General features: G+C 40.7%; 1 protein-coding gene across 1 annotated transcript; it reads right to left on the bottom strand.

Moving 5' to 3' along the window:
- Positions 1-5915: 5915 nt before the first annotated feature.
- On the bottom strand, positions 5916-53371 carry LOC119804089 (zinc finger protein 431-like). The gene is made up of 7 exons (XM_038315620.1): positions 53253-53371; positions 44429-44489; positions 38072-38289; positions 37359-37444; positions 9356-9482; positions 9098-9158; positions 5916-7802 (listed from the first exon to the last, which is right to left on the bottom strand). Exons 4-7 carry the CDS (start codon positions 37404-37406, stop codon positions 6266-6268), a joined length of 1773 nt encoding a protein of 590 aa, XP_038171548.1. The 5' UTR covers positions 37407-37444; positions 38072-38289; positions 44429-44489; positions 53253-53371; the 3' UTR covers positions 5916-6265.
- Between the last annotated feature and the right edge of the window lie 11484 nt (positions 53372-64855).

Here is a 64855-nt window from a genome sequence, read left to right as displayed (position 1 = left end):
AAAAACCACATAGCTAGACTGACTCTGCAAAAAAGAAAACCATTCCCTGGCAAAAGGAATGGCATTCATAAGATATTAATTTACCCTGCGCCTATATGTAATGTTAGCTGCTGAGACCTGTCACCTGAAACATGCAGTTACAGCCAATGGATGTAACAATGAGAGCAAGACTGAACATATCTGTATATGAGCGTTCCTTTTTAGAAATTTGAAAGGTTCAATGAACCTTCCCACATTGTATACAGAAATCTGGGCTCAATTCATTTACCTGACATGCATCCATACATGCTGGGAAATAACGAAATCATGTGTCCATCTACAATCATGTCTTATTTCATAACGGTGACTCCACAACTGTTTGCCCAGGTTGTTTCCCCTACAGTGTACACAGTGAACTATTTCACCTATTAAGGTCTGAAGGCAGAAGCCATGCTCCACACACAATTACTTTTTTATTACTAAAAGGAACAGTTGACTACATGACTCAAATTTATGATTTTGTAACTGAGTGGTACTTGAGTTGTTTAATCTAATAATTTAGTTGTTTTGATCATGAGGAAAACAAGGTCATTTCCCTGGGGAACAATGAAGTGGGATCAAGGCTACATGATCCAACATAAGAACTTTTGATTCAGAAACATTTTTCTATAAACTGGAGATACTGATGTTCTAGAATTCCTTCCTCTGCATAAATCATTCCATAAACTTAACAGTTTAATAAACAAAATCTCTGTAGCAAAAGCATGCATCTGGGGTGGTTAATTTTCAAAAGAGGAGCCAGCCTGGAAAAGATTTGCAGTCCACATAAGCTGTCATCTTGAAATCTCTTTTGGGTTTAGGCCCAAGATTATACTGTGAACAAGTTAAAAATCGTTGGGAGAACTCAAGCAGTGGTGGTGCATGCCTTTAATCTCAGCACTTGGTATGTAGAGGCAGGTGGATCTCTGTGTCTTCAAGGCCAGCCTGGTTTTCAAGAGCTAGTTTCAGGACAGGATCCAAAGCTACAGAGAAATCAAACAAAACAAAACAGAGAATCAAACGAAACAAAACAAACAAACACAAAAAACCACTAACAAACAAACAAAAAAAAATGGGAGAGGAGAAGGCATGTCTAACCACTTAGGTAGATGGAGGTTTACAAAGCAAAGCTATATTTGACCATGCGTGATGCTCAGCAATTCTAAAAGAAGCAAGTCTAAGTTAGGTCTGGTCTTATCTATCTCTTATTTCTTCTGGGTCATCAAGGCTGAGGAAAAGATGAACTTATTATATCAGCCTTTCCCACCTCACTGTTATTAATGACATGTTCATGAGGATGAATAGACGACTCAGCACTCAGAACACTGATGACTCATCCACAGGGCCTAGTGTTGAGACACAGCACTCACAACTGTCTGTCCCTCCAGTCACAGGGGATTAGACACCATCTTCTGGTCACCACTGGTACCTGGGAAAACCCTGATATACTCACTGGTCAAACTTCTACATCTAAATTAAATTTCATCTTTTTTTCTTAAGATAACAGGCACAGGAAGAAAACCTATTTAAAATATAGAGTCAAATACATACCTGTCTTTTCAGCATTTGCATTATCTTGTACTCTAGGAGGCCAGAAGAATGCACCAGATCTTCAGGGCCTTCAAATGACAGGGAGTTCTGACCAATCAGATGTGGTGCTATGAGTCAACCTTGGGTACTGAAGAAGAGGAGCACGGCTGAGACATGTCTCAGGTCCCACATATGTCATTATGAAGCTGAAGGTGAAGGATCTGAATGCCCTCTAGTTGGTGTTTGAATGATTCAATGTACTGAATGGGAATGAAATTTCTCTCTTCCTTATTTTTATTGTTTTCACGATTATCTTTATGTAAATAAAGATAAAAAAAGCTTGGTTGAAATCAATCAGAGCCCAGCCAGATTTTACTAGGAAAAGTTCCATAATTTGAGATAGGCGTTTTCTTTTGGAATTTTTGAGGTAGGATATCTCCCATAGCCATGGATGCCAGGAATGTATTATGGGGAACAAGCTGGTCTCACTGAGATCGGTCCAACCCAGCATCCCATGTGATGTGATTATAGCCACACACATCTAAGTCCAGCAAAAATATGTGTTTTAAAAGGACATATCGTTGAATCAGAGAAAGAAATGTTAAACTAAGCTTTAAAAGGGAACATCATTGTTTTGATGAATAGCAATATTTCTTTAAATACCTTAAGCGGCCAAGTAATTTTATATGTTCTCAATTATGGGTTATTTTCTTTGTGTTGTTAATTCCATCCATTTAAAAAATCTGAAGTGTGTTTGTGTGAATACAGCTGTGGAATGATGTGTATGTAGCACCGATAGGAAAACTAACAGGGGTCTATGATCTACTTCCTCTTTGTGAGTTCTATTGGTTAAACCTAACGTGTCATTTGGCTGAAAATAACCTCAATGGCACTTCTTTAGATTTAAAAATTATTCATGAATGAGCTCTTGGAGGAGTGTGTCTGTGCAACTGCTGAAGTGAAGAAATATGAGAAAATTTGTAGAAGTATTATGCATAACCCAGAGATAGAACCCAGGTCATCAGACTTCCTCAAAATGAACAAATTTTACCTTTGTAATATTTCAAGTGGAATTTGAGCACCAGTGAATTGGCTCAGTGGGAAAGGACTGTTGTGTGCAAACTGCAAACCTAACCTCAATCCCTATAGAACATAAACGATGGTATTAGATACACAGTTGATTGCTGATTATTGTACTTTATTACATCTATATCAGATAAATAAAAATACATCTTTGAACACACACACGAGGCATTTAATGTTTCTTATCATTTCTTTTATCAGTCATTTTAACATTAGCATTCTTAAATTCTCTTGAAAAAACAGCATACATTGGAAGTTCATCATCTACCCTTGGACTTATTCTCATGAACACATGAACGTCATGAGTTCAAATGTATCCCTGAATCATTGCTAACATCCAAGCTGGAATAAATAACAAGCCACAAAATCTCAAGGGAATTTGTGAAAAGATAAAATCAAAACCAGAAACAACAAACCACCACCGTTACATAAAACGTATCATCAAACATGTCCTGATATTTCAATAACAAATAGGACAATTATATGATGGGGACAACATTCTACACATGATAGCAGAGTAACACCTGTCATTAGGTACAAACACCAAAGAAGATGAACAAAGGCCAGAGAAGGAATATAAGGTCCACAAAATAAACATCACTAAATGGGTTTGCCACACATAAGGCACTTTAGGGAGTACCTCAAATGGTTAAAAATAGAAACCAGAATGGATTGATCTCCACCATCAGTCTGGAGTCAATATGGTATGTAATTTACTTTGTTCAAGGCTATGATGAAAAATAATTTTTCTTGCAGCTAGAGACAACTGAGGTGTCTAAAGTCATTAACAAATTGTTTTCATGAATAGGGATTTCTTCTTTATGAGTTTGCTCCTATTTTAGACTTCAAAGTGATATAAATAAAATTTAAAATATTTACAGTGCTAGAGTCATGGCTATGTGACTAAGAAATGTTCCTAGGACTAAGGCCTGGTGGAGGTCAATTCTGTATTCTGTCAATTATGTGTTAAATAAATGCTGATTGGCCAGTAGCCAGGCAGGATGTATAGGCAGGACAACTAGACAGGAAGTAGAGGCAGGACACTGAGAACAGGAGAATTCTGGGAAGGAGGAAGCCCATTCCTCCAGAGTCCTGTCCAGATGCCAAAGAAGCAGGATGTGACCTGCCCCGCTGAAAAAAGTACTGAGCCATGTGGCCAACATAGATAAGAAGAAGAGGTTAATATAACTTATAAGAGCTAATACGAAGCCTGATCTAATGGGCCAATCAGTTTATAACTTATGTAGAACTCTGTGTGATTTTCCTTTGGGACATAATGACTGCGGGAACTGGGCAGGACAGAAACACCAACAAGCAGGCCCTCATGTTACAAAGGTCAGATTTTTAACAGCTTCCTGTAATTCCTTCTATAAAATCCAAGGTGTTAATTTTCTCAGAATACAGAATGAAAATTCACATACCCACAGAGACACACACGTACATCACATAATTAGAATTAAAACAACTTTCATCATGAATTGGTTTATGTAAAGAGAAAGCAAATTTAAAATTGAAGTAAGAGAAATTAATCCTTCTAAACTGGTGGTATATAATTTGCAAAGATTTAGGACAAGCTGTTCTACAGGAGGAAATATGTCACTGAGAGTACGCTATGAGAATTTACATCCATATACCAGTTCCAGTTCCCACTCTCTGCTTCATGCGGGAGATTAAGGATGTGAGTTCTTAAGCTCCTGCTTCAGGTCCATGTCTGACAATTTTTGCCATAGAACTTTCATGGTGATCCTTTTATCTTCTAGGACCAAGGGCCAAATTAAATGTATTTATAATTTGAAATAGAGATTATATCACAACAAAAAAGACCCAAGTACAATCCATAGTTATATCTGAATTAATTATGCCTTGCAATTGAAGAGAAGTATAAAATCTAAAAGGGTTACAATATGATTATTATTATCATCATCATCATCATCATCATCATCATCATTATTCATAGCACAAGAGTTACAGTTCTGGAGGGAAAGGTACCCTTACTGCCTGAAGTCAGGAAACACCTACAGTTGTGAAGAGAAGGGCACCCCACTAGATGAGGCAATAATGTTCCTCTCTGACAGGGAGCCTTCACAGCTGGGATCTGCTCCATTCTTCTAAGAGTTTCCCAGCAGAAATTTCTGTTACTGACCGGCTCCACTCCCCTAAGAGAGTGCCTCAAAAGAGGTGTCCATTGCTTGCTTCTGTGCCCCTCTGGGCTAAATGAGTTTCCAAGTAGAAGTATCAATTACATCTTAGTTCAATTCCAATAGGGAGTTTCTGATCCATTCCAGTGAAAGAGGATCTTCACAGAAATCTTAGTCAAGAGCTTTATTTGGGAGGGAAGAGAGTGACAGCCTCTGCCAGGGTAGAAAGGGACAGCTGCCCACTGAATGAGCATAAGGCTCATATAGGGCTTCTTAAAACAAGATCTTCTCTAAGGAGATTTTGAAGGTGGGAATTGGTCAGATTTCAATCCCTGAGCTTGAACAAGTTGAGAGATTGGCTGGATTTTGAGCTCAGGGATACGCTGGTTTTGTGCTTAGTTGAACAAGGGTAGAGTGTGCTTCTTTGGCTCTGGTTTGAGAGCCAAAGTGTGTTTCCTTCACTGGACCCTTTTAACTTTTTGGATCTGTTTTCAGGGTGATGTTGTCTCTATAACTAGCTCTAGATTCAGGGACAAAGTGTTTTCCTTTGGATCTCATTTCAGTAACAGGGTGTGATTCTTTGACTGGGAATTTCTCCTACCCATAGGACTTCATAAATTCAAGAATTATGTTTGTCCATTAGTTTGCTGGTGCAAACAAAATAAAGTGGTATCATACTGAACAGATTATTGACACTATGAAATTTTTTTCTACAGAATGAATGCTGTTGTTTATCTGACTGGAAGTGTATTGGCTTAGGATCTTGAAAAATAATTTAGAATAAGCCCTCAGGTTTCTCTTCAGGTACCCAAAGGCTATTGTAATTTGCAAAAGCCTTTGCAGATTGATTACACACAAAAAGTTTTACTCCAATATAAAGGATAAAACATTACTACACTGAAGTTATTTATAGGGTGTCACCGCAGTATGATTTTTCATGTTTTTTTTTAAATATTTATTTATTCATTTTGTATACAATATTTTGTCTGTGTGTATGCTTCCAGGCCAGAAGAGGGCACCAGACCCCATTACAGATGGTTGTGAGCCACCATGTGGTTGCTGGGAATTGAACTCAGGACCTTTGGAAGAGCAGGCAATGCTCTTAACCTCTGAGCCATCTCTCCAGCCCCGATTTTTCATGTTTTTGAAGACTACACTCATTAAATTCGTAGTTTCTCTCCAGGATGGTTTATTTCACGTTTTTTTTTTAGATTATTGTGACAAAGGATTTACCACACAGATTCCATTCAGGGTTATTCTCCTGTATGTGTACATTCATGCATTTGATGATGAATAAGGCATGAAAAGGCTTTATCACACTGATTTCATTTATATTGTTTCTTGTTCTTTTAAGCCTTTGAAAATTACTATGATCTGGAAAGGCTTTACCACACTGAATACATCCATGGGCTTTCTGTTTTGCATGTTCTTTTATGCCTTTGAAGATGATTATACTGTTCAAAGCTCTTACTGCACTGATTACATTCAAAAAGTTTCTATCTAGAGTGAGATCTTTTATGCATTTTAAGATTACTGTGAGCTGCAAAGGCCTTACCACACTGATTACATTCATATGGTTTCTCTCGAGTATGTATTCTTTTATGGCTTTGAAGATTACTGTGAGTTGCAAAGGCCTTACCACACTGATTGCATTCATAGGGTTTCTCTCCAGTATGTGTTCTTTTATGTTCTTGAAGAGTATTGTACCGTGCAAAGGACTTACCACACTGATTACATTCATAGGGTTTCTCTCCAGTATGTGTTCTTTTATGGTTTTGAAGATGACTGTGATGTGCAAAGGCCTTACCACACTGATTACATTCATAGGGTTTCTCTCCAGTATGTATTCTTTTATGGCTTTGAAGAGCACTGGACTGTGCAAAGCCCTTACCACACTGATTACATTTATAGGGTTTCTCTCCAGTATGTGTTCTCTCATGGTCTTGAAGAGCATTGTACCATGCAAAGGCCTTACCACACTGATTACATTCATGCGGTTTCTCTCCAGTATGTGTTCTTTTATGGCATTGAAGAGCACTGTTCTGTGCAAAGGTCTTACCACACTGATTACATTTATAGGGTTTCTCTCCAGTGTGTGTTCTTTTATGGTATTGAAGAGTAGTGGAACATGCAAAGGCCTTACCACACTGATTACATTCATGCGGTTTCTCTCCAGTATGTGTTCTTTTATGGCATTGAAGAGCACTGTAGTGTGAAAAGCCCTTACCACACTGATTACATTCGTAGGGTTTCTCTCCAGTGTGTTTTCTTTTATGGTCTTGAAGATTACCGTTCTGTGTAAAGGTCTTACCACACTGATTACATTTATAGGGTTTCTCTCCAGTGTGTGTTCTTTTATGGTTTTGAAGATGACTGTGACGTGCAAAGGCCTTACCACACTGATTACATTTATAGGGTTTCTCTCCAGTATGTGTTCTTTTATGGCTTTGAAGAGTATGGTGCACTGCAAAGGCCTTACCACACTGATTACATTTATAGGGTTTCTCTCCAGTATGTGTTCTTTTATGGCTTTGAAGAGTATGGTGCACTGCAAAGGCCTTACCACACTGATTACATTTATAGGGTTTCTCTCCAGTATGTGTTCTTTTATGGTTTTGAAGATGACTGTGACGTGCAAAGGCCTTACCACACTGATTACATTTATAGGGTTTCTCTCCAGTATGTGTTCTTTTATGGTTTTGAAGATGACTGTGTTGTGCAAAGGCCTTACCACACTGATTACATCCGTAGGGTTTCTCTCCAGTATGTGTTCTTTCATGGTTTTGAAGAGTACTGCGAGTTGCAAAGGTCTTACCACAGTGATTACATTTATAGGGTTTCTCTCCACTATGTATTCTTTTATGGTTTTGAAGATGACTGTGACGCTCAAAGGCCTTACCACACTGATTACATTCATAGGGTTTCTCTCCAGTCTGTGTTCTTTCATTCCATTTAAGGTGCCTGTCATATGTCAAGGGGTTACCACGCTGAATATATACTGACAGTTTCTCTCCAGTTTGAGTTCTTTCAATGCTGCAAGGATAATAGGCACATATAAAAGCTCTACCACATTTAATACACTGTTGTGCCTACACATTTGTGTGAATTAATTTTATAATATGTTCCAGCTTTAAAGAGGACTCAGATACTAAGTTTTTATAACTGTGTCTAAACTGATGTTTTGCTCTTTAATTAGGCACTGTTTTGCAACTTGTAAGACACCTCCTATGGTCAATTCCTTTCTATTATGGCTTACCTTTTGACCCTCACAGAAAATTTTTTATATGATATTTTACACATATGTGAAGAGAACTGGATAAACCCAGAGCTTTAACATTCATGAATTCTCCTATACTGTGAATGATATCACATATGCTATGTGAACCAGGACACCCAGAATTATTAGCACAGTTCTAGAACTCATAGGGCTTTTTTGCAGTCTGAGTTTGTTCTTGTATTAACAATGAGGGTGGAAAACCAATGACTTGTATACTTGAATCAAATTCAACAAGTTTACTCTACATGGGGACTACTGGTGATCTAATTGTTCTTAGAGAGTGGTATGCTACATCTCTCTATATCCCTATGCTCATACACTAGTATCAAGAATAATGTATGCGCCGGGCAGTGGTGGCACACGCCTTTAATCCCAGCACTCGGGAGGCAGAGGCAGGCAGATATCTGACTTTGAGGCCAGCCTGGTCTACAAGAGCTAGTTCCAGGACAGGCTCTAGAAACTAAGGGGAAACCCTGTCTCGAAAAACCAAAAAAAAAAAATAAAATAAAGAGTAATGTATGGTATACATAGTAAAGAAGAATAACAAATAAAAGATTTCCACATTGAATTCCTCAGACTTGTGGTATAGATAGCAAGGTTTCTGTTGAACAACTGCCACTTGACTCAACTCTAACTGCTTCTCTCACTAAACTTAGCACAGTCACAACATGTGTATGAGTAATACAAGAGTTACTATGGGCTACTGGTTTAGTACAAAGTTTTACAGATATACTTATATCAACAATGTGTATACCTTTTGTAATATAAGTAGCAAGGAAAAAAATGTATTTGCAGATCTACAACAAAGCTCTCATGGTGCTATGGCTCAAAAGGTGGTATCTGTTTAGGCATTACTTTCCTGACTTCTTTCTTAAGAGAATGTCATTCAAATGCAATTCACATATATGAAATATGGATTCATGAGAATTTAATAAGCATCAGTGCACCTAAAACTGTGTTTATTTACACTGTTGCTTTTGACTTAAACTTTCAGGACACATGATATTTTCATCAGGGGCATTTTTGTAATCAGCTTGCACATGAAAATTACCTTTCATGTCTTCTAGAACATGGACAATGTTCTTCACTATTATGGTCTTCCGAAATGCATCCTAAAATGTAATACCAAAAAATATATGTTACGTTATTGAAAATTGTGCGATATTTAAGCTGTTATCTTAAGGGAACCTTAGAACTATAACTGCTTTATTCAACTCATTCTTATTCTTTCTACATCAAATTAGAGAATAACATTAACCAAGAAAAAGTTGTCCCCTTATTTTGAAACATGAAGGAAATTCATTTTTACCTAGGCTAGCGAGGTTCCTGTAGGTCTCCAGCATCACATCTTTGTAGAGATTCTTCTGGGAAGGATCCAGCAAATTCCACTCTTCCCGAGTGAAGTTGATATGCACATCATCATAGGTCACTGTGCCCTAAAATATTTCATTCATGTGTATAACAGAAAGCATGATGGTGACAACATTGTAAATATGTACTTTGATAGTATAGTCATAAAATTCTGGTGTTCCCCACTATTATTCCATGACACAGTCACTTTAGAAGGAAACTGAATAGGAGAGGCAACTCTGTAATTTTTGTACCCTTTGAACGGGGTAGCACATGACAAAAGAACTGTCTATTAATAGAGAAAGCCAAGAAAATAGATCAACAGGACATAGTACACATGAGAAAATTGTATGAAGAAATACTAATCACAAAGAAGAAAAATACAGTGGACAAACTGGGTGTATTGACTCATGCCTTTAAGCACAGCACTCAGAAAGCACAGGTGGGTATATTTGTCTCTGAGTTGAATGCCGGCCAAGTCTATGGAATCATGTCCATGACGGGTGGAAGTACACATTAAGACCCTGTCTCCATAGCAAGTCACTGAAACAAAAAAAATCAGATTGAAAGAATTCAGAGATGTTTACTGAAGTTCCTACAAAGAATTATGCATTCACTCCACTTCTGTATTCATCTTCCAGACAGCAGAAGTGTCTTATTTTAAACTGCAATACCACATTTTATGAAAGGGTACTTCATGTTTAAAATAATTATGAATGGACAGATGAAAACATTAGCAATATAAATGTTGGGCATAACTAATTAACACAGGTCTGGAAATATGGCTGAGTACTACTGAGCTCTTCCTGGTCTTCCAAAGAGGTGGGCAAAATTGCCAGTACTTACATGGGGATCACAACTATTAATTATTTCAAGTTCAGGATTTTTGAGATGCTTTGATCACTCTGATTACCAGGTACCCATATGTTGCATATCCATGCAGACACATAAAATACTCATATTGAGTAAAAACACTCAAAGCAAGCATAACAAGCAGGAAGAAGTTCATGCACCTGCAATTCAATGACTCAGAATGCTCAGGCAGTATTAATGTCATGAATACACGGCATCCTGGGAATCAGAGTGAAACCCTCTGTCAAATTTAAAAGTCAAGATATGTGTGAAGCTGAGCACAGCAGCATGTGCTTGACATGTAAAAAGCCTACATTCCAGGGTCACCACCCAACAACATAAAAACAAATAAAGCCATGAATGAAGTCCCCCTCTCACTTTACGTTGAGGAATTTGGAGCCACGCAGCAAAGGTTACTCAGACAAGCAAACAAAACAATTAAAACTGCAGGCTACCAAACTCCTTAGCACTGAACAGCAACTGTTTCTTCTATATCTTATGGGATTTACAGGTCAAGCCTATAATGATGGTAAAAGCATTTCAGTATGAGTGGGAAGTTGGCTGATTAATATCAACCACAACATAGTAGATATAAAGGTCAGGAAATTAGTTAAGGATAGTGACACTCGTCACATACAGGGAGGAATTTCATCTAGAAAGGCCTTTCTTACTAAAGGTTCATAGGAAATTAAAAGAAACACCACCAAGGAGAGAAACTTGTTCAAGTCCATGATCTTTTCTGTGAGCTTGTTCATTCAATGAAGTACACTCTGACCCTGGTCACTATTGGTTCATGGTCAACAATGGAAAAGTGTATTCAGTCACTGCAATGATCCTCATGCAAGGATCCACATCTGCAACTGTCCAAGGCCCAAAGTTTCCTCTTGCACCCAAGACAATCTCTTGACAGTAACATCTTATAAACTCTGAGACAGTAACATCTTATACATTCTGAAAGCAAGTTACATCTTCCCAACATACAATGGCACAAAATGCCATTAACATTCCAGAAGAGAAAAATGGAGACACACTGAGGGAAGATTGGACCAAGGCAAGACTGAAGCAGAGCAGGACAAATGTCAAATCCTGTAGCTCTCTTCTCAGATGTATGGGCTTCAGTTTCAAATGACTTAAATGGCCCTGTCCTTACAACTTCTCATGCATTTCTCTCCCTGGTAACTTCCACTCACTATAAGCAGCTAGGTTTCCATGGAAGTTGTGTCATAACTTAGTTATCTTAACATCTCTGGGCTCAAAATGCCACCCAGTGTGTTGTGAAATACCAGTTCTAAATGTGTTATATTTGTTTATGCTGTCGAACTTTTGATTTAATGACGCAAAGAAGTGCTGCATTCTTTTATGCTGCATTGGTTTAGCTCTGTGAAGTTGTGATACTTTGCCTATCTAAAATTCGTGGCTGATATGAAAAAGAGCTGAGTGACCAATAGCATGGCAAGAAAGCATAGAGAGGGCTGGCAGCCAAAGAGAATAAAAGAAAGGAGAACTCTGGGAGGGAAAGGGGAAGAAGAGGCAAGAAAAGGAGAGGACAACAGGAGACATTCACCTAGCTACACAGCAAACCCTGGAGTAAGAAATAAAGAAGGGAATACAGAATAGAGAAAGATGAAGACCAGAGGGAAAAGGTAGAGAGAAAAATTAAGTTAAAAACAACCTGCCTTGAAAGAAGCCAAAGCAAGCCAACGTCAGACATTTATAAGGAAAAATAAGCCTCCATGTGGGAGATTTATTTGAGAATTGGGTGGCAGGCCGTCAATAGAGAAAAGAGTAAAAGAAACAACCAACACCTGGCTTCAATCCTCAGAGCTTCATGCAATGAACTCTGTCTCCTCATTGGGCTTTTGACTCTGCCAAACATAGATGCCTGCAACAATGATGCACTGTAACTATTAAAAATCCATGATCTTAAATTTTGATTCTTTCTTGTTTCCAAGACCCACACATGATGTGTGACGCTGAGAAGCGTGGTTTCTTAATTGTGAAGGACACTAGCGCGCTTGGACCACAGGTGCAGAAGGTTTTGAAAGAAGTAGCTTCACGAGACTATGAATCACTTTGCTCACGCCTTCCCTAAATTGAAGTTTTCTGTGGCCAGAGTCTTACCCTTAGGGCACCTTGATAAGCTTCCATTCCATAGCATGGGCCTTCTCTATAATGGTGATAAACACCCTGAAAATTCCTGCCTGTTTCAACATTTGACAGCTGTCTGAAACTACCTTCTCATTTTTATTTATTTTTGCTCCAGGTGTTTTTTTCCGCTGTGCACCTGAATGAGTCATCAGTGATAACCTTTGAACAGGTTCAATGTTCCATTGAAGAATGGAATTAGCTCATTGTTTTTGAATTCTGTCTTACTAAATTTTCAGACCATAGGCAGAAGAAAGACTTGAACCAAAATATCACACAAATGACCTCAGAAATCATATTTTTCCCCTGGAGTTTATTTATTTCCAACTGAAATCCTCTTATCTCAATACCCAATTTCTGCGATCGTTCCTAACACTTATTTCATTTTTCCTGCTCCTACACTAACAGCTAATTGTGTTCAGGAGTCTATGATTTTGTACCCTTTGAATGAGATATCACCTTACAAGAGAAATGTCTATTAACAAAGAGACACAAGGAAGCAGATCAACAGTACATAGTACACATGAGAAAATAGAATGAAGAAACACTAACTACTAAAAGGAAAAATAAGATGGACAAACTGCATGTATTAACTCGTCGTATAGTATGAAGGAAAAATAAAAAAGAAAGCAAGGAATCTGAGCACAGTTAGGGCAGATTTGAGCAAGGTAAGACTAAAACTTACTGGGGCAAACAGCAAATCATGTAGGTCTGTCTCGGGCTGTTAGGACTTCATTTTCAAAGGGTCTACATAGTTCTATTCCTGTAAACTTTTATACATGGCTCTCTTTTGCTGCTTCCACTCCCTGTATGCATCTCTCCAGGGCATATGTCTCATAGCTTGGGAATCTCAACAACCTAGCATCTCAACATACAACTGTGGCTTCATCTTCACAGATTCATACGGTGAAATCTCACAGAATCTGCACTGAGTTTCTGACTCTGCAGAACAGATTGGTGCAGCAGTGCTGAGCTGAAACCACAGGAGAAGATCCTGTGACTTAGAGATTGTGCATCGTTTTCATGTCCTCTACAAGTACAACATTGTTCTCCCCACCAAATTTGGCTTCTAACTGGTGGTGGACAATATTGCACTTGAATCAAAGCTGATCGATGCTGGTAGCAATGGCTTTATCAGAGTTGCAGCAGATGGCAATTAAAGTTTGGAAGTCACCCCACCAGATGAATAATTCTCTGATGGAGGGACCCTGTTTCAAGGAAGCCTGATAATGCCATAGACTCAACACACTGTTTGCTTCTGTCTGTAATTTACACGTGTAAAAAAGTTGTGGAATCACCCCATTACAATGGACTTTTATATAAGCTGTACATGTAAAACTCGTGATTACATCTTAATCTCATGGGCACTGACTCTGTGAAGAATCAAAAGATGGATCCTCACTAAATTATCTAATTCTGATCAATAGAAAATATACTGGGATATGCTTCATAACCAGATCTAGTCTTCCACATAGACTGTAATGCACATAGGCCCTGATTTCTATCAATGTCTCAGGCTAACATAGGAGAATGGCGATGTCTCCCAATTCCAGACAGCTACATAAAATTCACATATTTCAGACCTCAATGCAAAATCAAAGTAGACTAACTGCCGCTATAAATTAAATGCACTAGGACAACACCCACAGGTGTGACTGTCAAGCCAAGATCCAGCATAAAGCAAGTTTGGTGCCAGTTCCTCACTTACTAAAAGTCAGGCTGATAACATGAAGACATAACTCCCCACGCCAAGGCACCTGCCTGCACAGCACCAGAGCCTGGCTCACAGCAGTGTGTTGCCATGGTTACTCACTCACAGTCTGTCTGGACATGCAGTGTAAATAAGAGTTTTCTGTTGGGAATATACATAGACATATAACTGTATGGAAAATAAGAGCAGAGAGATTTCATGATGCAGTAATGAGAAAGCTACCAATAGAACATGTGTGCTCCTTTCCTACCCAACAGATAGAAATGTTTAGTTCTAACCAACATTCATGGATTTTATCATTTTATTATTATTAATTTCTTGAAAACCTAAGTACAGTCTTGGAGCTTGTTCCCCAAAGACCACAATAGACCAGAATTACAGAAGGTTCTGTATGGAGTCGCTTCTTTGAATTAGGAATCAGGGTGCCTATGCCTACATAAGTTGAAGGCTTAGACGGATGGAGTCTTACCCTTAGGATACCTCTCTAGGCTTCAAATGCTAAGAAGGGCCTTCTCTTTAATGGTGCTAAACTTCATGGAATTTTCTGCCTCTTCTTCACTACAGGACTGCCCCTTAAACTACCCCATGCTGGTTTTCTCTATTAAACTGAATCTTCATGTCTTTCTGCCCCACTTGTTTCTTTTTCATTGCTGACCTAAATGAGTCAACAGTGATAAACACCCAACATAATAAATTCTTTTCCAAGAAATCAGCCAATTATGTTTTAATTCTCAGGTAACAGAGAAAATAGGAATGCTATGGGGACAAAATATTATACAAATATCCTCAAACTCATTTTTTCATGGATTCTTTTTCCAACTCAAATCCTATGAGCTCAAGCTCCACTGTCAGCACTGATTTCAATCCTCCCACATTCCTAGTCTTACAACAACAGCTAATTAAGGTGCTCCCGGTACACCTTCTATGCCTTTTTCCATCTAAAGTCCTAATATCGTTCACATTCCTCCAAAAGACAACGTTCCCATGTCCTACCCAGCAATAACAAACACTTCTTTCTATCACCTGTTGATCTGACTAGCCTGTTTCCTGCTGTTATTAAATTCTCTCTAACTAAAATCATCTCAGGTAATGAACAGGTTTATTTGACTGATATTACCAGATCACAACCCACAATTGTGTGACCTTAGGGTTGAAACTCAAGCTAGGAATGAAAGTCAAAAACCACAGAGGAACATTGTTACTGACTTTTGCTCTTGCTTAGTCACTGGTCCTAAGCTAGATTTTTTGTCACTTTCTTTTATTTTGGGGAAGAGGTTAAGTGTTTTATTTTCTTTGTGGTTCTTTTGTTTTTCTTTATTTCTGGCTTTCTTTATTTTTTTAAAAAAAAACGAGATATCTTTTTTCATTATACATACTAATCCAAGTTCCCACTCCCTCCCCTCCTCCCATTCCCTCCATATACCCTCCCACCCCCCATCCAATCCTCAGAGAGGGAGAAGTCGAAGGCCCTCCCTACTAATCTAGGCTAAGCAAGGTATCCATCCAAAGACAATAGGTTTCCAAAAACCCAGTACATGCAGTAGGGTTAAATCCTAGTGCCACTGCCAATGGCAGTGCCCTAATTCTGCCGCAGACATGCAACTGTCAACGACATTCAGAGGGACTAGATTGGTCCTATGCTTGTTCTTTCCCAGTAGAACTACATCATATAGCAGAACTTAAGATATGCCCTACATTTGATTATGCAGAGACTGGACAACAAATGATACAGCTATCTCTCCCAGGACTTGACTAATAACACAAATTACTCTTCTCCGGATCCTCTAAATATGTCATCACCCCCAGACTGCAGGAAGTAATGTGGAGTGAGTGATTTTTGGTTATTAAGTGGGTTATGGATATTTGTCATTGATTAGGGTGGTTGGTGTTAAGTTGGGAGCATAGACCCAGCCCCTGGCCTGGGAGTTGCTTTGCTCTGGACTCCAAATCCCAGCATGCCAGGCCCTGACCCCTGGGCGGGGGGTCATGACCTGTCCCATGGGGTATTTAAGGGGCGTCCTAGAGGAAGAACACATGGTTTGGGGGTCTGCATGGGCTCCCTCCTGTCCTGTCTCCCCGCCATGCACTCAGCGACCTGAGAGTGTCATCCTTAATAAAACAATGGGCATTTTAATTTGGTTTGATTTAACCTAATTGGATTTCTTGCGCCAGTGGAGCTGCTCTTATTCTGACTATATGGAGTCCCACCATAAGTCCCACCAAGGGGCCTTAGGTTTTTTCCTGCAGGGTCCAGGCCCCAGGGCCCGGGGTCCGAGGCCACACTGGAAAACTGGCCTTCCCGCACACATGCTCCACCAGACAAGTTGGGCTTGGTGAGTTTCCCTTTTAAACTACCTGAGAGTAAGGTTTCAGGGTGACCCATTCATTTTTTCTGGCTTTTTTTGAAGTCATGGCCGTGCAAAAGGCCTGACCGGCAGTGGCAAAGGCAAAGGCGAGGGTCTCTGCTGAGATGGGATTTGGGTGCCAGAGACGTTCCCTCCCAATTTCTCATGTCCCCCATATGGATTAGACGTATATATTTCGACTGACTCAGTGCCGCCTCTCCAGTGTACGCACCGCGATGGGCCCACGTCAGAGGCATGCCTTTAATTGGGCACTTAAAACCAATCTAACTTAAAGCAAATTACACTCCAAGGCTGCATTTTTCCCCCAAGTATGGTGCTCTCGTCCCGCCTCTTCTGTTTTCTCTCCTCTCATTGGCGACTACGCGCTTTGTCCCGCCCCTACTTCTGTCTCTCTGTTTTCATTGGCACTCCCGCTCTTTGTCCCACCTGGACTTCCGCCCCTCTGTGGCCTCCGGGCAAGGGGACACTGTGCACCCGCCCTGCCCAAAGCTGCATGCCACGCTATACCCATAAAAGCAACGAAGGGGCTGGAGAGATGGCTCAGTGGTTAAGAGCATTGCCTGCTCTCCCAAAGGTCCTGAGTTCAATTCCCAGCAACCACATGGTGGCTCACGACCATCTGTAATGGGGTCTGGCGCCCTCTTCTGCCCTTCAGGCACACACACAGACAAAAATTCTTGTATACATAATAAATAAATAAATATTTTTTTTAAAAAAGCAACAAAGTCCCAACAAAGATGCGGGGCTGCCAGTTCCAAGAGCACACTCACCTAAATGCGGCGCAGCCAGTTTGCGGAGGGACACTTGGCCCCGAAGTGGCACTTTGTGGAGCCGCCCTTTTTCGAGCACATTTGCCCATCAGCTTCTGGGCCGGCCCCTGCCGGGCCCTGCCTTTTCCCACCTGTTTCCCCTGGTCTTGGCGCTGCCCCGCCTTTTCCTATTGACAATAAATCTGCTGACCCACTGTCGTTCCACTCTCTCTTGCCTAGTAAGCTCACACAGGTCTCCAACTCTGTTCTGTTTCTCTGATAAAATACCTTGGCCACAATATGTGTAACTGTGTTTTTGTGTTGTAAATTTTAAATGTTATGTATGTATATGCTTCCAGATTACCACAGCTTTAAAAATTTAGCTTATATATCCAGTTTAAAATACCAGACAATGATCTTTGTTCCCAAGTGCCTTTTACAGACCTGAGACCATGGCATTTTTAAAAAATACGGAGCTTCTAATATGGAAACAAGCCAGTCTCTGCAGCATCCTATGTGTGTCCACTTAGAAGACAAAGATCTACGTTTCCAGGCTTCCTCTGGGTTGCAAAGCACCTACACAAAAGCATAAAAGGCCTCCTTTCTCAGGGAATCAATCGGCTTATCTGTCAAGCCAGGTAAGATGTTCTTCCCCTCACAGGGAAACAAAAAACCTTTGGGCCTCTTGCACTCAACAGCTAATGGCAAAAACTGCTTCTGAGCCTGATGTTCTCCAAGGACCAGGAGAGGATTTGGGATTGCCTGCTGGCCAAAAGCTGTCTCGTGTTTTGTTCATCTATCCCTCCCAGATCTGTCTACGGCATTTGACAGTTCAAGGTGACTCTTCTTTAACAGGGCTGATTCAACCTTCAGAGGTTCAAAGTTCTCAATTTCCTCTAATAGCTTTCTACCAGTTCTCTTACAGGTTCCTAAAAAGTTCCATTGCTACACCAAAATCAAGTCTGGTAAAATCCAAGGTTTTAATTTTCCAGTTCTAAGCATATTTTTCAGGTTACTCCTGGTGCCTACCCAAGACTAACCTACAAAATGCTCCCAGAACATACATAGCTCCTGGGACACCACTGGTCCCAGCTCTCCTGGATCACAGACACCGACCAACTCAAATCTGGTTTCATCTACTCTTGTGTCTCATCCCAGGGGTAGTCATACTACAAAGGTCTAGTAAGAACAGTTTTTTTCTCCTAGACACCTGCCTTCTTACCTCCCACAAAGAAAAATGCCCAGCATCTATAGAATGACAGCTGACAGAATGACTCTCCAGCCACACCACCCGCTAAACTGGATCCACCAACAGCCAGCTCTCCCCTCCCCATGTCGCCCAGTGCCCGCAGGAAGTAGCCAGACTAGAGTCTACGCACCTTTTCCAAAAAGAACCTAAATGTTTGTCATAATTATCACTTCAATTTCCTGTCACCCCTATATCCAAACAGTCTGGAATGTTATGTTGGGAGCGCAGACCCAGCCCCTGGCCTGGGAGTTGCTTTGCTCTGGACTCCAAATCCCAGCATGCCAGGCCCTGACCCCTCCCTAGGGGTGGGGGGAGTCAGGACCAGTCCCACAGGGTATTTAAAGGGCATCCTAGAGGAAGAACACATGGTTTTGGGGTCTGCGTGGGCTCCTCGCTGTACTGTCTCCTTGTCATGCGCTCAGCCACCTGAGACCGTCATCCTTAATAGAACGATGGGCATTTTGATTTGGTTTGATTTGACCTAATGGGATTTCTTGTGCTGGCGGAGCTGCTCTTATTCTTATCAGTTGGTGGCAGGCTGTCCTTGGGAATGGTCAGAATAAAACCAAAACCAAATAGATTGGATTCATGGTTCTTGTTTTGAAAAGAAAAAATGTGGATATCCATATCAATGTAAATTTCTACATGCAGCTGCTTTTTAGAAGTAGATTCAACAATTTGCCTTCTTATCCTATCTTATCTATATCCCCCTAGGGTAATTTCAATAATCTGCCTTTTTATCCTACATTTCTATAGCCCCCTTTTTTATATTATTTGGCCTCTCTGGAACTGGATTTCTATAAAAGGATAATACTGCCTTCTGGATGTTTCAGGACAGCTGTGAAGATGAACAACAAATGCCCAAGCAAATACAAATTCTTGTAGTTAAAGTCGGTGTCTAAAGAGCGTAGGACTCAACTGTCTGCCGTTTATGACACAAGGAGGCCAGAATTCTGGGTTTTAAACTCCTACTAGAATTCTTACCTATTATGACAAAAAGGAACCAAATACCAAACAGACAGAATGCAGTTGGGGTAGTTGGGACTGTCTATGTGTCCCTTTCCCGAGACGACAGATTTCCCTCATGATTCCCCTGGAAATCATGTGGACGATAAGAGGAATTCAGAATGGAGGTGGAGTGAGACGGGGTGACAGCAAAGGCAGGAAAGAAATCAGAAGTTTGTAAGCTTTTTTCAAGTCGATTACCAGTGCAGAAACTATCCCTGGTTTCTTGCGATTCATACAGAAGTTTAAGAGAACACACTAATTCCGACCCATGCAAAATGACATCTGAAGACTCAGTCAGTAAAAACCACCCTCCTTTAATTCAGAATGGATTTCTTTGAATCACTAGTACTACTTTGGACCCGTTTTTCCTATACGGAGGCAGCTGTGAATGTGGTTTTTGCTTTACAACCCATAGCTCTATTTACAAGGTCGGAGCTTCTCTCTGTATACTAAGAGTAGCATCCTGGATATCTTTGCTAAATGACAGATATGAACTGAGTTAACCTTTAGGAGACAGAGGTTTGTGACCTCTGGGTTAGGCACTGTCTTTGCTATGGGAAACTGGCTCCAGCAAAGAGAAAGCATGAGGCTTCAGTAAACACTGCCTGGAAGAACCAGGAGGGACAGTGGATTGAGTACCAACACTGGTTTGGCTAATGAACTCTGCTAATAGAGTTTGTAAAGTAAGGCAATCTGCCTAAGTTTTATCTTGAGATAGTGTGAGAAGCCTTTTGCTATCTTCTAAGTTCAGATTTATTAACCTTGTGATATTACTAGCAGTCCCTTTTTCTAACTGCTAAAGACATTTGTTTTCTTGCAATTAGTGATTTTTGCTATAATCTCCTCTGGAACATATTTCATGATAACTGTTTAGTTACCTATTGACATTAGAACACATCCCCCCACTTAGGGTCTCCATTGACTAACCTGCAGGTCTGGGCAAGATTGTAAAAATTCCTTTGTTCAGACTTAATGCTTGGTGCCCTTTCTATAAAATGTGGGTTCAGAAACCAGCCTTTTGCCACGGCCTAACAAACACCATCTCTGGCTGTGGTCTCAGGTAGCTGATAAGCTTCTGTGCCTCATGGTACCTTTTATTTTTAAGATTGCTTCTAGTTTTCCTTGATTCTGGTTTCTGAAATAAAGTTAGCTTCTGCTTTATTAGACTTTGGTGGTATGTCACTATCTTTGTGTGATCCCCAGACCAAAACACTGTACAATCCAGTTCTCTCTTTTACCAAAACCAGAAAATGGGTTGAGCAAGAAGGGCTGTTTCACCAAAATTTCCAAGATTGTCTTGAAGCCTTCTGATGTTTCTGCTTTGTGAAAACCAGTTTTGATTACTAAAAGGATCTCGTTCGCTTATGATAAAGACAATGATGTCTGTTAGGACTACATAGACACCATTTCATTTCCTACAATTGGTGATTGCCTCTAAGTCTACATCAGAGTGAGGAACTGAAAATTTTATAAAAGAAATTTCAAGATAACAGACTTTTAAAGAATCAGTGTACATGTAAAGCAACTCGCTTTACTCTGACTGCTTTATAAGTCACAAACACGTTTGAAAACAAGGTTATAGCTATTTTTTTGAGAATGTTTGTGTATAAGTGAAAATGCCTTAAAAATGCATATATGTGATATGCAAAAACAGAGGTTGCTGGGCAGTCGTGGTGCATGCATTTAATCCCAGGACTGGGAAGGCAGAAGCAGGGGGATCTTTGTGAGTTCAAGACCAGCCTGGTCTACAAAAGCTAGTTCCAAGACAGGCTCCAAAGCTATAGAGAAACCTTGTCTCGAAAAAACAGTAACAACAACAACAACAACAAAAAAAAAAAACCACAGAGGTTGTCAGATCCCCTAGACTGGGAATAGTAGAGATTTATTAACTGGCCAGCTTGAGTGTAGGTTTGAACTCGGGTCATCCACAAAAAAAAATGTGCTTAGCCACTTGGCAAGATACATAATACCTTTTATGCAATAAGCAAAGTCTTTCTCAGATTAATAAAAACATAAAAACAAAACATAAATAAATAAAGAAGTAAAGAAATGATCTCTGGGAATATGAAGCATCAAAATTAAGATGGTCTGTAAGGTAAATTTCCAGCATTAAATGAATACACTTCATTAACTTATCCAATACTTTATAAGAAAAAAGCTAATCACAAAGTGACATTCACAGTGGAAACACCCAGAATGTTCATTGGGATTATGTATTAATCATATCAACACTTAAGTAGCAAAAACTCAAATGTGAAGATTCCATCAACTGGAACACACAGATATGCCAGAAAATGGAAAGAGGCAGCTATCTAAGATGAAAATCTGTCTCTGCACAGAAACTTCCCAAAAACCCAAAACTGAAACTAATGATGGAAGAAATTTTCTGAATAAGATTGGTGAAGATCCATCATTTTCAAGACATATAATTCAATAATTAGATTATAGTCATAGATTACAGAAAAATAGTATGCAGATACACATAATATGCTTTCTATACTTTCTACAAAGATACATCAATCAAGAATGTGTGTGATGTTTGTGAAAAAATCAAGGTGTTGAAGAGAAAAAGCCAAAAATAAAAGCAGGAACAGTCAACTTTTAATCAAAGACCACAGAAAACTCAGCAAGGGAAAATGCAATCTTGGTCAATGTTACCCAGCTACCTTTGATTTTATGTGTTCAGAAATTAAACAAACACAAGTTGCACAACTTTCACAAAGTTATCTCAAAATGACCCGTAAACTGTTGTTTCTGACCCCCAGTTACGGATATGTCTTCCAAAGACAAAAGCCTCATGATATAGATGCTCTCTTTGCAAATGGAGATCTCTAGCTATGGCTCCCCAGCCTCTTGTGCTTTCTTCTGGTTTCAGATCAATGCAGTCCCACTGATACCCAATCCCAAAACAGACTAGAAAAATGATTTAAACTCTGCTTCCTGCTACATGGGTTATGGAAGAAGATATGGATTGTCCGATATCTACCTGTCTAACACAATGCACACAAAGAAATCTCCTCAGATCAGAAATTCCTTTTGTCCCCTGGAAGTAAGCTTCACTGGATCACACCATTGCAGCTAGTGGCAGCACCATGTTAAAAGCATTCTACTCAACTATTGCTCTACCAGGTCCTACACAATTTGTAATCATTATAACACAAACCTGAAATTGGAATGCAATTCTAATTCTGGAATCTAGACCGTCAGTTTGCTAATCTCTCTTCCCACTGCACAACAAAAGCAGTGCTCATGTGTATCTTGTATCTCTGGACAGAGGTACAATCAGCATCATGGTCCTCCATTTACAGGGTTGCAGAATCTCACCTTTCCCAGTAAATCCATACACAAGGAGGCTCAGAGAACAAGGCCCACTGCCACCATGAACCACATGGACCAACATAACTACAGTCTGGCCTAGGGTCCATCCAAGTCACAACAAAAATGACAGCTCAACAGGCCTGCTCTGAGCACTCTCCACTCATGATGGGATAGCTTGGGATTTTCCTCAACAGTCCCTACAGTAGAGGCAGAAGAGAATCATAGAAATAACCCACAAAATACGTGCCACTAGTACTCCTGGTTGCTAATCCTTCCCAGAATCCCTCGTCGGCTAGGGTCACCCAGCTGGGCCTCATAATCTAAGCAGTACTCCTACACGATGATCAGAGATCAAATGGCTCAGACAGCACAGCCCTTCCAGTTCTGTTATTCCAGTCCAGTAGACAGGGCCCTAGTTTAAAAAATTTGTATTTAATATATAGTATTCCACTCTCCTTTTTTTCCTTTGGAGTTTTTGAGACAGGGTTTCTCCAGAGCCTGTTCTGGAACTAGCTCTTGTAGAACAGGCTGGCCTCAAACTCATAGAGATCTGCCTGGCTCGGCCTCCCGAGTGCTGGTATTAAAGGCGTGCGCCACCACTGCCTGAATTCCACTCTCCTAGAGCACATCTTGCTCCTCATCTAAAGCACAGGGTCCTTTATGTGCACATTCCATTGCACACTCATTTCCCAGTGCAGCCATCCCATTGGCTCAGAGAAGAAAATCCTGCAGACAAACAGCTCTTGTTCATAAAATTAACTACGGTTACTGTGTAACTGGAGTTACAGAAAAGCAGACTGAGAATTAGAAAATAATCAGGATCATGTTAGGGCTTGGAGGCAGCAAAGAAAATTTAAATATGATGTTGTTTTTACTTCAAAAATTGTTTTAAAAAGTTGAAACAGACTTTATGGCCATGTGCTCCAGAGACTAGTGATGTGTATTAGAGCACATTAAAGATTTCTCATATATTTCTCTAAAGATGAACGTCTTAATCCAGAAAAGTAACAGTCCTTTTAGGCAGGGTCACAATGTATCACCCAGATCTTCTATTTTGGATGAACTGTAAATATTGCAATTAGGTTTAAAGATAAGGTCAGTCCCTTTCCCAGATTCTTGATTACCCTGGTCTTTGGACTGCAAAGAATGTTCCACCAGGACAATCCACACGGCATCTACACCTGACGGCCTGATTCCACATAACTAATCTCAACCACTGTTGAAGGAGGAAAGCTCTCACCTTTAGTCCAGCCTCTCCCTTTCTGCACAGTGGCTCCACCAGCTTCAAGCTGGTCAGCGAGCTCAACCTTGCAAAGCTCCCTCTGCTTCTAAGTCCCCAATAAAAGCCAGACAGACACTCATCAACTGCTCTATTTTTCTTTCTCACTCTCTAGTCAAGGCCACACGTGGAAGGAGTTGCAGGACAGCATTCCCTACCCTTGGCAGCGGAGGCAGGATTAGGTGTTCAAAATGATTCTCAATTACATAGCATGAGGCAACCCTAAACTATAGGAGACATTGCTCTACACAGAAATCAATAATCAACATCACTTGAGAGAAAAGAAATGCAATTATTAATGACTTAGAAACATTGGAGAACAGAAGCAAACAGAGACAAGAGCAGCAATACACTAAAAGAAAGTACTTGAAAATGACACCAAAAGTAATTTTTAAAATGATAAAAAAATCACACTTTTAAGATTAAATAAAACTTTCTATATTGACTTTGAAAAAGAGTAGGCCCTTCTATAGGAAAGTGGATGTCATTAATAAGAGATAGATTGATGGTGCATGTAAGCATATGTTGGCTGCTGAGATCTGTAATCTGACACATAGACACAGACAATGACCTGTTTCTCAAATCTTGCTGTGCCACCCAAGATCAATCATATCTGCACAGGATTATTGCCTAATTGCAAATTCAATGCTCAGTGGCTCAAGATAACCTTCCCAATCTGGACACCCACACAATACGGTCTGTGTTCATTCACATGACATTAATTAAAATAAAGCATGCTGGGAAATTACAAATTCACTCCCCCTAACACAATCGGGCCCTTTTTCATAATGGTGACTCCAACAGCTGACTGACTACGCTGTTTCCCCTGAAGTGTATACAATAAACTATTCCTCCTTTTGTGGTCTCAAGACAGAAGGAATGTTCCATATGCAAATCCTTTTCCTGTGACTCCATTGGGTAGTCAACTACATGACTCAAATGCATAATTTTATAACTGTGAGGTGGTACAGTCATTTTTTTCACAGAGTGAAGTTAGATATTTAATTAATGCTTTATGATCGGGAGGGGAAGATGGGGGAAGAACAGAGAGAAAGGCAGAGAGAGGGAGGAGGGGAAAAGTGGGAAGAAGAGAGATAAAGAAGCTGCCTCGGAGAGGGAGGGGGGAAGGGATCTCATACTGGAAGCAGAAGGAAAATCTGCCTGTCTCAGCAGAGGATGGGGGAGGGAGTGGGTGGGGCTTGTCTCTTAAAGGAACAGGACAGGCCATTACATTCCACTGTCTTTTTTTTATAATAAAAGGTGGGAAGTTAGGCACAACAGGTTAACGGAATTGGGATGGTGAATTCTCAAGACTGCTTCCTGCTTTATTTGTGGGCATCGTCTGGGGAGGTTGGGGGACCTGAGAAAGCTTGGGTGCTGGTCACATCCTGGCATAGCTGGTCTCTTTGCTCCTGTCTTTTGTTTGTGGTATGGTAACGTCTGGTGTTTCTTACACCTAATAACTTTTCTCAGACCAACAGATGATGTGGTACCTGAGCTACAGCAAGGTTTGGACCAAGGGACCTGAGAGCAGTCAGGTCTTCCTTTTACTCATTTTTTAAAATTTACCTACTCAACAACCATGCTGCGTTCTTGTTTAGTAAGTGTTTTGTGACCTTGTTGCTCTGGCTTCTGGGTTCTCACTGACTGCAGAAAGAGGCCTTTCCCAGGGATAGCCAGCGCTCCAATTAAAAACAAAGCAGTGTGTGAAAGGAAGACGCCCAATATGTGACAGAGCTCGGGGAGGGAGGTTTTTATTGGAGGAAAGTGAATGGGGAAAGGGGGAAGGGGAGAGGGAAGACCTGCCTTTGGGGGCAGAAGTAGCAGAAAAGAAGGGGTAGGGAGAGAGAGGCAGAGAGACAGAGAGACAAAGAGACAGGCAAAGTATCATCAAGAGAGAGAGAGAAAAAAAAGAGCAGTACAGTAAGTTTTTAAAATAATTTTGAAAGTTTAACGTAGAGGAGAGCAAGGTTATTGTTCTGGACAGCAGCAGACCAAGGCAACCTGAGAAAACATAAGAGAACCTGTTTCAGAAACAATTTTTCTAATAGGATGGAAATGCAGCTGTTCTAGAATTAATATGCCTTTCCATTGAGAAATCACTTCACACATCTAGGAGATTAATAAAGAAAAACCTCTTTAATGATGGTAGACATCAATCTCTAGCTAACGCTCAAAGAGGAGTCAGCTAGACAGATTCCACATTTGCTCTTGTCCTTAAGTGTCCTTTAGGTTCAGGCTCCAGGTTACACTTTGAACAATTGAAATAGAAACAGGCAATTTGCCAGGCTAGACATTTAGGCAGATAGGAGAGTTATGGGGAAAAGATATTCCCAGGATAATTTCTAAAGTACACTGGTCACTGGAATCAGGTCATTCTTCAGTGACAGGGTTCTGAGGTGAAGGTTACAGGAGATGAGAAAGACAGGAAAAGTAAAATGGAAAAAGATAAAAAGTTAGGATGGAGAGGTCTTGCAGATGCCTAGTAAGCTTCCTAACAAAAATAGCATCTTGCCGAGTGGTGGCATACACCTTTAATCTCAGGACTCAGGAGGCTGAGCACTGTGATCTTTTTGAGTTTCAGGACAGCCTAGTCTACAGAGTGAGTTTAAGGCTAGTCACGACAGTCCTACAGAGAAACCCTGTTTCAAAAAATAAAAACAAAAACAAAAGAAAAAAAGGAGGAAAAGGAAGAGGAGGAGGATGAAGGAGGAAGAAGAAACAGGAGGAGGAGGGGGAGGAAGGATGAAGGAGGAGAAAGAGGAGAAGGAGGAAGAAGGAGAAGGAAGAGGAGGAAGAAGGAGGAAGAGGAAGGAGGAAGAGGAGGAGAGGAAGAGGAGGAAGAAGGGGGAAGAAAGAAGAAGAAACGAAGAAGAAAAGGAGGAGGAGGAAGAAAGAGGAAGGAGGAAGGAGGGAGAAAAGAAAAGGAGGAAGAGGAGGAGGAAGAGGAAGAAGAGGAAGAAGAGGAGGAAGAGGAGGAAGAGGAGGAAAAAGAGGAAGAGGAAGAGGTAGAGGGACAAGAAGAAGAAGAAGAAGAAGAAGAAGAAGAAGAAGAAGAAGAAGAAGAAGAAGAAGAAGAAGAAGAAGAAGAAGAAGAAGACGACGATCTTGTATACTACCAGGGAGGGAATGGAAGGAAATGGGAGAATTATAAGAAGTCAATTGAAACTATCAAACACATTTAATAGGAAGCTAGTCAAATAATTAAGGTACAAATTTGGGAGGAGGCTAGTCAAACAATTCTACACAAGGGAAACACAGGGTATCTCAAGAACATTACTAAGTGCACAGTGGCCTTAGAATGATAACCATAGCTCCATGTGGTTGGAAGAGTTGGGTTCGTAGTATCTGAAGCAACCCCTCCACAAAGGAGGCCTTGGCACCAGACCATTACCAGCTCCAAAGCACATTTCTAGTTTTACAGAAGGAGCTCTGTTTTATTATCAGTACCATCAGGTTCTTAGGAAAACTCACAAGGCTTAGGTCCCAGGTTGTTATGCGGTATCCCAAAAATGTCTCTCCTTCCTGCCTGGGACATGAGTGAAAGCCTTGATTGATCAAGTTACTCCTGCACACAACAGTGTTTTACACTTCAAATATATGTCACCTGGTGTCATATTACCCATCTGGCAGAAATGAGCTTTTCTCAAGAAGAAACTGGAACTTGAAGGCACACTAGGCCTTATGGTTGGTTGGGAACCTGTAATGCCTCCTTGGGAAGCTTGTTACAGGCCTGTTTTTTGTTTTTTTGATATGTGAGTGTGCCTGGTGTCTGGTTTTAAATCAGTGGTGGCTTCTTTGTAATGGTTTGGAGCCAAATATCTGGACAATCCAGTTGAACAATGTGTACCCTAGCATCCTAACCTCTAACAGCCCTGATTAAAACACATTTATCTTCTGGGTGTTGTAGGGCTGGTCGTCCCTCAGCTACTCTGTGAGACTTAACTATTTCCAAGGCATTGGAAACTCGTTTATGTCACCAATTCTACTCCTTTACGTTGAGGCTTAGAAGGGCAGCGCTACCCTACAGGTGAGCTGCCTTGATAACGTCCACACATTTAAATATAAATAGAGATTATATGTAAAGGTTACATATAAATTGATCGATATCAAGAAGATACTGGAGAAACTAGGCCTCTTGGAGTTTGGCATATTGAAGTTGACAAGAAAGATGTTTGCACACAGAGCATCCTGCTCCCAATTCTCTAAGCAGATAATACCACAGACCAAAGTCATTCACAGTTCTGTCCCTAGGTCTATGAATCATCAAGGACCGCATGGGACTTCACAGCACAGGGAATATGGCGGCAGGTTCCCACACGGATCCCGGAGCACACACCATACTGTTTCCCCCGCACCTCACCCTCTGCTCCTCCCCATCTGGAGACAGCATTCCCCCGCTCACCATGTTGGGGTTCCCCAGTTCGCCAAAGCTCTCAGTTCATCACCTGCCAGCAGCAGCAACTGCACCACAGCACAGGAAAACAATGGCGTAAGTTCCTTGGCAAAGCCGAGTTTGAGGCGGGTACCCGGAAGAGCCCTGCACTACTTCTGACTGGCCGGCCAACTGCAGGGCCTGATTGGCTAGTGAGGCCTGAGTGACAAGAACACCTACCATAGGGCTACAGTGGACTTAAAGACACAGCACAGTGGTTCCTGGCCATTCCTTCCACCCCAGGCAAAGACATTTTCTAGATCTACAGACATGTGCATTTCAATAGTACTTGCCTGTGGCTACAAAAACAAACACTGTCATCTTCTTGCACTCCATAGAAACTTTCCCTTTTTTCTTCAGGACACAACGTGGCTAGCTAGCTTCTACACCGCACTATATCAGGTGGGTGCAGTGATTTCCTGTCCCACCGGGGAAGGATGCCCAGAATATTAACAGCAAAAGAGAGTTTTAAGGTCACAAAATGAGATGTTTGTTGTGTGGCTTCATGCTGAGGGCAGATGAACTGAAGATACTTTTTACATGGTTTTCACAAATATTTCACACAACAGAAAAGACAAAAGCAGGAAGCAGATCTCCAACAAGATGATTGGTCTTTCCCCCATCGGAAAGCTGGATTGTTATACGGGTTTTATTCCTGAAATTCAAAGCAAGCTCCAGGCAAATGAATAATAATAAAAAGAGTAGTGGAAAAAGAGTAGTGGAAATTTGAATACGTAGAGAATAATGGAGCTAGGAAAAATGTCTTTATGAGCACTATTGTTAGCCAGCACATCTTCCGCCATGGTCAGGTGAATAAAATAAACAACTGCATTATTCAAGATTCTCTACATGAACAGGGCAGGATGAATAAATCTCACTATGTATGTAAAAAGAGGGCTTATTAGAATGTCTCACAAGCTGTGGTCCAGGTTGTCTAGAAATAGCTGCCTACCAACAGAAATTGAAGAATCCAATAGTTTGCTTCTCAGTTTTTGCCTGAGATCAAGTGACAAATTTAGGAGTTTTTCAGCCCATGAGGCTCAATGTCTCAGCTACTTTTAAGTATACACCAAAATTTCAAAAAGTAGGCTCTAATGCTAGGAAAGGAAGGAGTTAGGAAGCCAGAGCTAGAGCAAGAAAGCGAGAGAGAGAGAGAGAGAGAGAGAGAGAGAGAGAGAGAGAGAGAGAGAGAGAGAGAGAGAGAGAGAGAGAGAGATTTTTGTCAATATACTTTTAAAGTGATTGTTGCTACCAGAAGGTGAGATCCTGGTTAAAGTTAGATCATAGTCTTTGTTTGATTCAGATTTTTTTCTTTTGGTGATTTCAAAACAGGATTTATCTGTGTAGTTGTGGAACTCATTCTGTAGGCCAGACTGGTCTCACACTCTGAAAACCCCACTGCCTCTGCCTCTTGTGTGATGGTGTTAAAACTGTGCACTGACACCAAGTAGCTAAAGGTGGGTCCTATCATCTCAAATTATGCAGATTAATGGAGAATTTTCCCATTTCAATCCTTTAAAGTAAAATTTCTCTCAGGTATACCCAATCTTTTGTGCATTACTTAATCCCAGAGGTAGTCAGTGTGACTATCAAAAATAGCCTTCTCAACAGCCAAGACAGAAGAAATGAGAAAAAATAATTGCCCGCAGGAGGCATGAAGTGACTGGGAGTTATTTTCAAAACAGTGTTTTTCGTCAACAAAGGAATCGTGGGAATTTTAATTAGGGAGCTTGAACATGCTCATGTAATGTTCTTCCTTTTCTTAAGCATGCTCAGTTAACAAATCCACTTCTGAACATGATCACAAAACAGAGTTAGGGACATTCTTTCCTCAAAGTCATATAGGAACAAATGTAAATTACAAAAATGATGAAAAGAATTGCCTCCACGGGGGCTGGAGAGATGGTTCAATGGTTAAGAGCATTACCTGCTCTTCCAAAGGTCCTGAGTTCAATTCCCAGCAACCACATGGTGACTCACAACCATCTGCAATGAGCTCTGGTGCCCTCTACTGGCCTTCAGGCATACACACAGACAGAATATTGTATCCATAATAAATAAATAAAAAAGAATTGCCTCCAACATGTTCATATTTTACCATAAGGTGTAGTAGAAAATCAAGTAAATGACACTGTGAAAAGTCGAATATCAATCTTAATGTTTGATCTAAAAGATAACTGTACTATTATCATAATTCTCACACACAGAAAAGAAAGAGAACACAAAACCATAAGACTTCAAGGAAAAGACACCTAACAGCCCTGGATAAACGGTTATGATGCTCTCTATTAATCTCAGAGCAAAGCTGTTTTTGCTCTGAGCAGGGTGACTAGGCAGAAGGCCACAGCTGCTTCCATATAAGACAAGAAGGAGTCCATTTTAACTAGACCTGGCTTGCTGTCTGTCTCAGGGTTGGGACATCACTGTAGAGAATTTCATTCTTTCTTTTTTCTAACTTTAAAAAATATTTAGTTATATGTGTTTTGTTTGCATGTGCCTAAGCACAGTATCTGCAGAAGGCAGAAGAAGGGAGGAGATACCTGGGACTGAAATTAGAACAAATGGTGAATTAACATGCAAGGGCAAGGAATGGAATCAGGGTCTTCTAATCCCAACTAATTTAGATGGGATTTATGTAATGTTAATTGTAAACATTATCTAGCTAGAACCACAAATACTATATTAAATAGATATGGAGAGAGTGGATAACCTTGTTTTGTTCCTGATTTCAGTGGGATTGCTTTGAGTTTTTCTCCATTTAGGTTGATGTTAGCAACTGACTTGCTGTATATTGCCTTTATTGTGTTTAGGTATGTTCCTTATATCCCTGCTTTCCCCAAGACATTTATCATGAAGGGATCTTGTATTTTACTGAAGGGCTTTTCAGCATCTGATGAGATTATCATATGGTTTATTTTTTCTTTAATTTGTTTATATGGTGGTTACATTGACAGATTTTTGTATGTTGAACCATCCCTGCATCTTTGGGATGAAGCTGACTTGATCATGGTGGATGATTTCTCTGATGTGTTCTTGGATTCAGTTTGCCAGTATTTTATTAAGTATTTTTGCATCAATGTTCACGAGGGAGATTGGTCCATAATCCTCTTTCTTAATAAAGTCTTTGTGTGGTTTGGGTATCAGGGTAATCGCAGATTCATGAAAACAGTTTGTCAATTTTCCTTCTTTTTCTGTAATGTGGAACAATTTGAGGAATATTCATATCAGTTCTTTTTGGAAAATCTTGTAGAATTCTGCAGTGAAACCATTTGGCAATGGACTTTTTTGGTTGGGAGACTTTTGATGATTGTTTCTATTTCTTCAGCGGTTCTCCGGGAGAACTTATAGATGTGCTGGTTAGGCACAAGTGTCCTGCCTCCAGCCTCATCCTACAACCGCCAGATCTGGCCTGAGAAAGGCCATGACTGCCACAGTTCCACAGAATGCTCACAAAGGCATTTCCAACAGCTTGGCAGTCGCTGGCCATGCACGTCATATTCTTCCACCTGTGTGCTTAATGCCAGGTTTTAAATTCCCTATTCCGGGTAGCCTCTGTGCACCCTTGAGTTAGTTCCCAGTGCTAGACAGTGTCACAGCTGCACGTGAACGTGTGCTCATGCTCTAAGTTGCCTGGTCTCGCCTGCTGGACCTTGCTCACATCCCAGGTCCTGGTCCCACTGCTCTGAGTACAGCTGTGCTTTCTTACTGAATTTGCTCATTTGGTAGACGATTCCCAAAGCAGAATCTGCTGTGGACTGGGAGGGAAGTGGGAGGAGGGGAAGAGGTGGAATTTTTGATGGGTATTATTTATAAAGTAATAAAAGAAGAAATGTGTGGAAAAATTATCAATCCACATTATTTCTTTGTAGCTTATTTGAATTCAGTAAGTGTTTTTAATATTTATTTTATTTTATTTATTTTTTTATTAAAAATTTCTGCCTCCTCCCCGCCTCCCATTTACCTCCCCCTCCCCCCCACTCCTCCTTCCTCTCCTGTCTGAAGAGCAGTAAGGGTTCCCTGCCCTGAGGGAAGTCCAAGTTCCTCCCCCCTCCATCCAGGTCCAGGAAGGTGAGCATCCAAACAGTCTAGCCCCGCCCCCCAAAGCCAGTGTGTGTAGTAGGATCCAAATCCAGTGCCATTGTCCTTGGCTTCTCAGCAGCTCTCATTGTCTGTTTTTAATATTTCAAAAAAAAGGATTAAAAAATGTGCCTTGTAGCTTTGCATGCCACAGGCTCTTCATCAGGTTTGATCCTTTACTAGGCCTGGCTGCCTACACTGAAAAAAAGAGTTATCTTCTTACAATATTCCTGGGTAGCCTTTGATCCCTCCGTCCATCTAACTAACTTTGAGGAAGACTACTTACTTGGAAGGGGACGGTGTTACAAATGGATGTAAGGAGTATTTTACATGCTCACTTGAGCCACATAAATTTTTTCAGGATTTTCCCTTCCCTTCCTTGCCTTTTACAATAAAGACACTAGCCACAATTTAGATACTAAAATACAGCTGTAAATAAGATAGTACAATTTATAATTTATTATAATATGCCATGATATATCTCTTATCATGAATACAAGTCAAAGCAATATTTAGCTCTGGTTTTCTATCTTTCTATGAATAGATCTAGGTCTTTTTGCTGCCTTGGAGATACTTGAAACAAGTGGATATGAGACCATGATCAGTGTATTCTCAGGCTTTTTATCATACATAAAAGTTTCACAATAGCCCGGAATGGAGTATAATATAGGTTGATTTATCTGTGGATAAACTCACAGAAAGAATAGTGATCTGATCCACAGTCCTCTGCATGTGCTGGGAACTGGAATTGAATCCAGCAGCCAAAAGGACCTAATATAAAACTATATACAATAAGAACAAATATCAAGTATTGTCCAGGGAAAAAAAAGAGGCAAAATATACAAAAATAGAATTACAGCCATCATGAAAAACATCAAACATATATTAAACATATCAAACATATATTAAACACATCAAACATATATTAAATGTTTCAATAGTTATTTAATGATTCAATTGGTATTACATGTTAATTATTATTTAATGTCATTTAATGTTTCAACCATTATTAAATGTTTCAATTATTAACATATTCAAAGGAGTCTAAGTATTATACTAAAAATGGCTTGGCAAAGTCATGAGAGAAAAGTAACTATGACTATCTAGTCTTCAAACCCATCAAAGACCTGAGAAGGGAAATAATATTACTTGAGTAAACAGGAAGTGCAATCAAGCTACTTCCAAAAGGTACAAGAAATGACAGAGACAATCATCTAACTGGGTAATCACTCAAGGTCTCATCTGCAATGTTGGGACAAACAAATTTGGCTAAGTCCTAGAGTAACTAACAGACAATTTTCAGAGGCAGGAAATTTTTTTAAAAACTGTATTATCCTATCTTGTCAAGACTCCGCAGTCTTTTTTGCTTCTATATCACTTATCCAGTCTGGACACCATGCATTTTGTCAGTGGTGGAAGCAAGAGCAGTTCTTTGCCCAAAGGCCAATTTTGCCAAGAAAAAAACAAGTTCCAAGTGGGGTGTCTTCAGTGCCCAACATTCTTTTAATAACAGATCAGTGCTTCCAGGAGTAATTGTGTCTCATGTCCATATAATTTTAAGTTAACTAAATACAATCGTCTATAATTGTTTGAAGTGTTTGAAGCTTACCTATCTATATGGAATATAATCTCTAAAGATTCTGATTAGTCTATTTATCAGTATGACAAACATGGATGACTACTGACCTATAATTCTTAATACTCATATAACTTAAAGACTAAAACTTCATCTTTAAAAATTAAACAATCTTTAAACAAATGTGTAGAAAGTGACGACAATGACTTCAAAATGTAAGTAATATATAAGTATCTTGAACAAAGGTAGAAATGTATAGTGCAACATACATGATAAACATAGCCTTAAACTGTGTCAGTATTACCAAGTATCTTAAGCAGAGGTTAAAACATGCAAGCATACTGATATGGGATTTTCCTCTGTGTGTTGTGAATAGCATTGGTTAATAAAGAAATTGTCTTGGACCTGCACAGAGCAGAATAAAGGTAGGCGTGGAAAACTGCTGTCTCAACCCGGATTTGCAGCACCGCATTTACCAGCAGCAGTTGGGCCCTTGGGCTCCAGCAATGAAGGAATTCTGTTCCCTCTCAGGCTTTGACCTCACACTCATAGAGATATGATGTAGGCCAATAAGGGACTATATATCTAAGTCTCTATCCTTCTATGGAACCCAGGATTTAAACGTTGAGGTGAAGTACTGCTTTGTCAAAGACGTTGAATAGCAAGCTGCTAATATGTTCTCATTGCTTGCATTCCCCCCAAAATGTGCCATCCTTCTACTCAGCCCCCACTTAAGAACTCTTGCTACTCTTAGGTTCTCCCTACAACTTCTGGTCAGCTGATTGCTGATGCAGCCTCTTGACCCCAGGTTCATTCTATTTAATCAAAAACTGTAACACATGTTTGCATCATTTTAAAAAAGCAGCAGAAAAAAATGTAGCACACCTTTACACAGTGAAAATAATATTCCACAACAGCAGACCACTGTTGGAGGTCAGGCCTAGCTCACTATGGTGTGGATGATGTGTAAATGGAGACTGCGCTTTAGTTTCCTGGACACCAAGACCGGAATAATCACACAACATTATATTAATCACATCACTATTTTGTCAACAGCTCAGGTTTATTCCAATCTAGTTCTTGTATCTTAAATTAACCCATTTCTATTATTTTATATTTTACCACGAGGCTCATGGTTTGATACTTCACATCATGATTTTCAGGTGGCTACATGGAATCTGCCTGACTCTGCCTTCTTTCTGCCTACATCCAGTTTAGTTTTCCCAACTAGCTGTATTCTGCCCTGCGATAGCACCAAGTAGATTCTTTATTAACCAATGGCAACAAAATAAATTCATAGCATACAGAGAGGAGCCCCACATCAATGCTGCCTGTCACTGAGACCAGTGTGGGTGGAGTGGATGTCCTCAGTGTCTCTGTACCTCCATCTTCTCATAAGCTCTCAGAAAGGGACACTGTGGGGATTTTGAGCAGCTATCCAGGACAGAAGTGGACAGCACACATAAGATACGTGACGAGGGGTAGAGCAAGTACACTCAGATGATTCAGGACTACTAGAGGGTACAAATGTTATTGGGTAGGGTTGGTGAGGAACCTCAACTTAAAAGTTTTTCAGAGAGTTTGTTGTCCTATAACCAGACGGGTCTGGGCTCTGGTACTTTTGGATGGACCTAACTTCTACCTCTACCTGCATCTCCCAGAGGACTAGACCTTGCCTAACTTGTATGAACTTCATCCAGCTCTGCCCATATTTGAGAAGAAAATCATACTATCCTGAACATCTCTACAGATTCATGGTCATGTATGTACTTCATGAAGGTATTCAGGGTCTGGAGTTGAGCCAGACTAGATATCGGAAGAGTAGGATTGATGTTCCTAGCTTGATATAACATCTAAGTGTACTTGCTCTACCCTTCATCGCATATCTTCTGTGTGCTGTCCACATCTGTCCTAGATGGCTGCTATTGGGCAGCCATGGGGCGATCTTGAGTAGGTAAGTCCCTATCTGGAGGGCTTGACTGTCAGAAAGATTAAAGCCCCTGCTTTTAAGTAGGACCTGCAGGGACTCCAAGGAAAGATTTTCTTTAAAAGAGGACTTCCCCATATTTAATGAGGGTACATTCACCTGCAGACTGATTGACCTGTCAACGAAACCTTCTGAATTCCTCACATGGGGCACCATTCTGCCAGGGTCTCCAGCAGATATGGCAGAGGCAGAATCAATCCCATGGTCTCTCCCTGGGGTTGAGCAGGATGGTGAGTGTTGATGACCCAGACGTCCCCATCTGGCCCCTAGGGAGAAACATACTGAGTAGGGAGCCTGTCGAAGCAGGATCTCGTTTCATTGTATTAGACAGGAATTTATATAGAGTTGTGAATCTTGGGATGGGCAAGGTGGAGTAAGGAGTAAGGGCCAATAACATCCTGCCACTTTAGCAGTGCCTGGGCAGAAGTGGGTTTAGGTCAGGCTGTGCTGAGTCACTCATATGCAGAAGTCATGGCCAAAGATAGGTCTCCAAACTTGAGCCAGACTCAGGAAGTTACACTGGGCTTCACACACAGGCCTTATGAGGCCCAACAAGAATTTCTATTTTTCGATGAGTTTAGGTGTGCACAACATGCATGCATGTGTGTGATTGTGTGTGTGTGTGAATGCTGGTGTGTGTGCCCTGTAAGTGTTCAGCTCCAGAGGGAAAGGTATCCTGACTTGTCAGGAAGTCTGCTATACCTGAAAGTGTTACAGCGTGTAAGGAAAGGTATCCTATTTTGTTGGGAAGTTCACATATACAAACAAGTGTTATAGCTATGGAGGGAAAGGTATACTAACTTCTCAGAAAGTCAGGCTATACCCACAGCTATAAGGGAAGGTGATATATAAATGTCTCTTAGAATATCCTTCTTCCTCCCAAGCAGGCAGGCACCAGGGATTGACAAGGTGGAGATTGTGGAGTTTTTAATTCCCAGTGGGGCCCTCAAAGTGGGGGGCTGCAGGGTACTGTCACTGACCGCTACATGAGGTGCCAAAAAAGTAAGGAGTGGAAGAACTAGAGGGGAAGACCCAGCAGAGCTGAGTGGAGGAAGAGAACCGTTCATGCCAGCTTGTCCTCACGTGCACCCTAAACACTGCTCTCTGGCATTTGATCCTCAGGCTTTCACAAACCTCCATTCCCATCAGTCCACTCAGATTCCACAGCTCTTTGTTGATGCCTGATCACCTTAGCCTTAAAGTGACTTACGTTCTTGTCTCTGGAAGTCCTCACAACCTGGATGTCATCTTGAGTCATCACGGCTTAGAGCTCCTTTCTGAATGTTTTTCAGGCACCTGGGAAACAGAATATGATAGCATTCCTACAAAACAGCCTTCATGCCTGCAAGTTACTATTCTCTCCTTACAAGAGGAATGAACTCAAGCAGGTGTACACCTGATATGTGAACTTGGGGACTCCAATTGCAGCCAACTGCTTTGGTTAAATAGTCAACCATCTTTTAATGACTTTTACTGTCAGCTTGTTTCCTGAACATTTTTTTTTTTTACTTTTTCCTCATTTTGTGGAGATTTGGGCTCAGAAACTTTTTAAGCACCAAGTCTAAGTTAGTTTCTGATGCTATCACTCTTTTATTTCTTCTGGGTCATCAAGGCTGAGGTAAAGAAGAACTTAGATTAGCCATTCATACCTCAGTGTTATCAATAACATGTTCATGAGACTCAATAGAAGGCTCGGTACTTAGAACATTGGTGACTCATCCACAGGGCCTCACTTTGATACCCAGCACCCACAAGACAGTTCACAACTGTCTATAGCTCCATTCACAGAAAATCAGACACTGTCTTTTGGTCACCACTGATACCTGGCATGCACCTACATCTAAACTAAATTTCATTTTTTTTTAAAGACAACAGGCACATGAAGAAAACCTATTTTACAATGTCGAAGAATCACATACATACCTGTCTCTTCATCATTTGCATATCTGGTGCTCCAAGAGGCCAGGATCTGGAAATACAGGGAGTTCTGACCAATCTGATGTGGTGCTAGGAAAACTCCTGGGTACCCCAGAGGAGCAGTACTGCTGAGACAACTCTTCAGGTCTCACTACAATGCTGAAGGTGAAGATGTCCCACTCTTCCTTCTCTCTCTTATCACTTGAAGGTGATGAAAGTCCCGTCTAGATGGTTGTCAAAGGATTCAATGAAGTAATGTGAATGGAATTGCTTCTTATTTTCATTATTAAGACAGTTCTCTTTATTTGAATAAAGATAAAAAGGTTTGGTTGAAATCCATCTGAGTCCAGACAGATTTTATAAGAAAAAGTTCTGAATTTGAGAGAGGTCCTTTCTTTTGGGGATTTTTTTTTAAGACAATATATGTCCACATAGCCATAAATGCCAGGAATTCATTATGGGGAACAAGCTGGCCTGAAACTCACTGAGATCAGCCCCACCCACACTCCCGTGTGCTGTAATTATAGCAATGAACCTCTAAGCCCAGCTGAGATATGTTTTTAAAGGACTTATCATCGAATCAGAGAAAGAAAGAATAAAATAAGATTTAAAGGGACCAACATTGCTTTGATAAATACTAATATTTCATGAAATTCTATAATTGAAATGGGAGAATTATTTCATGCATTCTCAATAACTGGGTTACTTTCCTTGCTTTATTAATTCCATCCATTTAAAAATATTTGAAGTGAGTCTGTGTGTATACACTGGTGTCAGTGTGTATGTGGCATGGACAGGAAAACTAACAGGGGTCTATGATCTACTTCCACTATATGATTTCTAGTGATGATACCTAGGAAACCATTTGGCAGCAAGTGACCTCAATGGCACTTCTTTGGGTTTAAAAATGATTTGTGTATGTGCTGATGTAGGAGTGTGCACATGTAACTAAGTGAACAAATATGAAAAAATATGTAGGAGTATTATGGGTAACCCAGAGATAGAACTCAGGTTATCAGACTTAACAGCAATAAACGTTACTAAATAAGCAATTCTCTAGTGTATAATTTTAGTTCTGAGAAAGTGTTATAAATAAATGTTTAGCCCTCAGAATCAACAAGTTAAAACATGTGTGATGGTTTAATATTTTCAAAAACAGAGGATATATTACTCAAACTGTCCTAAATTCCTCTATCCTTGTATGAAATTATGTTTACAATCTGAAAAAAAGACAAGGGTTTACTGTTGTAATATTTCTTCTAGTTGAATTTGAGCACCAGTGAGATGGCTCATTTGGAAAGGCTGTTGTGTGCAAGGCTAGAAACCTAACCTCAATTCCTATAGAACATCAAGCTATGGTATCAGATACACAGTTGGTTGCTGATTATACTATTTTATTTAATCTATACCAGGTAAATGAAAATACTTCTTTGAATACACAAATGAGGTATTTAATGTTTCTTATAAGCTCTTCTATGAAATATTTTAACATTAACATTGTTAAATTGTATTGACAAAATACCACACAATGGGAGTTCATCATCTACCCTTGGATTTTTACTCAGGTAGCAAACACATGAGCATCATGAGTTAAAATGTATCCCTGAATCACTACTGACATCCAAGCCAGGATGAATAACAAACAACAAAATCTCAAGGGAATTTTTGAAAATATGAAACACAAAACCAGAAACAACAAAGGATCACACTTTCAGACACACCTGCTTGAAAAGTATGATCACACCTGGCCTGATATTTCAATAACCAATGGGACACTAGGATGATGGGGACACTATTCTTACAGGTTACAGCAGAAAAATACCTATCTTTAGGTAAAGGCACAATAGAAGATGAACAAAAGCCATAGAAGGAATATAAGGACTACAAAATAAACTTCACTAAATGGACTTGCCACACATACAAAACACTTTTGTGCCTACCTCAAATGTTTCAAAATAGAAATCAAAATGCAATGATTTCCAACATCAGTCTTGCGTGAAAATGGTAGGTAATTTACTTCCTTCAAGGCTATGATGAAAAAGAAATTTTCTTGAAGCTGAAGAAAACTGTGATGTCTAAAGTCATTGGCACATTGTTTTCATAAATAGGGTTTTTCTTTATGAGTTGGTTCCTATAGCCAGACTTCAAAATGATATAAATAGACTTTAAAATATTTATAGCACTAGAGACATGGTTGGGTGGCTAAAAAAATGCTCATTCCCAGGACCAAGAACAGATTGTTGACAAACTTCCTATAATTCCTGCTACGAAAAGATCAAAGGGATTAACTATCTCAGGATACAGAATGCACATTCACATGCCCACACAAACACACATCACATAATTACAATTAAAACAATGCTATAAACAATTTTTCACTCATGAAGATTTTCCTCCTGTAAGCACCCATTAGTGTAAAAGAGGAGTTGAGACATTTTTATGGCTTAAGTCCAGTTTTTCATCATGAATTTTTTCATGTAAAAATAATTAAAGAAAATAATTAGGCTTGAAGTAAGAGAAATTAACCTTTCTAAGTTGGTGGAATCATTTGGGAAGATTCAGGAAATGCTGCCCTGCTGGAGGAAATATGTCACTGAGGGTAGGCTATGAAAATTTACATCCATACACTAGTTCCCGATCCCACTCTCTGCATTATGCTGCAGTTTATGATGTAAGCTCTTAAACTCCTGCTTTAGCTGCTATGTCTGACACTTCATGCCATACCCACTTTCATGGTGATCCTGTATGCTTCTGGAACCAAGGGTCAAATTAAATGATTTTATAAGTTGACACAGATATATCACAACAGAAAAGGAGCAAGTTCATATCCATGAAGTTTTACATCTGAATTAGTTATTCCATGCAACAATGGAGAAGTATAAAATCTAAAAGGGTTACACTAATGTAGTAAAGAGCAGTGGGCTGTGTTCCTGCCACCCAGCTCCCGGCCACCTGGCTAGCTTATGCCCTGAAATAACAAGACACAAATTATATTCTTTTAAACACTGCTTGGCCCATTAGCTCTAGCCTCTTACTGGCTAACTCTCACATCTTGATTAACCCATATTTAGTAATGTGTGTAGCACCAAAAGGTGGTGGCTTACCATGAAAGATTCAGCATGTCTGACCTGGTGGCTGGCTTCATGGCAACTGTCTCAGAGAGGAGAAGCATGGCAATTGCCTGAAGCGTCTGCCTAACTTCCCTTCTTCCCAGCATTCTGTTCTGTCTACTCCACCCACCCAAGGGCTGGCCTATCAAATGGGCCAAGGCAGTTTCTTTATTAACCAATGAAATCAACACAAACAGAAGACTCTCCCACATCACATTAACATTTAAATTCACAGTGCAAGTGTTCCAGCTCTGGAAAGAAAGGTACCCTGACTGTCTGGAGTCAGGCAATACCTACAGTTGTGAAGGGAAGGTATCCAGAAGACCTACAACTATAATGAGAAAGGAATCCTGACTGTCAGGAATTCAGAATAAACCTGGATTAGTGGTCTCCCCACTAGATCTAGCAATCCTGTTCCTCTCTGAGAGAGAGAGGAGAGAGAGAGAGAGAGAGAGAGAGAGAGAGAGAGAGAGAGAGAGAGAGAGAGACAGAAAGAGCAGCACTACAGCTGGGCTCTGCTCCATAATTATGAAAGAGCAGCCCAGCAGAGATGTCTGTTGCTGATCTGCTCCATTCCCCTAAAGGAGTATCCCATAAGTGCTGTTCATTGCTTCTCTGCTCTTCTATGCTAAGTGAGTTTCCACACAGGTATCAATTGTATCTCAGTTCATCTCCACAAGGGGGTTTCTGATCCATTCCAGTGAAAGAAGGTCTTCACACAAAGCTCAGTCACGAGATTTATTTGGGAAGGAGAGTGGCTGCCCCTGCCAGGGTTGAAAGGGGCAGCAGCCAACTGAAAGAGCACACAGTTTATATAGAGCTTCTTAGGCCCAGAGGTTTTCTAAGGAGATTTTGAGGGTGGGAATTGCTCAGATTTCAATGCTGAGCTGGAACAAGCCCAGAGATGGGCTGGATTTTACACTCAGGGATTGTTGATTTTTTATGCACATTTGGTCAAGGGTAAAGTATGTTTACTTGGCTCTAGTTTGAGTGTCCTGTGTGTTTCTTTCCCCTGCCCTTTTTAACTTTTTGGCTCTGTTTTCAGGGTGATAATGTTTCTTTCACTGGTTATAGATTTAGGGACAAAGTATATTCCTTTGGCTCTGGTTTCAGGACCAAGGTGTGTTTCTTTGACTGGCCCTTTATTCTACCCATAGGGCTTCATAAATTCATGAATTCAGTTTTGCCATTGGTTTGCTGGTACAAACAAAATAAAAATGGATATCATAAAGCTTGAATAGATGTTGACACTGTCAATTCATTTTTCTACAAAATAAATGCTGTTGGTCAAATGACTGCATGTTTGCTAAAAATCGTAAAATGTAATTTATAACAAAAAGTCCTCAGAATCTTTTTCAGGTATGCAAAGACTACTGTAATATGGAAAAGCTTTATCAGATTGATTGCACACAAAGTTTTACTCCCATATAGGTGAAAAACATTACCATACTGAAATCATTTTATAGAGTTTCATTCCAGTATGACTTTTTTCATGTTTTTGAAGACTACACTGACTAAATTCATAGAGTTTCTCTCTAGAATGGTTTATTTTATGTATTTGGAGATTATTATGACACATAAAAGCCTTACCACACTGATTCCATTTATTGGGTTTCTCTCCAGTATGTGTTCTTTTATGCTTTTGAAGACTACTTTGACATGCAAAAGGTTTCCCACAGTCATTACATTCATAAGGTTTCTCTCTAGTATGTGTTCTTTTATGCCTTTTAAGACTACTTTGATATGCAAAGGTTTTGCCACACTGATTACATTCATAGGGTTTCTCTCCAGTATGTGTTCTTTCATGCATTTGAAGACGATTGTGACATGCAAAGGCCTTACCACACTGATTACATACATAGGGTTTCTCTCCAGTATGTGTTCTTTTATGCTTTTGAAGACTACTTTGACATGCAAAGGTTTTACTGCACTGATTGCATACATAGGGTTTCTCCCCACTATTCTTCTTTTATGTATTTGAAAAGTACTGTGATGAGCAAAGGCCTTCCCACATTGATTACATTCATAGGGTTTCTCTCCAGTATGTGTTCTTTTGTTCCTTTGAAGGTAACTGTCATACGCAAAGGCTTTAACATATTGAGTATATACTGAAAGTTTCTCTTCAGTTTGATTTCTTTCATGCCTGTAAGGATAATTGGCACATGTAAAAACTTTACCACATTCAATACACTGTTTAACCTACATACCTGTATGAATTAATCTTAAAATTTGTTCCAAATGTAAAGAGGAATGAGATATTAAGGTTTTCTATCTGTAAAAACTCAAGCTTTGCTCTTTAATTAAGGGTCGTTTTGCATCTTTGAAGATACCTGTGATGGTAAATTCCTTCATTTCATGGGTCTCCTTTACAGAAACGTTTTTCTATATTTTTCACATATTTGAAGAGAACTAGATAAACACAGAACTCTACCACCTTTCTTGCATCCGTAAATTTTCCTATACTCTGAATCATATACATTTGCTAAGTGAACTAGCACACCCAGAAGTATTTGCACAGATCTAGAACTCATAGGACTTTTTTACAAGTTTTTTTTCCACATGTTTTAACAATGATGGGGGAATTCCAATTACTTGTATAGGAGAAACAAATTCAACAAGTATACTCAACATGGAGACTACTGCTTATCTTATAATTGTTTTTAAAGAGAGGTATACTACATCTTTCTATTCCCCTATGCTCATACGTTTGTATCAAGAGTAACGTATGGCATTCATAGTAAAGGGAGAATCACAAATAAAAGATTTTTGCATTTGAATTTCTGTTCCTCAAAGATTTTTGGTATAGGTATTAAAGTTTCTCTAAAACAACTGTCCTTGACTCTTGACTCTAACTGCCTCACAGCAAGTATAATGCATAGTACAAGATGTACTATGGACTATCGGCTTAGTAGAAGGCTTTTCATATATACCTATTATCTCTTCAATGTGTATAACTCGTATTATGATTAGCAAAAAAAATGGATTGGCAGATCTACAGAAGAGCTCTCATGGTGCTATGATTCAAATGGTGATATCTATTTAGGCATTGTTTTCTTGGCTTGTATCTTAAAAGAATGACTTGCAAATGCAATTTAACTACCTGCAATTGAGGTATATGGATTAGTGAGAATTTAATAATCATCAATGCACTTAAAGCCATGATTATTTACACTGTTGCTTTTGTGTAAAGCTTCCAGGATACATTACAGTTTCATCAGAGGCACACTGTTATTAGCTTGCACAGGAAAATTACCTTTCATGTCTTCTAGAAATTTGACAATGTTCTTCAATATTATGGTCCTCCCAAATGTATCCTAAAATATAGTACCAGAAAATGTATGTTACATTATTGAAAATTGTGCAAAATTTAAGTTACTATCTTCCGTGAACCTTAGAACTATTTATTCACCTCATTCTTCTTTCTCAAATAACAGAAGATTATCAAAAACCAAGGAACATCGATGTTCATGAGTGAGATTGGCCTGTAATTCTCTTTCTTGGTTGAGTCTTTGTGTGGTTTAGGTATCAGGGTAATTGTAGCTTCATAAAAGGAATTTGGCAATGACTGTTCTGTTTCTATATTATGAAATACCTTAAGGAGTATAGGTATTAGGTCTTCTTGGAAGTTCTGGAAGAATTCTGCATTGAAACCATCTGGTCCTGGGCTTTTTTTTTGTAGGGAGGTTTCTGATAACAGTTTCTAATTCTTCGCGACTAACAGGACTATTTAGATTGTTCACCTGGTCCTGGTTTAACTTTGGTATATGGTACTTATGTAAAAAAGTGTCCATTTCTTTTACATTTTCCAAATGAAAAGGGGGACATAACCACAGACACAGAGGAAATTCAGAGAATCATTAGATCTTACTACAAAAGCCTGTATGCCATAAAATTGCTAATGTTTTTATTTGTCCATTTGTAACTGCTTAAACATGGAGTTTGTTTTTGTAAAATGTTATTCGTGTAACAGTTTAAATTGGAACATGTCAGCTTTCGGGAAAATGAACACAGAACCGGAGTGAATATATTTGTAGGAACTTCAGTAAAAACCTCTTGAGTTCTTTCTGTTTTGTTTGCTTTACTGATTTTTGCAATGGAGACAGGGTCTTAATGTGTACTTCCACCTGTCCTGGACCTGATTGCATAGGCTTGACTGGCATTCAATTCAGAGACAAATATACCCACCTGTGCTTTCTGAATGCTGTGCTTGAAGGTACAATACACCCAGTTTGTCCATCTTATTTTTCCTTTTTGTAGTTAGTAATTCTTCATACAATTTTTCTTATCTTTTTGGGCCTGGGTTACCTCACTCAGGATGGTGTTTTCTATTTCCATCCATTTGCATGCAAAATTCAAGATGTCATTGTTTTTTACCGCCGAGTAGTACTCTAATATGTATATATTCCACACTTTCTTCATCCATTCTTCCACTGAAGGGCATCTAGGTTGTTTCCAGGTTCTGGTTATTACAAATAATGCTGCTATAAACATAGTTGAACAGATGCTTTTGTAATATGATTGGGCATCTCTTGGGTAAATTCCCAACAGTGGGATTGCTGGGTCCTGGGGTAGGTTGATCCCAAATTTCCTGAGAAACCTCCACACTGCTTTCCAAAGTGGTTGCACAAGTTTGCATTCCCACCAGCAATGGATGAGTGTACCCCTTACTCCACATCCTCTCCAGCAAAGGCTATCATTGGTGTTTTTGATTTTAGCCAATCTGACAGGTGTAAGATGGTATCTCAACGTTGTTTTGATTTGCATTTCCCTGATTGCTAAGGAGGTTGAGCATGCCCTTAAGTGTCTTTTGGCCATTCGAACTTCTTCTGTTGAGAATTCTCTGCTCAGTTCAGTGCCCCATTTTTTAATTGGGTTAATTAGCATTTTAAAATCTAGTCTCTTGAGTTCCTTATATATTTTGGAGATCAGACCTTTGTCTGTTGCGGGGTTGGTGAAGATCTTTTCCCACTTGCTGGACCAGAAGCCATGGATGCCATCAGAAATTCACATAAGCTACTAGCCTATGGACCTCTTACATTCTTTCCAAAAAACACCAACACTATCCCAAATTCCACTTCCCTCCTTCTCTCTGTGGTGTAGCCTGCAACTTGGGTGGAGACCCTGTGCTCCAAAGACAAACCATCTGGCAGAAGTCCATGTAGGCCACCTGCCCTCAGACCTCTCCCACGCTCTCACTGTACCCTCAATACTATCCACAAGCTCCCTCCCCTCTTCAAATTTTCAGTCCCAATCTCCTTGCGCAGATACTCCCCTCTAGAAGAAAGGCCACACCTACTACAAGACTTTCAGCCCCCAAAGTGGGGTAAGAACCCCAGTTCAACCATAGGCCTCACAGACCAGAATACCAGAGAGCAAATACAAACCAGGGAAAAAAACACCCACGCAACAAAGACAAACGGAGAAATTGGCCCTTATACCCACAATCATCTCAAACCCAGATACCGAGACACAGGCATAAGAACATGACCAACAACAGACAGAGCAAGATGACACCACCCAGATTCCAGCAATCCTACTGCAGAACACGCTGAATATTCAAACACAGTTGAAGTACAATTAAGTTAGCATAAACTTTATAAACATGACAGAGGTCCTTAAGGAGGAAGTGAATGAATTCCTTTAAAAAAGCAGGAAAAAGATAAACAAATTATATTAGAGAATATAAAGAAAGCCAAAAAAGAAACAAACAGTTGACAGAAATGAATGAATAGGTTCAGGACCAGAAAATGAAAACAGACGCAATTAAAAATGCAAACTGAAGGAATTCTGGAAATAAAAAAAATCTAGGTTATTGAACAGAACCTACAGAGGCAAATGTCACTAAAAAAATACAACACATGAAACAAAAATTCAGGCTTTGAATGTATGATAAATGGATATAGCAATCAAAAAATATTAGATCTAAACAAAAATTTTCTGAAATATAACATCCAGGACACCTGGACACTATGAAAATAACAAATAAGAATATTAGGAATAAAAGAAAAATTACAGATCAAAGGTCAAGAAAATTTTTTTTAAAAATTAAGTCAAAAATTTTCCTAACATAAAAATGGACACTGGAGAACACTATCCACAAAATCAACTAAGCAGGCCTCATAGGGACTCACAGAGACTGAAACTGCAAGGCTCTGCACTGGGTCCTCTGCATATAAGTTGTTATTGTGTAGCTTAGTGTTTTTGTGCCAGTGGGAGTGGTGGGGAGATATCTCTGACTCTTTTACTTGCTCTTGGGATGCTTTTTCTTCTACAAGGTTGCCTCATCCAGCCTTGATATGAAGGTTTGTGTCTAGTCTCACTGTAACTTGCTATGCAATGCTTTGTTGCTAGCCCTAGGATACCCGCTCAATTCTGAAATTAAAGGGAGGAGGAGTGGATCTGGTGGAGAAGGAAGCAGTGAAGAGGACTGGGAGGAGTTGAGGGAAGGGAAGCTGCAGTTGGAGGTACTGTATGAGAAAAGAATAAATTTTAAAAAGAGAAAGAAAGGAACATGGGCACAGTTAGGGAAGACTTGAACAACATAAGACTAAAATTCATCGGGGCAAACAGCAAATCTTGGAGGTCTGTCTCAGGCAGTTAGGTCTTCATTCTCAAAGGGCTTACACAGTTATATCCCTGAAAAGTTTTATACATGTCTCTCCTTTGCTAGTTCCACTCCCTGTATGCAGCTCACCATGGCATATGTCTCACAGCTTGGGTGTCTCAAAATACAAATGTGGCTTCCTCTTCACAGATTCATTCAATGACTCTCACAGGATCCTCACTGAGTTTCTGACTCTGCATCCAGATTGGTGCAACAGTGCTGAGCTGAAACCTCGGAAGATTCTATGACTTATAAATTTTGCATCTTTCTTGTTTCCATTACAAGTACAACATGGGTTATCACCCTCCCCCCAAAATTTGGCTACTACACTTGAATCAATGCTAATAGCTGGTCGTAGCAATGGCTTTATCAGTTTTGCAGCAGATGGCAATTAAAGTTTAGATGTCACCCACAAGATGGATAATTCCCTGATGGAGGAACTCTGTTTCAAGGAAGGCTTATAGGGCCTTAGACTCAGAACACTGTTTGCTTCTCTCTGTAATTTACATGTGTAAACAGCTGTGGAATCTCCCCATTACCATTGGAACACATGTGCTTCTTTCCTACCCCTCAGATAGAAAAGGTTAGTTCTTTCCAACATTTGTGAATTTCTTTTGCAAACTGTGGGTACAGTTTTGAAGCTCGTTCTCCAGAGACCACAATAAACCAGAATAACAGGAGGTTCTGTATGGAGTTGCATCTTGGGATTACGAATCAGGTTGCCTATGCCTACAGAAATTGAAGGCTTAGACGGATGGAGTCTTACCCTTAGGATACCTTCCTAGGCTTCAAATGCTAAGAGGAGCCTTCTCTTTAATGGTGCTAAACTTCATGGAATTTTCTGCCTCTTCTTCACCACAGGACTGCCCCTTAAACTACCTCATGCTGGTTTTCTCTATTAAACTGAATCTTCATGTCTTTCTGCCCCACTTGTTTCTTTTTCACTGAGGACCCAAATGAGTCAACAGTGATAAACACCCAACATAATAAATTCTTTACCAAGAAATCAGCCAATTATGTTTTAATTCTTCCTTACTCGGTTTCTCAGGGAATAGAGAAAATAGTGATGATTTGGGGACAAAATATTATACAAATGACTGCTAGCTAATTTTTTCATGGATTCTATAACTCCCATATTCCTAGTGTTAAAAGATTAGCTAAGTAAGCTCTGGGTGCATTTTCTATGGCTTTTGCCATCTAAAGTCCTAATATCATCCACATTCCTCCAAAAGACAACGTTCCCACATTCAATCCAGCAACATAACTACTCTATGTGTGAGCACTGCCAGTTTGACTGAGGTCAAGTGACCTTACCACCATCTTAACTGAGGTCAGGTGATGTTGCCACCACCTTGGTTGAAAGCCAGGTCAGGTGACCAAGTTCTGCCATCTTTACTGAGGTATACCATGCCTGGTCCCTCAATTTACCTATGTTTCTGTCTCTAAATTTCTCTTGTTGACTCTGTTGCATGTGTGTTTTATGCAGTGGCATGCCTTTGATAGGGCCCACCAAGAGCATCCACTGCATCCATTTCCTGTTCACTCTGTGTGGGGGTTCATACATGTAATTTAAATGTACCTATGCTCACTGCTAAATGTTATAATTGTCTGTTCACTGCATCTCATTTCAGACTACAAAAACAGTAAGTCTCATTTTTAAACTAGTAAGTACTTTTAAGTCTCTTACAAAAACACTTTATATTTAACCCAATTCTCATTTTAAATATATTAAGATGTTCTCTACTATTTTCAGTTCTACCATTAACATTCTAGTGCAAGCAGTGTTTTCTTCTTCTTCTTTTTTTTTTTTATGAGTGTAAATCTTACCTGTTAAGAGCTAGTACAGTACAGTCAGACCCAGCTCTCCAGGCAGATTCTATAGTGTAGTTACACCTGATAAACAGCCCTCAACTGCTCAGAGATCTAGGGGAATATGGCATTTAAATATTTAATTATTAAAAAAATCATAACAAAAAAGAGACAGGTTGGCTGCTAGCAGCAGCACTCTACTTCCTCCAGAGAAGACAGAAGACAGATGGGCACAGAACAACGTCCACCCACAGTTCGCTTCAACTGACAGGCACTGACCACTGGGAAAAACTGCCTTTCATCTAAACTGAAGATCTCCAGACATGGACAGAATCACTGGAATCGACAGTCTAGCTGCTCAGGTCAAGGTAGGCTTGTCTTCCCACAGATTTCTTAGCCCACGGGATCTTCTAGAGCCTGGCAGGTTCTGTGTTAAACAGCAAAAGACAAATACGCCCTTCAGTGGCCATGGAGGACCCTGAAGAGTAGCTCTAGTGCCAAACAAGTAAGTTTTCTGTCATTTTTTAATCAGTAACCCAAGTAAAATTTTATCCTTCCCAAAGATCCCTGATGCAGTTTGACAGCTGAGAGGTTTTGTCAGTTCAAAAAACAAAAAAAAAACAAAAAAAAAACTCACCAAACAAATTTCAGAAAAATACAAATACAAAACTTGCAAGCTATAAAGTGTGAGGACAAAGACAAGTTATAAAACTTCTCTCTCATGCTGCCTTTCACAGTCTTTTTTTTTTTTAAATGTATACAATATTCTGTCTGCGTGTATGCCTGCAGGCCAGAAGAGGGCACCAGACCCCATTACAGATGATTGTGAGCTACCTTTGGAAGAGCAGGCAATGCTCTTAATCTCTGAGCCATCTCTCCAGCCCATGCCTTCCATAGTCTTAAAAATACTTTTCATTGTGCAAAAATATCTGTCACAGACATTCTAAAATAAATATGCTATTCTTTATACAATGTATATGTCTAAAATTTCTGTTCTCACAAACCCAAAGAATTCGTGGGGGTTCCAGAGAGATGAATTAAAGGATCTAACTTAAACAGATCAGATACATTTCCCTCAATTCCCTGGTGCTAAAAATTTTCTTATTCCTTAACTTTGTCCTCTGTTCTGCCAAAACCTTAAACAGGTGTAAGCAACACCAGACATTTTCATACCACAAAAACTGGACAGGAACAAAGAGACCATCTATGCCAGGATGTGACCAGCACCCAGACTTCTCAGGTTCTCCCCCCAAAGATGATACCCACAAATAAACAGGAAGCAGTCTTAAGAATCCACTGCCCCGATTTCTTTAACCTGTGGTGTCTAGTCTCCCGCCTTTTTATTAAAGGGGGGAGGGGGAATGTGATGATCTGTCCTGTCCCTTTAAGAGACAAGCCATGCTTGTAATCAAGTACATGATAAAGAATGACTATAGTGGATCAATAGGTATTCTACTAATAACACCTTAGGAGCAGGTATACAAACCAATGCATAATATGATCAAAAGGAAAATTAACAGTGTTTCTCATACTTCCTCTCCAAAGGGGAATTTTGCATTTCACATTTGCTGTTGTCCTTAAGTGTCCTTTAGGGTCAGGCTCCAGGTTACACTCTAAACAACTGAAATAGAAACAGGCATTTTGCCGGCTAGGTATTTAGGCAGATAGGAGAGTTACAGAACAAAGATATTGCCAGGATGATTTCTAAAGTATACCAGTGACCTGAAACAGCAGTCCATTCTTCAGAGACAGGGTCCTGAGAAAATTACAGGGGGTGACAAAGATAGGACAAGTAGAAGGTAAGAAACATAAAAGAGGGATGGAGAGATGGCTCAGAGGTTAAGAGCATTGCCTGCTCTTCCAAAGGTCCTGAGTTCAATTCCCAGCAACCACATGGTGGCTCACAACCATCTGTAATGAGATCTGGTGCCCTCTTCTGGCCTGCAGGCACACGTGCAGGCAGAATACCGAGAATACAATATGCATAATAAATAAATCTTAAAAAAAGAAACCTAAAAGCTAGGGTGGGGAGGTATTGCAGAAGGTATGTACCAAGAGTAGGATTTTCCTGGGTGCTGGTGGCACATGCCTTTAATCCCAGGACTCAGGAAGCAGAAGCAGGTGGATCCCTGTGAGGCCAGCCTGGTCTACAGAGTGAGTTCCAAGATAGTTAGGACTATCCCACAGAGAAATCTTGTCTCGAAAACAAAAAACCAACAACAAAAAGAAAGAATAGCATCTCATGTCTTATATCCTTCTTGGGGGGGGGGGATAATGGAAGAAAATGGGAGAATTTTATGAAGTCAGTAGACAATATTACACAATGGGAAAATATAGGAGGAAGGTAGTCAAACAATTCTACACAAGGGGAACACGGGGTATCCCAAAAACTTTACTAAGTGCAGAGTGGCCTTGGGACTAAAAAATCATAGTTCCATATGCTGGGAAGACTGGGTTTCTCAGGACCTAGTCCCAGAGGACTTAGTCCCAGACATTACCAGCTCTTCCAAACATATTCCTGGTTTTAGAGAAGGAGCTCTATGTTTTATTATGAATACATCGGACACTTAGGGAATGTTCCCAAGAATGTTCTTTCTCCCTGCCTGAGGTCCTAAATGAAAGCCTCGATTGATCAGGTCAGTCCTTACCACAACCCTATTTTATTTTTCAAATATTTGTCACCTCATGTCATATTGCACATCTGGTAGAACTCTGCTTTTCTCAAAAAGAAAACAGAAACTTTAAGGCACACCAGGCCTTAAGGTTGGTTGGGACCCTGTAATGCCTCCCAGCACAGCTTGTTAGAGGCCTTTTCTTTGATATGGGGATGGACCTCAAGACTGGTCGTGAATCAGGGGTGGCTTCTTTGTAATGGTTTGGAGCTAAGTATCTGGTCAATCCTAATGAACAATGTGTGCCCTAGCATCCTAACCTCTAACAGCCATGATTTATATACACTTATCTTTTGGGTGTTTTAAGCACAGTCTTCCCTCAGCTAAATTCTACTTTGTGAGACTTAACTATTTTCTAAGCATTAGTAAATCCTTTATATATCTAGTTTTACTCGTTTTTTTAAAAGATTTATTTATTAAGTATACAGTATTCTGGCCTGCATATGTCCCTGCAGGCCAGAAGATGGCAGCATATTTCATTACAGATGGTTGTGAGCCACCATGTGGTTGCTGGGAATTGAACTCAGGACCTTTGGAAGTGAAGCCAGTTCTCAACCTCTGAGCCATCTCTCCAGCCCCGTCTAGTTCTACTCTTGTACATTAAGACACAGTAGTGGAGTGCTATACATCACGTGAGATGCCTCTGATAACCTCCACAAATTTAAATATAAATGGAGATTATATGTAAAGGTTAAATGCAAAGTGCTCAATGTCGAGAAGATACTGCAGCATCTAGGCCTCTACAAGTTTGGTAACTTGTTTCCATGAATACATGAAGCATGTAAAAGCCGACTAGAAAGACGTTTGTACACACAGCTCACTGCTCCCAACTCTCTAAGCAGATTAAGCCCACAGAGCAGAGTTATTCAGAGGCGTGCCCACAGGTCCACGAATTAGCGAGGACTGCATGGGACTTCACAACACAGGGAACCTGGCGGCAGGTTCCCACCCAGATCCAGGGAGAATGCATCATACTGTCTCCCGCACCTCACCTTCTGCTGCTCTCCATTTGGAGACAGCATTCCCTCGCTCGCCATGTTGTGGTTTCTCAGCTCGCCAAAACTCTCAGCTCATCTCCCTGCAGCGGCAGCTTCCCCACAGGAGACTAAACCACTGGCGCCAGCTCCTCTTCAAAGCCAAACCTGAGTGCCCGGAAAAACCCTGCACCACTTTCTGACTGGCAGGTCATCTGGACGGCCTGATTGGCTAGTGCGGCCTAAGTGACAAGAACACCTCCCACAGGGCTATAGTGTGCTTAAAAACACAGCACACTGGTTTCTGGTCATTCCTTCCACACACAGTCAAAGATCTTTTCTAGCTCGGCCAAGATATGCATTTAAATAGCACTTGCCCCTGGCTCCCAAGCAGATGCAGATATCTTTCACTCCGTAGGAACGTCCCCTTTTCCTACTGAACACAACTTGGCTAGCTAGCTTTTACAGTGCACGGTATTAGGTGGGTGGAGAGATTTCCTGCCCCACAAGGGGAAGGGTAGAGAGTTTTAAGGTCACAAAAGGAGATGTTTGTTCTCTGGTTTCACGCTGAGGTCAGATGAACTGAAGCTAATTTTTACCTGGTTATCACAGCAATTTCAGACAACCATGAAAAGCAGAAACCAGATCTCAAACAATAGGTATTTTCCCCATCAGAACGCTGATGACAGCTCCATGGCTTTATGAGTTTTATTCCTGAAATTCAGAGCAAATTCCAGCAAATGAAAAATAATAGAGTAGTGTTCATGGAAATTTGAATACATAGGGAATAACAGAGCCAGGAAGAATGTCTTTATGAGCACTGCTGTTAGCCAGCACATCTCCCTCCATGGACTAGTGCATAAAAATATGCAGCTGCATTATTCAAGATTCTCCACATGAACAGGACTGGTAGAATGAATCTCACCATTTAAGAAAAAATTGGGCTTATTAAAAAAGTCTCACAAGCTGTGGTGAAGGTTGTCTTAAAAATAGATGCCTACCAATGGTAATTGGAAAGTCCAGCAAATTGCTTCTCAGGCTTTTGTCTAAGATCAAGTGAAGAATCCAGTAGTTGTTCAGCCCATGAGGCTCCATGTCTCAGTTGGTTTTCAGTATACATCAACATTTCAAAGAAGTAGACTCTAATGCTAGTAAAGGAATGAGCTTGGTAGTCAGAGACAGAGCAAGGAGGCAAAAGAGAGACCTTTCTTCTTCACTATCTTTTATATATGCCAGCTGCTATCAGAAGGTGAGATACAGATTAAAGGTGAATCATAGTCTTTGCTTGATTGGGTTTGTTTTTCCTGTTTTTGTTTTGTTTTGTTTGGTGTTTTCAAGACACTGAAACTCATTCTGTAGGCCAGACTGGTCTCAAACTCAGAAAATCCCACTGCCTCTGCCTCCTGAGTGCTGGTGTTAAAGGTGTGCACTGCCACCAAGCAGCTAAAAGTGGACCTTATCATTTCAAATGAGTAGTCCTTACAGGGAAAGCAGAGGTCATTGCCCTAAGGATGTTTACGGAGATCCCACCCCTCATCCCAACTATCTTGAGAACTATCTGTTAACTGAACCGCCCCTTACTTAATGGATCACATGCTTCGGCTTACACCAGGTGCTGACTGATGACCTTCAGTTACCCGGCAGAGTTCCTGCCTACCCCTACCTCCACCCCATTCAAGGGGTATATAAGCTGTAACTTTCACCCCAATAAACGGAGACCTTGACAATAGAATCTTGCTTGGTGGCCTTCCTCTTCTCCAGCCCATGTTCTTTTAGGTTAGCGCCCCTTCAGAGAACCCTGAATAGCTGACCAGCCAAGCGGGGTTACACCACATGAATAAAGGCTTTTCCCATTTCAAAACCTTTAATGAAGTAATATCCCTCTCAGGTTTAATCAATACTTTGTGTAGTCGTTAATCCCAGAGGTAGTCAGTTTGATTACCAAGAATAGCCATCTCAAGAGCCAAGACAGAAGAAATGGAAAAAAAAAATTCTCTGAAGGAGGCAGGGAGAGTATGGAAGTTATTTCCAAAGCAGTCTTTTTCCTCAACAAAGGAAGCATGGGGATTTTACTTAGGGAGTCCGAAGTCTACACAGAAGATAGAGAACACAAAACTAGAAAACTTCAAGGAAAAGTCACTTAACAGCCCTCTCTATACAGTGCTCCTGGATGAACGGTTATAATAACCTCTGTTACTCACAGAGCAAAGCTGCTTTTGCTCTGAGCAGGGTGACTAGGCAGAAGGCCACAGCTGCTTCCATGCAAGATAAGGAGTCCATTATAATTAGCCCTGGCTTGCTGTCTGTCGCAGGGTTGCAACATCACTGTAGAGGATTTCATTCTTTCTCTTTTCTAACTTAAAAAAAATATTTAGTTATATGATGTTTTGCTTGCATGTGCCTGTGCACAGTACCTACAGAGGGCAGAAGGGAGGAGATACCTGGGACTGGAATTAGAATAGGTGGTGAGCTAGCATGCAGGGACCAGGAATGGAATCAGGGTCCTCTGTGAAAACACCCTGTGCTCTAATTGCTGAGCCATATATCTAGTCCCTATTTTTTAAATTAATCTTCAAAAATTGTTAAAGATCACTTTTCACTTTTATCTCTTCATTCCATCCCTACCCCAGATCCCTTCCGACTTTGCGCAAGTTAAATGTAGATGAATAAGTATTCTGAAATACATGAACATAACCTGCTGCCCCCATTTTTGCTGGTTGTGTATATATGGATAATTGGCTTACTACTTTTTACTGAATAACCAATTAGGGAGCTCATCCCAGCCTGAGGCTAATTTCCTCAAATGGAGGGGAATTCTACCTTTTAATCAGTATCAGGTTTCTGACCCTGACTAGGCACCCTTGGACAGGAAATATCATGAATAGAAAACTTACCTTAGCAGTTAAAAGCACTGAATATTCTCTCAGAGCATCCAGCTTTCATTCATAGGCTTTTCATTTACTGCCAATCACTCTGGACTGCAATCTCTAAGTTATTCCAAAAAAATCCCCATATATATACACATACACACAGATGGAGAGAGAGAGAGATAGAGAGAGAGAGGAGAGAGAGGGGGGGAGGGGGAGACTTAGTGCATAAGTTCTGTGACTCTAGAGAACACTGACTGATACACTGAAATTTTCTGTCAGTTAAATTTCTATCCAGTTAGTTCTTAATTTTTCTATTTATACTCTAACTACACATCTGAAGCACTTTTAGCAAATACTTCAGTACCACCTTTTATACATTTGCAAAAAATAACCTTTTGTATTGTAGTAAGATAAAGAATATGGGAAACAGTGAAGCATAGGGTTGAGTGCTATTTCTAATGAAAATGTAAAAAACAGTATGAGCCATTAGATCCATGGCAAGATTTGGTTATTTGTTTTGATCAAGTTGATAGGTACTTGTTAGTGGAAAGCTATTTATTAATTTAATCTTGCAGTCATTTGTTCTTCAGGTATATTAAAATTCAATAAGTAAATTGATGCTTAAAAGAGAAATACCACCATTAAAGCTCCAACCACCAAGGAATGAGAAAGTAAAACCCTGTCCCCAGTTCTAAAGCCACATTTGGAATTGTACTTGAATGATAGGGCTGGAGAGATGACATTGTATTTAAGTGTACTGACTGCTCTTTTAGAGGACCTTGGCTCAATTCTCAGCACCCACATGGAAGCTCACAACTGTCTGTAGCTCCAGTTCTAGGGGACGTGATACCATCATACAGACATACATGTACACAAAACAAGAATGCACATAATATAAAAATAAATAAATTTAACATACTGATTGAAATTCAACATCACTTTCTAAATGGAGGTATCTTATGCTAGTATCATCTCAACTAAAGGGATTTATGCTTTAGTTGCTAAACCTGAAGATATAAAATTGGAATATAAAAGCTTTAAAAAATGGGTTAATAATGTTGTTAGATTAAAAAAAAACAATATGCACAAGAAAGTTTTATGACACTTTTGGAAGTGAATGGATTAATGCAATTTATTTTACATAATTCTGTAACACAAAGTCTAATTGTTCTAAATAATAAAAAGCCATAATCAGATATTGGGGTAAATGCTGATAGATCAGAGAAGAAGCCAGCCACTATAAAGATCTTTTATCTCTACCCAAAACTTAGACCCAAGTGGGCAAGATCCTGTCTCCATGAATCCTCAGACTGAATGTCGTGGGTTTCATTTCCCTCCCATTTTAATAATACATAATCTACTGAACACCAAAACCCACCTGCCCCACTGTAAACAGCACTGCACTTTCAATTTCTGGCCACCTAGAACTGAATAATCACACTGAAACTATATTAATTTCAAGATAGTTTCGCCAATGACTCAGGAGTAGTTCTAATAGCTATTACATCTTAAATTAATCCGTTTCTATGAGTCTATATACTGCCACATGGCCATGGAGTACCTCATTTTCTACACATCTTGTTTCCCCAGCCACTGGCTGGCATCTGCTTGACTCCACCTACTCTATGTATTTGTGTTCAGATTTCCTGCCTGGTTTTAGTCTGCTAAGCTATTGGCCAAAACAGCATTATTCATCAACTAATAAGAGCAACAGATATACAAAAGGACATCCCACATCATCCCACTATTTGGGAATGTGATTGTTTTGGTCTTAAAATTTGCATCCTGCTGCCTGGGGGTGATGGCATCTTTACAGGATTCTGAAAAGAAAATCTTAGTCATCACATTTTGGGAAAGGGAGTTATATCATTTGTTGTCCAGTCTCTGTGTAATGGGAAAGTGCAGGGCTCATCTCAAGTTCTGGCTAAAGTAGTCTGAGAGGCTGGGTCATCTCAGCTAGCCACCCCAAAATCCTCCTGAGCAGTTTGTATTCCAAATCAGATCTTTACATCATGTTTTTCAGTGGTGTTATCATAGTCCTGGTGGGGAGTCATCATTCTTTTGAAGACTTTAAAGGCATGCTCATGGTTCACTGCAGAAAACTGATAGAGATTCAAACCTGAAATCATGTACAGGAAGGTAGATGAAGCCTTTTTCTAGAATTAGTTAACACTCAATATGACCATTAATATCATATTAAAAGTTTAAACATATATGTATATACATATACTAGTCTCAACAATTTTGAGATATTTATACCTTAAGAATGCTATAAAGAATCCAAATAAGACAAAGATTATAAAATTAGTGACAATAAAAAAGTCCCTAAATTTTGGTTTTTCTTCTGTTCCATGCCTGGCCTCTGTGGCTAACTATTGCTTTTGTTCCACACTCTGATCTTCAGGCAAACTTTATTTCTTAGATCACAAACAAAATATCACTTCGTATCATTTTACCTTGAAAATATAAAGTAACTTCAACATCTTCAACACACAATCTGTACTGTGAGCTTTTTCATACAAAAAGCTTGTTATTTAATGCATATTCACTGACATTTGCCTTTGTTTAATGTTTGAAATATTTGCTGTTTCCAGGATTTTTGTGTGTGCATAAATTTGTAGTTTTTTTTATTTACTCTTTGGGGACCCACCACCCAGCTCCCCAATAAATACACAGAGACTTATTTTTAATTATGAATTCCCAGTCTTGGCTTTGATAGTTACTAGGCAGCTTTTCTAAATTAAATTATCCCATTTCTCTTTATAACTACATTTTTCCTATGGGATTTTTACTTTCCCTTGTTCTAAATATGTCTCTCTCCTTCTGACTCTGTAGCTGACCGGGTAGTTGGTGGCTGTCCTAAGGAGTCCTCCTCTCCTTCATTTCTCACTCCTCTGCATTTTCGGATATCTCTTCCTTTATATTCTATCTGCCCACCATCCCTATCTGGCCACTCTCCTATCACCTCCTAAATTAGCATTGCCCCAGCACATCCCCTCCAAACCGGAGGAGTCCAGATCTCTATGATACTAAAAGTCCATCTTCTGACTCTCAGTGGAGAACTACGACACAGTCTCAAGTCAGTGCCTGGTTCATCAGGAACCTTGGCTTCCTCCAGACTTCAGCTTATCTCTTCCTTCCCTGATTTGTCTTTGCCTCCCTAGTTCTCTCTGGTTCCTATGTAATCTTTTAGAAGGCCATAGAACACGTCACGGCTGTGGCCTTCTCAAGGAGTCATCGCTTACTGGAACACAAAACACATTCCTTTCAAGAACACTAAGAAACCTAACAGTTGCCTCGTGTCCTAACCCTCCTCTTATTCACAGATTCTAGAAAGACGGATTCAACTATCCATGATTCAAAAGAAAAAAGTGTATGTCTATATTAAGCGTTGTGCACACACAAATGCACACACATATACACATATATCTTGGCAAACATTTTATATCATACCTGTTATAAAGATGTGAAAACACATGATTTAATTTTTAAATGATGATTACCCAACATATTTTACACTTTTTGCTGTTTCTCTGTACTTGTTTTGTCAAGGGTGCTATATACCTACCTGTAATATGAGGCATTTTAGAAAATCATAAATTTGAGGCATTCCCGCATAATAGAGCAATAATATATCCTGTTTCAAAACAGCAAACTCTGCCATGATGCTATTTCTTTTTCCCACCATGGTCTTGAGTGTACTGGTGAACATAATCTGTTTTTGCTTCTTTCTTGTATTATCTTAGTGTGAGTTACCACTCACTCTACTGGAGATACTACTTATATATGACTTAACTGAGAATAATTTTTTCAATCTAAAGAAGGGGATATCTATTACAGAACAAGAGGCAAACAGGGAGCGGGCATTGCAGCAGTGGGCGTGGCCGCGAAGTGCCCTCCAGGGAGGGCCTTGGGTTGTTCTCCACAATATATCAGGCTACGCAGGGTCCAGTGCTTCTGCACTGCCAGGTTCGACACCAGGCACAGGAGGGATGATTGCCAGGAGGTGGGGGTAGGCAGTCCAAAGTCTGATTGGGTAACTGCCATAAACTTGTCAGAAGACCCTGGGCCTGCAAGTGGGGAGGGGTCCTGGGGCAATGGGAGAGTTCTTTTTCCCCCTCCCCCGTCACTGGTCCCCAGAGCCATGGGAAGAGGGAATCCCAGCCCTGTAGGGGCGTGGCCTAGGGAAACCAGCCTGCTGCACCACTATGCCCAGCCCCTTGTCCTATGGGGCTCGCTGGTCATACCCACCGCTCTGCTCCTCCTGTGTGGCCTGCTTTCCAGTTAGGAAGCCAGGCATCCTTGGGTGGCAGAGGACCCTGGGAAATGGGAGAGTTCTACCCCTTGTTACTGGTCCCCAGGAGAATGGGATGTGCAAATCAAGGGCGTAGCCTCTGGGGACCATGTACAGCCCTGCTCTGCTCTGTTCTGCTGTAGAGAATGTAGTTAGTTCCCCATGCAGAGTCCTGTGTCACTACAATCATATCGCCTTCCTGTGTTGGCTGGTGTCCATGGACTGGTCATGCATGCATCATGAGATACTAAGCATCCAGACTCTCATCTTCAGATGCTGCTGTCCAGACCTCTCTGATGCCCCAGTCTCTGATATTAGCAAACATGGCTGAGGTCAGCATCTCCGTTTGTCTATCTTAACTGCAGGGAGACATCGAGGTGACCCCTTTAGCCTTGACCATAGTCCCCGTGCCAGGCACCAGACTGTAAAATCTCGACAGTCCTACAGTGCCCGTGCCACTACAGGAAAGGTTGCGTGAGCTTCAGGAACGGGGCCTGGAGATTTTAAAACACATGCACACAGAGACATGGACAAAGGTCATACTTTATATAAAGTGCCAAATTTATTGTGCTCAGGCCAAGGGGAGTATTATAAAGAGATAACTGGTAGCCATGCCCAGCTCTTGGGATTTTCATCTGCAGGCCTCATCAGAACCCACTCCCCTGCCGTCAAGATCTAATGCTAAGAGCAGCTGCAAGTCTTGGGCTTAGTTCACTCCAGCAGGCAACAAATCTGAGGCAGGCAAAGAAGGTCAAGGGGCCAGGGATCTGCAGCTCCCAACACCAGATCATCACATTAGATTCCATCTGGACATTTGTTCCTTACACACAACAGCTTCCTCTCCCTTCTCCATCCCTTGCTCGGGTAAGGGAATTTTACTTCGTGCTTCCAGCAAAGTTCTAGCACAGCCAGACCTGAGCCTCAGCAACCATGGTCCACCTTTCTTTGTAGTCAGACAACCTACAAATAGGAAATAACTCAAAGGTATCACAGGGACATAGGTCATGTCCCATCCAACAAATCCCTCATCGGGGCTCCTCAGATATGCTTAGTAGGCAACTGTTCTTCGAGGGCATGCTTCTGGAACGCCCTGTGGACAAGCCTCTGGTGCTGCAAACAACTCCTCTAGATGGGATTACAGGGCACAAGGGAACTGGGTATCCAGCTCGTCCTCCCCATGTTGGCCTTGACACTGTGATGTCAGTTCTCAAGAGCTCAGCACACTCTGCCTGTACAGAGGAGCTGTAGGGGGACACTGAGTTGGGCCCTTTGTGCTTTTTTCACTGTCACTTTTCAAGACACGAGATCCCTAAGCAGTCTCCCAATCTGGACAACTGCTCCCAGTGGACAACAGATCCATATCCCCCACGCCAGTACTGATCCCAGTCCTGCTGCCTACTGCTCATCCAGCTGCGTGAGATACCTCTCAGGCATGTTCCTTCAGGATTTCTTCCTGAAGAGGTATGCTAAGTAGCAGGTTTCAGTCCAACTGGTGTAGCCCCATTTTTTTATTTTTCTAATAAAAAGACAAGAAACATAAATGGTAAAAATTAAACATAAATATGCATCATCTCTTACGTACTTACTAATTCCTCACAGGCTCTGCCTCCTGACTCTTTCAGAAGAGCCACTTTGTTGTTCAATACACACTGGGTTTGTGTACTTGGAGCCCTTGGGGGAGCCACACAATCTTGACAGGCAAGCTATGATTCTACTGCTCACTCCTGAATTACCCGATGTTCTGAGGGAGCATGCTTTTTCCACGTCAGAGTCAGGTCAAGGTGGCAGGGTATTTCCTATTCCAACATGCTGCTGCACAATCATGGGGCAGCCGCAGCCTTGGCCAGTGGGGCAGAGCTACAAGTGGAATTCTTCCTGGGGACAGCACAGAGGCATGGAGGCACATCTGGTCATCTTCTGCCCTGATAGTGTCAGGACATCGGGCAGGTGCGTTAGGAAAGCAGGGTGTGGAAAGGACAAAGGTGGGCTCACTGGCTCTGTTTTTGGTGACAATCAGATGTAAAAAGAGGCACCAGAGATGGTAGAGGTGCAGGGCCAAGTTCTGCCAACTTGACTAAGTTGCAGGAGTCAACCCCCAGCCCCGTTTACCTACTTTTCGAGTATTAGGTGTGACACATTATCTCGTCGTACTTCAGTTTTTGGCATTACCCAATGTCAAAGGGCTTGTCTATGATTTTAGGATCTGTGTAAGGATCACTGGGCATGTTTCCTTCAGAGTTCTTTACCCATGATGCTAATGAAGGCCTTCAATAAAGGTTACTCTCTGGAGTAACCGTCAGCATTTGATGAATTAGGTTTTCAAGTTGTCCAGAGATGTGAGCTGAGACACCAAAGGTCCCATTGGTTATATTTCCGCGGTCTCTTTCAGGTTGCTTCCTCTGAAGGGGTGGTGCCCTGTGGCGATAAAATAGAGAAGCACACCAAGACTCCACACTTCTCTCTGCCTTTCTCCCATCGTAGCTCTCCCTCAGAACTGGTTCTGGAGCATTGTAGCTCTTGGTACCACAGCGCCCATGCAGCACAGTGCCAGCTCCATTCCTGGTAGCAAGGCCAAAGTGTCGGAGCTTCACGTTGACCTCTGCATCTTGAAGGGTGTTTTTGGGCTTCAGATCCCGGTGGGCTAGATCGTGGTCATGGCAGGACCCGATGGCTGACACTTGCTGCCTGAATGTCTTCCGTACCTTTTCCTCCTGCAGCCTGCCTTCTTCCTTCACTAGATGGCATGGATTGACTCCTGGCGCATATTCTCCAATTATGCATGAATATTTTGTTGCTGTTACAGCCTGGAAGAGGCGAACGATGTGTGGATGGTGAACAGCTTGCAGTACTGCCACCTCTGTCATGATTAGGTGCAGGTGTTTCCTAAGAATCTCTGCAACTTTTGTCCCACAGGTCACCGAAATTAGCTCCCTGGTCTGTTGGGACAGAGATGCTGCCCAGCCTACAACTTATACACTGAACACTCGTGCCACCAAAAAGCTCAAAGATCAAGCTACAGGAACAAGTATAGCAATGATAGGTTTTTTTTTTTTTTTTTTTTTTTTTTTTTTTTTTTACATGTGTGTGGATTGGTAGCCACACTGCTTATAGGAAGTACAGGTGGGTATGTGCTAGGAACATATCTTCTGCAAGGAATATTGCTCCCCCTCACCTTACACGAGCTCCTATATACTGTTGTGCAGATTCAGCTCTGACACCAAACATCTTGGCCTCCCTGATGTCCCCAGACTAGCATATAGATGGCAGCTGAGAGGCTAATATAAGGATGAATGACTTCTTTCCGAACCAGTTGAATAGCATCTTCAAGGAGGAGAAAGGTGCAAGGAGAAAGGCTCATCAAGTTGCAAGGATAAGCATTCATCGGGCATTCCAGGGTGCAGACAGCCTGCCTGCCTGCAGTCAGAGGTTACCTCAGAATCCTAGAAGAGGCAGAGGGCTCCTCTCCACCACGGAGTAGCCTCTTGTTGAAGCTATAGCCATCCAGGGCTATGACGGTGAAACTTTTAACTCTGTGGACATAAGATTCAGAAGTATTTTGTCCAGCCGTCTACAGTCCTTCTCATATCTCACGTGGCATAACTGCCAGTCAGACCTCGCAAGTGTCGTGTGCTGACAGTGTCCCACATGACACACCAGCAAAGGGGGACTTTCTTTCCTTTACAGGGTCTGGAAATAGGCTGGACGCACAGTCTACATTAAAATTGCACTTCTGTACTTTGTGGTTATTTTCCCTTTTCACACTGGTTTCACTGGGAACGAGGAACGGAGCCTGATGTTCCAGACTCCAGTACTGTGAAACTCAGAATCCCACAGCTCAAAACAATACAGACATCATTATGGGGTGAATCCAAGCACAAGATATGTGATGTGGGAATTATACAGGTCTACAGATCCAGGATGGAGAAACACTTAACCTACAGAGAATCCGCCAGGGATTCCAACATTTTGTGGTGGCATTAAAGAAAAGGAGCCACACCAGCCTCAGGTGGCCATGTCATGGACCCTGGGTCATGGTGCTGCCATTGCCATCCTCTCCGGCATCCTCCCCATATGCAGACTAGCAGTGCAGGGTTGCTGAGCAGTCCCAGTGGCTCTAGGGAGGTGTACTGGGTGGTTCCAGGAGGCATGGCCCTCATTCCATCCTCTGGGTCTAGTATGAAATTGAGAAAGTGTGAGGGCTGAGGGAGGGTGAGAAAGTACTTCCAGGCCCAAGTCCAGCTTAGGTCTCATGTTATCATGCTGGAAAGCTTCAACTGCCTCTGCACGGAAGGTGGCCAGGTCAGGATGCACCACGGTCACAGCAGCCAGTGCTGGGGTGACACACGGCACCTGAGGTCTGTGAGGACAGGACGTGGACAGGATGGAAGGCCACACTGCACCTGAGGTCTTGTCCGATGACAGCACCTGGACAAGATGGCACACCAACATCAGGAACT

This window comes from Arvicola amphibius, chromosome 18 (genome assembly GCF_903992535.2).
Source record: "Arvicola amphibius chromosome 18, mArvAmp1.2, whole genome shotgun sequence".
Lineage (NCBI taxonomy): Eukaryota > Metazoa > Chordata > Mammalia > Rodentia > Cricetidae > Arvicola > Arvicola amphibius.
This window is presented reverse-complemented; position numbering and strand designations above follow the sequence as displayed.

Coding starts and splice junctions, on each gene's coding strand:
- LOC119804089 (XM_038315620.1), bottom strand. CDS start 37,406: ATGACTCAAGATGACATCCAGGTTGTGAGGACTTCCAGAGACAAGAAC. Junction 9,483..37,358: donor GGACTTCCAGAGACAAGAAC/GTAAGTCACTTT, acceptor GAAATATTTTAG/GGCACAGTGACCTATGATGA. Junction 7,803..9,097: donor TGTTCTAGAAGACATGAAAG/GTAATTTTCATG, acceptor TTATCCTTGCAG/CATTGAAAGAACTCAAACTG.